Here is a 66,441-nt window from a genome sequence, read left to right on the forward strand (position 1 = left end):
ACTAATGACAAATAAAAATAAATTGCAGATAGGCTACAAGATTGGTTGTCGCCTGTCGTAATTTTTATCCTGGGACCGAAAAAAAAATTCTTTGTAAATTTAATCTTGGCAGTTTCGCCCAGCCTACGGTAGGCTACTTGCAGAGACTTTGAACCATTGACTTAAGGTGCTACTGTATTAAGAAAATGTAGTCGAAACTCTTCTTCAATCTCGATGACCGGGCCTGTGTCAGTGACTCAAAGCTTCCACAACCTTAGAAAACCTGTTCAGTTCACTTTGATATATGTAAAATCTTGCAAAAACGAAATCCACTGCAAAGAGAAAATTCTGCAAATTTATTGTTTTTGTTGTTTCTTGTTTTGATCAATTTACTTCAAAAAGTCAATTTGATAAAAGTAAAAAAAATTAAAACAACTTTTTACTAAAACCGGTTCTGCTAAAAGTTACTTTTCACGTCACACTGAAACCTATCAATCTTAAGGTGTTGGGATAGTGCCATATTTTAACCTGATTGTCCTGCTTTGGTGTCATGCACGTTATAACGTCTGGAGTTTGTTGCTTCTACCTTTTCTATACCTCTGCTATGTTTGGCATATATTGTTTTTCTTTGTGATGCTCAGAAATAAAAACAAACATAATTGAAGTTTTCCCTTGTTTTATTTCAAAATCCGCATTTTCCTCTCTTTTTGTCCTAATTTCTTCCGTAAACTTGTAAACACTGACCAGTTGTCATGAAAACAAACACGCACTTTGAGAGTTGACAGCTGTTTAAAAATTGAGTTTTGTTGATTTCTTTTTTTTTAAATTAGAAAGAAAAATTTTATTTTGCCTGTTGCGAGAGTAGTACGGTACAATTATAAACAATATGAATGAAATAGCACCATAGCAATCTAGATTCCACAACAGACAGGAAGCAGCGAAAGACTACCGCACGGTATATCAGTCATCGAGTCAGCTGCTTCCAGCTGCAAAACTAGACAATGAAACATGAAAGCCAGTTTTATTTTTATTTTAATGCAATTTTATTTTTCGTTGCTGCTTTTGATTGATTTTTTATTTCAGATCTTATGATAAATTTAAAATGTTGACCTTCGATTGTTATAAAACAAATAATGTTTTGTCGTAAATTCAAAAGAACTTCGTCTTTATCTAGTAAGGAAAGTATGGAAGACATCTTAATTCAACAATACAAAAAAAGCATTTATAATGAGACAAAAACGACTAAAAGGTAAGACGTATGCACAATGCAACCTAAGGTTTTTTCTCTAACGTAAAAGTTGAGCTTTTTATTATTGGACATGGCAGCAATAGCTACGGTAATTAACATAGGCTACAAATATACTAGGGAAATAGGATAGTTCCACCGATTGACCAACACTTTTTTTCAAACACAAAATGGACCTAAAAATAACGATATTTTTATCCATTTTCTTTCTTCTGTCTAATGCATAATTGTTTATGGTCTGTGAAAGTAGCATTCTTCAATACCAACGTTTTGTATTACAAGAAACTTTATCTTTTTCAACGACCCACTGGATAGGTTTACAGACAGCAGTACCTCTCGTGGATAAACATTCTCACCCTGAAGGGTACCGTATCTTTGACAAGGCTTACACGGCCTGTTAGAATGGTTGGTATCTGAGAAATCATCTTTTTCTTGCGTTTGAGGCCGCCACAGATCACGCTGTTACATCCAGGCACAGCAGCCAATGGATTGTGTGTTCATTGAACGTTGTAAGGTCCACATATCTGTCCTGGGGTCGGTCGACTATGGTAGATAATGTAGTGTGCAGTCTGAGAATCTGAGCTCCATTCATAAGATAATGAGTCGGCGAGGCCCCATTGGAACATGTTGCTGTTGAAACAGCCCACCCCAGTTCGCAGCTTTACCCATTTCTTCCGAGGTAGTTCTGCTCCAGATGGAGTGTTGGTATTGGGAAGGACTGTGATTTGGGTAGGTCTCGCAACTTTTCTCCATTCACTGTTCAAAATTTCAGAAATGTTAAAGTTGGATTTACAGATAGCTGTAGCATGTCGGTAAAAAGGGCGTCGAGATTTCAAGCGCTGGGGCTTTTGGGAAATCATCACACATTTTATTTACAAACTACTGTATTTTTGTACAAAACAAAAAACCTTAAACAAACACACCACTGGACCTATCATTCCTCCACAATCTGCTTCATTAATTACCCAAAATCAAAATCCTTAACGTAATGCGGTATTCCACTAATCATTTTTCAAATTTGATATGAAATCACGGAAGCATCTCGGCTTCAACAGTTTGCTACAACTTTGCAAAATATTTTAAAATTTGATGACTTTCATTTGAAAAAGATTAATATTTGACTTGTAGATGTTACAGTTGGTACATTTATTCCATAATTCATAAAGTTTTGTTGGGAAAAAACAATTTTTACAGTAGAAAGCTTAGAAACAATTTTATGAATATCTGAACCCGTTTTGTCCAGCAGGAGTCTCTGTCCGCCAATCAACAGAACTACCATAGTGGATATAGCTTTATGTAAAAACAAGTAGGCTATGTTTGTTATTTTATGTGTAGAGCATTAGCCTTACATTCTTATATGTAATATTTTAGGCCAACAACGAGAAGCGTCAGTGTACAAAGTCCTTATTTGCAAAGTGTTGCTCCAGATGATGCATCATTATTCAAGAAGGTATGTACAGTTAACTATTTTACTTTTGTTTTAGGCGTTTATTCCACAAAGAAACAACAAACCTCAACCAGTGAAAAATTGTTTACTATTTTAGGAGTTTGTATTGCTCTAATTGCAGATAATTATTAAAGGTAATGATATATGGAACTCACTCAGATTATTACAGCTAGTTTGTTGATTGTTTTTGATTCTGAGAGTTTGTAGAGAATTTGTTCATTGACTGTGCAAATGCCTCAACATTTGAACGTGATTTTATTAGCTCATCATCTGTCACCATCTCTGCTTGTAACAGATTGCACATCAACATGGGTTATTTGTTTCCAAGAGTGGTGATTTTAAGCTAACTTGCCCACTGTCTCCAAATTGAGTCCAGTCCATGTCTGAATGTTGTCTTGCCATTGTTTTGGTCGTCTAGCATGTTTTCTTTTTACTTTGACTAGGCCTGGCCAGCTCGCGAGCCGCATGCGACTCTTTCGCTCAGTAAATCACTCGCTTTCGGCTATGTCATCCATTTTCTAAAAACCACAAGGATCAACTTGTGTCTAAAATATTCAATTTGGACAAGGTTATGAGCTTGTCATAGAAATCGTCAACTACATTCGCACTCATACGCTCAACTATCGACAATTTAGACTCTCATCACTGAACTAGATCAACGACTTTCAGGTGACCTGTCACTGTATTGTACTGTAAGATGGTTGTTAAAGTGTCAGGTAGCCTGCTCTCTCGCTTCATTCAGCTTTTAAAAATGTCTTGAAACTGTTCATGTCAGAGAGGAACAAGAACAATCCAGAGCTCTCGGATTCTGAATAGATTATGGATTTGGCTTTTTTGGTTGACATGTTGTATCACTTGGAAAATTGAACAGGAATTTCCATGGTTGACAACAGAAAAGGCCACAGACTTTGTTTTTTTGTTTATCCATTTAATTCTGTGACGGACTGGTTTAAAGCTCCAATAGTTTCAAATGAGGTTACGGCTGAAGTGGACGTAATTGATCTGTGTGAGGAGGACGAGCTGGAACCTGTTTTAAGGGAAGGGACCATTGAGTAGCGAAAAATGAGTCACTGGAAAAATACCCCAATCTCAAACGGACTAATCTTTAAATACGGTACTGTCAATATTCTAGTTACCGTAACATAGATCTATGTTGCTGCCTTAAAACACGTGAAGTCAAAGCATCAATCTATTCTGGCTAATACGCATGTGAACAGGTTGCTTCGATTGGCAACAACGAAATACAAGCCAGGTTTGAAAACAATTCTTTATGACAAGGATTGCCAAAAGTTCTACTAAGTATTGTAGCATGCATAACAATAAATGTCTTGTAAATATACCGTATGTCATTTTATGATTGTGTCTTACATTAACAATAAATGTAGCTGAGGAAAGGTATGTACGACTGTACGTGGGTGAGAAAGGGTCATGGTGATATTCATGTGTGCCCAACTGCCCATGTGTGTGTTACGACTCTTTGCGATTAAAACAAATGAGGCTTTTGGTCAGAGACTGGTTGGCCACCCCTGCCTTTGACTTTACCTTCTGTGCAAACTTTGTTGATTTTGAATTTTAATCTTTTAGTATGGCTGAACGGTTTTAAAACTTTTGATTTTTTTGCTTCTACAATTGCATATAGCTTCTATAAGTTACCGTACCACAAATCCATATTTTAAAATGTTTGCTGCAAATGTTCTCTTCCAGGAGACTTGTCAAATTGTTAGCTTCCAGTTCAATTTTGTTTGAATGTACCATCTGAGTTTTAGTTATAAAAGATACAAAAAAGAACATAACTGCTTGTTAGGCTGTAATCATTGTAATGGAACAGTTTTTTTTTATTATAACAATGCATAAATTCGCTTTGGCAGAGCACAAGAAATCGACCAAGGACTGTAAATCCTGTCATAATAAAGAACGACAGCATTCTTGACCTTGCAGTAGCTGCATTGGAAAACGACCATGCTACAACAAGCAGCAACAATGATAGTGACAGTTACTCTTCTGCATTTGAAGACAGCAGCATTGACGATGAAAATGAGGTTTGGATTCCTTCAATTGTGTTTTTCAAGCTCTTGCTTTTTTGCAGTCTTTTGTTCATAAACTGTTTATTTTACAGGAACCTGTTAAGGCTGACGAGCAAAACAAGGCCAATAAAAAATCTAAAACCGAACCACTTTCGCAGCAATTGAAAAGGTGCTTATTATTAGTCTAATAATTTATTTATTTTAATTGTGGATTGTATAAGTTATGAAAAATCAAAAATCACATAACTTCAAATAATCAAATAATTTTATCTTGCATTTGTAAGCTTTCATGTGCCTGTCATTAGCAGCCTAAGGCATGAGTGGGATAAAATGAGGTAGGAAATTACGGTAGAGTGTATTAAAAACTTTGAATGTATAAATGCAAGTAGGTGATTTTTTCTTTGTATATACTCTTTCTGAAATTTTTAAAAAGATTAAATAGGAGTACAGAACACTGCATTCAATGATGTGTCTAACTTTACAATAGTTTTCACAGATAACTTTTAATTACAAAAAATATAGATTTAAGAAACTAGTACTGAAATGCATACTGTAAGCGGAATGGCCCGTTTCGGTGAGTCCGATTTGGTGAGTCCGATTCGGTGAGCCCGATTCCTTAACGGGGGATTTTTTCAATTTTTTTTTAAATTGTCGGTTACCGTAGCCTAATTATCATTGCCGTTTTAGGGTTAGGGAGTTGGGGACAGGGTTAGAGGTTAGGAGCTCACCGAATCGGACTCACCGAATGGTAGCAGACCCTACTATAAGGGTACCTGATAGGTTAGCACGGAATAAATAGAACTGTACATGTTTTGTTAGGTGGCTAAAACCTCCAAAGCCAAACTCCTAGAAGTTAAAATGCACGTCATGGAGCCATAGGCATGAGTCACATGACTGATGTGTGGAAAATTACTTCTGAGACAATTGCCTTCTATTCTTCCTTTATATACGGAATTTGTATAAAGCCTGTTGGTCTTTTATAGTTATTTTTGTCCCCTTTAGTACCATTCTTGAGGTACCGTAACTAGTGTCTTGCGTTACGTTTAATATTAAACACTTTTTGTTAATTGTTCCCGTTGTTGGGTCGGAAAAAAATTATCAGATTAATTTTGGTAGGATGGATTTGAAAAGTTTGGATTCCAGCAACGACACTTCCAAGCCAATATTTAAGCGGCAGAGCTTCACAATAACTTGTAATGCATACAAGAATGGATCCGTGGACACGTCTGTTCACATTACTTCGCCGACTATTAAACAGGTACCTTAATTCCTTGTAGTTTATGTGTTTGTTTTAATATATTAGTTTGTATCAAAGTAATAAAGCATAGCTGTAACAACTTGAAGGAAGAAGGTGTTGTTTTCTGGATTCTTCAGTTGTTGTACGTTGGGAGAAGATATTTTACTGGCGTAACCTCATTCTGCTTTAAAATAACTTACGTTTAACTACTAAAGGTTTGTAATTAAGTATTAGGTCACAGTACTTTTTTAATGCTATTGCTACTATCCCAGTGCTCCTCAACTGGTGTGCAACAGCACAGTACGATGCTTTAGTGCAGTGGTTCTCAACGGGGGCGGTATGATTACCTCGGATTAAGGGAGGTGTTTTGATTTTTAGAAGGCATTCTGGGTTAACCCATCTACCGCCCAGCGTAACGATTTCGTCAAAGAGCTCCTATCTTCGTGGTAGCATTTCCTACCTCATACCTGGTGGAAAAGGGATTCACCTGTGTTGTTCTGCTACATACCAAACAGCAAAACCCACTTGACATAAGAGGTGATCTTCGAATGTTTCTCACTGGCTTTACACCAGATGTGAAGAAACTGGCACTTTCTCACCAAGCCCAAGGTTCACACTGACTACCAGTACGCCTATACTGTTTTCATGCTTGCCAATATATATTTGCTTTTCATCAAATATATATAGTTACTAGTCTCTAAAACCCTTACAGCCTGTTTTAACCTAAAAGAAGGATCATCAGAAGGTCCTCATTCAAATAGAATTCTATTTCTATTAGAAAATAGAATTCAAATAGAAAATAAAATAGAATTTTATTTCTAATTCTATTTGAATAAGGACCTTCTGATGATCCACCTTTTAGGGTAAAACAGGCTGTAAGGGTTTTAGAGACTGGTAACTAGCCTATATTTGATGTAATTTGCTCTGCTTGGCTTTTTTCTTGGCATTGAGCACTTTTTGTAGTATTAATAGTATTTATTGTTCTATATTCGCTTTTCGTAATTAATTGTTTTTGTTGGGGGGCGGTAAAAATCTGCCAGTTTACAAAGGGGGCGTTGGGCCAAAAAAGGTTGAAAAACACTGCTTTAGTGCGACGCGAGACAACGCTAGGTGCGCCGTGGGATAACTATACAGTAATCAGAAAAACTTTTTTAAGCAAAAAAGCCCAATTGAATGACAAGTTTTTAAATGACAAAGGCTGTCTGATGTGTTTTCAAAAGTTTTTACGACTTGTCAATTAGAAGTGCTTAAATGATTTTTTTCATGTCTTTTGCTTGTTCGTTTTTTCCAACTCGGTGTATAGTGAACCGCCTTGACGTGCAATGATCAACCGCACACCTCCAACGTGGAACCACCGTCGTCGCTTGATCTTACCATAACATCGTTCGCAAAGTTGATGCTATTCCACCAAGCTGTCGGAACAAGTTTTTTTTTACCATTAAAGGGGAACAAAAATGCTATTTGGACCGAAATCCGTGTGCGGCTAATGTTGAAGTGCCAAAGTCATGCTTGTTAGGGAAAACGTTCTCGAACTTTGAAATGACAGCACTCTTCGACAATGTTCTACTCGATAAGTTTTATGATATCTGTTCAAGACTAATATAAACATATAATTTTTAAAGCAGCTATAGATATTCTGCTTCAAAGCTTCAGTATCAAAACTTTTATATTTTCACCATGTTGGCGATCAACAATCGAGTTAAAAAAGTTGATGCAGAATTTCCGAAAATTTGTTAAAAGTCAAAGCGATTGGTTAATTAAAACAACCTAAAAATCTTACTAATATAAAACAGAAATCTTTGCATGTCGTGCATTTTTGGTGATACTTTTTGTCTACTTGAACCGCTAAACTTTTAATTTTTTCAAGTGTCTCACAAGATAGAGTGAAAAAGGTTGCGGAGCACTGTACTAACCTTTTACCTGCTAAACTTTGCTATTTTAATTTAACTGTTGCAGTATTTAATGTCAGTGTATTTATGGTCTAGATGTTGGAAGACGCCACATTAAAACTAGGACTTAATACGGCGGCTCGCCGAGTATTCCTTCCTGATGGAACAGAAGTGTTTCGGCCACATGATATTCCGAAAGGAGCAGATGTATTTATTTCTAAAGGAGAAGGTTTTCGTAACCCTTTTCAGGCCTTAAAAAGTATGTATTTTACATTTATTTGGTATGAATGTTGTCTTTGAACCAAGTGTGATATAGGCTAAGTATGATTAAATTGTGGCTTGAGCTAATCAGCTTTCCCTCATAGTCATTTGCACTTACTGTAGTTACATTGCAGCCTGATAAAACACACTTTCCAGACAATGGCACAATCCCATACACTTTTCAGACAAAAATCATTTTCATCTTGCATTCGAACATCTTTAGAATAGGTCTGTGTGAATTGTGTGTTCAATAAAAACGAATAGCTTATGAGGAAGGCACTACACAGAAGAAGAAGACAGGCTGTGTAGTTAAAGTTTTGTTTTTTTGAAGTTTTTGCTGGTAAAGCATATAAGTAAGTTTTTGTAAAACATGTAAAACCTAAAATGCATAGTATAGCCTACCGTATGTAAAACATATACATTTTATGGCGCTTTCTACGTTCTGAGAATTTTATGTGTTTCATTTTCGTTTCGAGCTCATAAGCAAGACTTGCTGGGTTTAGAGGCTAAACCAAAAGAATGTTCTCGTCAGAACAAAACCTATCTTTGTTTCTTTATGCACCAACAAACCTCTTTGCACAAGAAACAAAATCTCTTTTAGACTCACGGGAGTTGACAACATCATCGCTGTGGTCCGCTCAAGGTGTTTCGCTCCCGCCGCGCCGAAAAGTAAAACCGTCTCGATCTAAGCGATTGAATCAACTCGTGGGAAAACAGACGCTTCGTGTCGTCGTGTTCACCAATGGAGCAGGATCCGAGGGTCATGAAGTCCCGTTTAATGCGCCGGTGCATTATGACAGGGTAGGTTGATTCGAACTGTTCAGGTTACAGTAAACGGAATATAATTGTCTCGAGTGATGTAGGCTTTAGATTTGGCTAAGGAGACGAGCCTTGAGAGTCAGTTGGACTGAGAGACGCACAAATGAATAGTTGTGAAATAAGATTGGAATCCAGGACATTGAAGGTGTGCTAACGAACATCAAAGGGAGGAAGCTTCTCAAATATAACCATTGGAAAAGAAAGGGTGATAGCTTGACTTTGGCTGCTATCGAAGGAGAGGTTTGTGGAAAGAAAGAACAGGGTGGGTGGGCATGTCATCGATTGGAGAAGTGGAATCTTGACCAGACGAAGAAAGCTGCTCTCGAGTAAAATTCCTACAGCTCTCCTGAGAACTATGGCCTTCTAAACTGAAGTATATTATAAGTACCATGTTAAGCTTAAAACAGCAAAGTATGCTCAAACGACTAATATTCCTTTACCTCAATTTATTCATTACTCTCTGAATATTCAAACCTAGCGGTAAGCAGCCAATTAAGTCTAAATAGTGTATTGAACGTGGATATTTCGTCATCTTATTCATAGTTGGATGTATTGGATAACCTACTCTCACGTTGTTACTGTAAAATAATCGACCTCACCTTTAGGGTTCATCTGACCAACAAAAGAAAGCGTCAGACAACAAAAAGAGTGGACGATCAACAAATGACCAACTTATGGAGCGCAAACACGCTGTTTCTTTTAACAAAGTACGAATGTAAATTTAGCTTGTTTTCTTTAAACTATTTGGCGTCTGCCTTTAACAATAAATAACACACCCTATGCACAGTAACTACATGCCACCTTGCACAATGAGGTAGCTCAAGGTGACGCAGTATTTATTTTTTTAGTGAATGTAACTAGTGTCTCTTTCCTTACATTTGCTAATTTGTTGTGATATCTAGCCTAGCTAGTGCTGCTTGTAACTTAAAGTGCATTACCATGTAATCCACTTTATATGGATATATGACAGCATAGGCGCCTAACTATTTTTTTGGCCGTGGGGGCGAAAGCGTGTTTCATCAGCAGCAACGTAAATTCAGCGAAATGTCACGCTGATGGATGACGTAATTATGTCGTCACACTAGGATTGCTTTTATTGCCACACTCGGAGTTATCGCTACGTTCGACCTACCGTTAATTATTATAAACAAAGCTCGACCAAAACACATGCTATGCGTCTGCGTTGGCTAGCGGTTGATGGACTGCGACTCTTTAAGTTAAGCACAACATAAAGTTTATCAACGAACTAGATTTATTAGCATAAAACAAGAGACGAAAAGGTTTACTAAATGGTATACTGTAAATGGAATGAAAATACTAACTTGATCATATGCTTGAAAATATACCCGTTGAAAGCAAAATCATTCATGTTTACATCAATTCAACAGCACGTCACCTTTAATAAATTTAAAAGTTGCTGACATCCGTAAACAGCCCTTGAAAAATAGTTACAGAGACGTTTGATTAAGTTTTCGACTTGACATTGCTCCCTTTTCACTACAATATCGCAACTTATGGCTGACCAGCTTTCAAGTTTCAATTCGCTGTGATACGCCCGTTTTCGTGTTGCAGATGAAACAGGAGGTGCGCATATTCCCCGCCTTTGGGGTTTCTATGGCAACGGACGTGTGTGCGCCATGCAGTTTGGGCGAGTCCGTTATTGTGTTGATTATGCTGCCGTGTGTGCGAAATGCGGTTTGTACCAGCTCTTGTTACGTTGGTTAGTGGACTAGCAGGCTTGCCAGATTGGTCCTTTTGTGGCCAAATTTGTGAAATTCGGCCCTTTTTAGAGATAGTTGGCCCCCAAAAAAATTGTTTGGCCCCTTGGCCCTTTGTTTTTAATATTTGGCTCTTTTTGGAAGCAGTTGGCACATACTATCAAACTAGCTATTTAAATAAATGTCTTTCGAAAATTGAGACTAAAAAGTGTTATTACGATTTTTTAGACAGTGTTTAGCTGATAATGTTTATGCCAATGCCAAAGATTCGAGTGGAAACACTGTAGAAGATGAAGATTTGGAATTGTTCTTGTAGAATGTAGACTCAGACTGTGTTGTTGCAATGTTGTAACGCTATTGACGTTGTTAACGTTATTTTATTAACAACGTTATTAACATTATTGAACAATTTGGTTCTTTTTTACCCAGTTTGGCCCTTTTTTCGACATTGTTTGGCTCTTTTTCTCAAAAACTGTCTGACAACCCTGTGGACTAGTGGTTACCTCGGGCCGAGACTTCAAGTTCATTTTCACAGCAAGCGATTCACTGCCGCGACAATTCTCTGCAGAGGTTTCGACTTTCGAAAGCGACAGCAAGGCTGTTTGCAAGCGCATTAAGCTAAACGCACGCTGCGTCAACGTAGCAAATTATGTTGTTTTTGGGTGCATTCAACATCTGATGACATTGAATCGACGCAAAATGGTAGATTTTTGCTATGTCACAGGCAGCAAAATCAGTCATTTTTACATTGATTCAACGTCTGCAGACGTTAAATCAATGTAAAAATGACAGATTTTTTTGTCTGGGGTGGGATTGTAGCATCGCTACTCGTTCTAGTGATTATTTATCGCGAAGCTGTTGCGGTTTGCATTTAAAAATGTTTTCCTGCTGCCGATCGCTAGTTCATCTATTGTTTTATGTATCAATGCAGCATAAAAAGTTGCCCCCACGCGCTTGGCCCCCACGGCTTAGGCGCCTATGTATGACAGGGTGAATTTTGCTACATTTGTAACCATTACAACTTCAGCAAAAAGCTTTTTTTTAGTTTTTAGACGGGTGCACGGCAAAGTTGAAGTTGAACTCTTCAGCGAAAACCTTGTTCGATTGGAAAGGAAATGTTGTGACGCACATATCGCAAGGTGGGTTGCACATCACTAGACAGAACTCATCAAACGAAACTTGTCAATTTTTTTTTAATTGATATGTTATTTTTAGTCGAAAAGATGGACACCCAAATCACGGAGCACGTAATGTACGGACCCGTGTGGGTGTCGAAAGGCGCAGGATTTAGTCCCAAAGGAAGCAGGCTATTCCTTGAAGGCATCATCACTGATCTCAAGGGAAGATTGCACGGTGCCAAGCAATGCGAGTATGTCCTTCAATAGATTTTGAAACATTTTAGTTGTGTATTTTTTGTCTGTTTTCACGTTCCATCTCTGTGATAGTTTGGCGCAATTTTTATTTTCAATTTTTCACTCTATCGATCTGTGCTCCTGCAGTTTTTCCACAAAAAAGTGATAAGGGTTGTTTTCATAAAAAATGTAGAACGGCTTCATACATACAATTGAATTGGTTTGCGTTTGCGAAGAATGTTCTTGTTTATTGCAAACCTTATATTGTCATTAGGGGTGACATCAGTTTACTGGAAGAGGAGAAGTTCAATCAGGTATCGAACCCGTCTATTCTCAACCTTAGAGAGGACGCCGTAGATGAAGTGAAACAAAAGGTAGCCTTGTTGATTATATTGTTTGCTTTATTATATTTGACGTACACTTGAAAGTAAAGCATTAGTTCTGTGTAACTTTTCTAATTTAGAGAAATAAAACATAGTAACTTTAGCGGGTTTAGCATACTTTATTTCACACAAAATATAACATAATTAAATAAAATAAACTCAAACGTTTTCGACACGTACGTGTGTCCTCATCAGGAATTAAATCTGCAATACATAAAATGAAAAATCGTAAGATAAATTTGACTATGCACTGTAACTGTAACGACACTCTGGACTGAAAGCACAAACTGAACAAATGATACGAGAATGATTGCGAGTAAATTATGCGGTGGGAAACAGATCACGTGAGGTGTAGACTACAGGCATTGGACAAAACAATTAGAACACACACAAAAGGAACGATGAGCCACAGGCGAATAACTGCCGGTTGAGAGATGGATTGTTACGTTTGATTCTTAAGGCTTCCATGATCTTAGTCTGAAAATCAGATCTGCCTCGAGAGATGATTTTAAATTGGTCGATCGAGACATTGTCAGTGCACGTTTCACAAGTGGCGATGTGCTCTTTAATTGCACTTTTAGTTGTTAGGTTTGGGTTTAAGTGCTCCCCGGCCCTTGTCAACAAATGTCTGGTTGACATACCAATGTATGTCTGGTTTGCGTCACGCAAACAACTAAATTTATACACAACATTTGAAGAAAGAGCAAAGGGGGTAGGCGACTTCAATTGAAAATATTGGTGCACTTTAAATGTTTTATACACAGGATGAATGTCACATGAAAATTTCTTTTTTATAAGTTTAGCTAGTTTTTTCGCAAAAATTGTTGAATCTTTTCCTAGGTAGGGTGTATTAATGAAATAACTAAAATCTACTTCTTCAGGCGTGTCTTTTGGTTCATCAGCCATGAAGGTGTTTAAGACTTTATTGAAAAAGTGAAAAGGATATCCATTTAAATAAAACATGTTTTTTAATTTCTTGATTTCTTTCTGAAACAACTGATCATCAGAACACACCAAACGAGCACGAGATAACAGACACAAGATTAAACCAGATTTCCATTTCCTAGGGCATAGAGCGTTATAATTTAAAAGCAAGCCAGTGTTGGTAGGTTTTTGCCAAATCCAGGTGTCAAAAGAATTGCCTTTAATTTCAATTTCAACATCTAAAAAAGCGATGGTATCATTGGATTTTTCAAGTGTAAATTTGATATTTTTATGTTGCGAATTTAAAAGGTTCAAAACTTTTGAGCACGATTCATCATCATCAAAAATGGCGAAAATATCATCAACATAACGTAAATACAGTTTGGGATAAAAATCACGATAAAATTCAAATATTTTGGTTTCGATGTGTGCCAAGAAAAGATTTTCTGATTTTCAGACTAAGATCATGGAAGCCTTAAGAATCAAACGTAACAATCCATCTCTCAACCGGCAGTTATTCGCCTGTGGCTCATCGTTCCTTTTGTGTGTGTTCTAATTGTTTTGTCCAATGCCTGTAGTTTACACCTCACGTGATCTGTTTCCCACCGCATAATTTACTCGCAATCATTCTCGTATCATTTGTTCAGTTTGTGCTTTCAGTCCAGAGTGTCGTTACAGTTACAGTGCATAGTCAAATTTATCTTACGATTTTTCATTTTATGTATTGCAGATTTAATTCCTGATGAGGACACACGTACGTGTCGAAAACGTTTGAGTTTATTTTATTTAATTATGTTATATTTTGTGTGAAATAAAGTATGCTAAACCCGCTAAAGTTACTATGTTTTATTTCTCTATGGTTCAACAAAGCAAACTCTCTACCAAAGCTTTTCTAATTTAGGTTGTTAAAGACATCGCGGAATTCAAAGACTTGCTGAAAAAATACAGAGCGAGATGGAAAGTTGTAAAGAAAATGGCAGATGATCAACTGAGTGAGGGAGCTGCCTATACGATGAAAAACATCAAAGAAATAGGTACCCGTGCTCCTGTACCAAATGAAGATTTCGCGTGACATGATAAGTCTATGTTCGTAGCTTCGTTTGTCTTTTCGTCGAAGATCTGGAAATGATAAGACTCAGAGCAGAGGCATTTACTTGAATAACTCAAGTTTTTTGTGAACAGCCATGGTCTTCAAAATATGGTACTTCTTGGTGTGTATGGTAAATATGGTACGCACATCGGGCCAAACAGTGGTCTTTCATCTCCTAACCTGCTAGTTAGCATTTGATTTAGGTCGTTGGAGGACTCAGTTTTGTTTGATAGACGAAAAAGATCATCATTAGAGCCTGTTCAAATATGTATGACCATGGCCACCTAAAGATACGGCCTGATTTGTCACATTTTGCATAAATTTCCAGGTTTTTCTAACTTTGGGCGAACGTTTAAATATATTTTTCTAAAAATTAGATTTTGACGCTTTCTTTATTCTTTTCCCCAGATGACACAATAGGTTTTAACATTCTCACATGTTGAAAAACAAAGAAAATTTGATTTCGAAGATTTTAGTCAGACTGTTAATTTTCAATAACAGTCTGATTTTGCGTTTTTCAACTTACTTTTTCTCATTTGCTACTGCTTCCCCAAGGCAACAAAAAAGTTTTATGTCATTAGGAAACCGCAAAAAGTAAAAACATCTCAAAAAATGTCAGTCAAGCACTAGCAGTAGCTGTAATCAAAATCTGCAAAATGTGACAAATCAGGCCGCATCTCCAGGTGGCCATGGTATGACTAATTTATGACGCTTGCCAGCATCACGATATTGCGCTTTGTAGATTAACAAAAAACGTTCTATTTGTTCTAAAAGTTAGATGAGTGACAAAAGAACAACTGAAAAATTTAATGAGTGTATTTCTAATTTTTGTGGTAATTGTTTTCTTTTTTTAAACGAAGGATATGTCCCCAAATCGGAGCTACTGTTTATTTTTTTTGTCCTTTTTGCTCCATTGCAGAAGGTGAAGACAAGCTGCTGGGAACGCATGGACTTCGTTTGCGAGTGTACGACAATGGCAATGACATGACATATCAAAATGTCCATCTCAACATGAGAGTCATCCAGAGGGGCACCAGAGACCGTGACTTGATCAGATCTAGGGTAGGTTTGTTTCTGTTGTAAAACATCCGCATCTCGACTTTAATTGATAGTGTAATTATATTCAACGATTGTGGAAAATGGTGAACAAGTTTCAGTCAGCTTGGTATTGTTCGTGGTTTTCTTGAAGTCGCTCGATTCTGTCGAACTTTACTCAGCAAACGTTAAATAGAAAATACCGTTTTTCGCATGTTCCCAACCAACAAAACCTTGTTATTTTATGTTGTTTCAACATCGCATTCTTATCACATAAATGCTGTTTAAAGATATAAACCCTTTTTATTTCCACTTTGCATTCAAGCAAGCACACTCGTTTTTGAAACAAATTTGTCCATTGGCTGAGTTGTTGAACAAGAGTGTGTGGAGCGTGAGATAACGCTTTTAATTGGCTTTGGCAGCTACATTACCCGTCTTTGTCTAATGACTCAGAATTTGTCTTCACTCTACAAATTTAGTTGCTTGAACGGCTATAGCGTCAAGTTACCATTGTGGTCCCATGTTTTGATATCTGACACTTTTCATTTTTGAGATTGTCGTGAAGGTTTTTAAAATTTCTTACCGTTTTGGTTTTAATTGAAACGTTTGAGTTTTTCAAATCTTTGTTTACAAACCTTTTGAATCATAACATTGTTTCTATGGGCCAGTTTGCGAAGTCTACGTCTCTTTAGTTTTTAATCTTACTTGCGTCTGTTGCTCAAAAAATCAAGTGTGTGATTTGATTAATACTTATCTTGATGTTTCATTTTGATTGCGTCATCATCGACATGTTTGAGGTTCCATTTCTCTACAGCATTTGTTTTGTTCATTATGTTAGTTATTTTTTTATTTATTGTTTTCAAACTAGCCCACGCTCAACTACATGATTGATTTTTGTGTTAACGATCAGCCATGGGATTATTTCGCTTGCAAGCTCTTAAACAACAATTGAATTTCTGGTAACTCATAGCCTACTTGTCGGTCGTGATATTTTCACTTGATGTTTACTCAGTTTTTGGAGGCTCTGACGGTCTGGCACAAACCTGTGGATCCGTCGGGACCAGCGCGCAGCTCTCTCGTGCGGAGGATCTTTAATCGTGATGGAGAAGAAATTTTTGATGTTTTAGAAATAAAAAATGAAGAGGAAGTGAGTGCTAATTTTGTTGTTGTGAAAAATAATCAAGCGTAAACAGTAAACACCTATCGATGTTGCTTCGATCCGTCTGTGTTCGATCCATTTGAGTTTTTAAGTTGCCGATGTTGTTTCGAATTTGTACGACACACACATTGGCGTACGCAGGATTTTCTCAAGGGGGGCATCGAAAAATTTTCGAATTGATACGAAAACCAATTGAAAAAACGCCCATTTACGAATAACAACCAGTAAGTCATATTATGTGTAAGATTAGCCTACCATAGTCATTAGTCAGCTTGCATTGACGATAATGTTTTAGTTTGTAGCAACTACTGTAGTTTACTCATTTGGATAGATTTTGTATTGAAAAGAAAAAAAATGTGATATAACACTCTTGACGTCTCATATAATGTTTTACGTCACAGACAACGTAGTTAGCTTGCTCAACGCAATGAATCACGCGTATTGAAGGCTCGTTCAGTGGCGTACGCAGGGTTTTCTTGCTGGGGGAGTGGAAGCGTTCGATATAATTTGACATTTTTTTATCAAGAGTATAGCCAAATGCTACTTAATAGTCTGATCCAGGTTTAAGGTAGACGAGGCTATCTGTTGGTGAAATATAAACTCTCACGATCTTTGCGTATGTCACTGTACTTTTGGATTAAATTGTTAGATATGTGAATATGAAAACATAACAATAGTTTGATTAACAAGCAACGTCTTCAGATTAAAGCACAAACCGAACCTCTCTGTGAAAGTTTAAATATCGGATGCAATTTATTATGGTACTTTAAACAAAAAATTATCGCACTCTGAACATATAGAAAGAAAACGAAGGCCTACCATACAGGGGTGTGTGAGAACCATCTGGCTCTCCCTTACTCCGAAATTCACTAGTGGGCCTGTAATTTTTAGTAAAGGTATCTAAAATGTTTTTCAAACCATAGTTTGTGAATTCAGATCAAACTGACTCCACAATCTATTGGGACTCCGTCTTTGACTACATGACAATGCAAAAGGGTTATGCAGTTTAACTAAAATAACTAAAAGATTTTCATCTTCATCATCATCATTTTCAGCCTGTGGTAGCCCACTGCTGAGCAAAGGCTTTCTCTTTTTCTTGCCAATCTATTCGATCGTGTGTTTCTATTATACCAATTGGTTGTTTAACATTTCACCGAAAGTAAATACTAGGGAAAAGAATGACGCGGCGTCTGTCTTGAAAAAGAAAAGTAAGCCTTTGGATTGAATGCAAAACAGTCTACTTCAACAAGGTAGTTACAAAAAATTTGGTGACGTGAAGTTTCCTTTCGTATACAAGCCCTCCTCCTAAAAAGTGTTTGAATTAAAAGTTCACCTCGAATGCAAAAGTATACGCTGGATAATCCCTGTCCACGCTTCTGGGTGCCATTATTGAACATCTTCGTCGTTTCACGAGCACTTAATTTTGGACAATAAGTCTCATGCTATCAACCGTTGAAAGACACTTTCTAAAAAGTGAGAGCGTAGTAATATTTTTTTAAACTCCATCAAAATAGCATAGATTTACTGGCTTCGCTGATTTAAAATAGTGATTCCAAATGATGATCAGCAATACAATAGCCTACCGATGGATGCATCCTAAGCTATAAAATGTCGAGTTTTTGTAGCAGTATTGTCACATTTTGTATTTAAGATTGCCGAAAAACGCTGCACCAACAAAACATGAATATGTGTGGGCCCCTAAACAGAAATTTGGTCCCACTAACCGGGGTTTTGGAAGCAGTAAATAGGGCCTTGCGTGACTTAAGCTATTGAATATCGAGCTTCTGTAGCAACTTTTTTTTCATTTCAAGCAGCTAAAAAAACATCAAACAAACTGAAACGAGTGGGTCACTAACCAGCTGTCTCCCCTCTGGAGCAGTTAATACGGCCCTGATACCCAAGACCACTCTTAACCTGTTTGCATTACACAATCACAACAACGCTAAAGAAAAAAAAAATCAACATTTTTGAAAGGGGGAGGACATGGGCCAATGCCCTCCCCCCCCCGCGTACGCCACTGGACATACACTTGTAAAGGCTAAACTGTAAAACTGAAGTATGGAAAAACTACGTTTTTTTATCTCTCTAAATGATAAAGCTCTTTTGGTTTTGCCAGTTGTTCTAGATTTATTGTTAATGACACTGTGATATTTTTCAATGAAATATGAAACTTAATTTTTTTTTTAAGTTGTGTTGGTTAAAGTCTTTGCTTGCTAGTTTACTCCATTTCTCACCATCTTCCAAAGTCTAAACAACCTCACTAGTTGCATTTTAAAATTGTCTTTTTGTAGATATGGCTGTCGTATGGAGAAAGCTTCAAGGTTTGTTTCCAGCCAGCACTCACCTTGCAAATGGATCGAGCAGCAGCCGTAATGGAAACTGAAGGAAGTGAAGAAACTTGTAAAGTGTACCGGGAAACACTCGAACATGCTGACCTTCCAAAGAGTTCCGATAGGTAACTGTTAACCGATCGCACATAATTTTGAAGAACGAATTTTTGCTGGAATATGTTTTTTTTTTTTTTTTTTTTTTTTTTTTTTTAGGCTATAATTATATGCTTGTTATGGATTGGCGAAATTAATTGACTACAAAACAGTTAGAAGATCTTGAATATAATGTAACCTCGAAATAAATGTTGGATAGGATGAGATCTATGTGGCAGCCAACCTAAGCCAGCTACAAATAAAGGTTGTTACTACTTTTGCCATTTTAGGTTTTCTCAGTGGGAGGCGACAGAGAGCTTCCCTCCTGCTTATCGATGTCCTTTGCTCAATAACCTGTCACCACCGGCGAGATATGAAGCAGAGGTAAGCGCTCGGCAAACAAAAATTGACTTTTGCATAATGCTTTTTATTTGGATTGTAGAATCTGTACAGTAGATTTTTGAAGTCTGTCGGTTTAAGACATGGCTCATGCGTATAAACAGGGTGACAAGGTGAACGAAAATAGTTGTATTCACTTTTAAAAATTATTGTTCTAACCAAATTAATATATTGTATGAATAATTGAATATAATTTTTCTGGAAGAAATCTTTTTTTTGTCCTTAATCCCACTGTGTGGGCCACTGCTGATTTTTCATTTCTACAATGATATTATGCCGCTTTTCTTGGAATATATTTCTACGCTTGCATATCCTCACTTGTGCAACTTCTACGTTTAAGGTCTTGCTCTTTTTCTTTCCCGGTGTCAAGAATTGCTGTAGCAACCTCCTAATCATCTTCTTTCTTTGAAACGTTCCCTTCCCATCGCTTACTCTGGAGGTTTTTCAAGTTCATCTGCTATGTCATGACGTCGTTGCTGATCTCATTTTTTCAAAAGAAAGGCGTAGTATCTTCATTTCAATCGCTTTCAAATTTTACCGTTCTTTTTACAAAGTATTTACTCTTTAGGCTAACAAATATTTTAAATTTTACATAAATGATGTTTATATTTTAAAACTTCAGAGATCTATTAAAGATCGTCCCCTTTTTACCACGGATCATTATCTTCATCACAAGAAGGACTCTTCTTTAGTTCTGAAACCAAGTGTTAAAATTGATCAGAAGATGGCGAAGAAGGAACTGTGGCCCAAAGAAGCTCAGGTTATTGAAATCACGCTTGCCTAAGTAATCCTCTTAATGACGCAACAACGAAATAAATTGTTTTTGTTTTGTAGCAGATACAGTGTGATTTATTCGAAAGTTTAAAGTTGATCGATTTTTCACATCTCTTTCTTTAATTTGTATCTGATTTTGAGAAGATATCGCAAAATATTTTATTCATAAGTAATCAAACTTCTCTTATATTTACAAACCTTCGTCCAAAACGCAGAATTTTTTTATTGAGATTGATTATGTGTTGATAATATCGGAGTTTGCTTTGTTTGTTCGTTTTACGCATTTTTCAAATTTTATTTTTTACATGTGCCAGCTGAAGATGTTATTCCTATAGCGAAATCGATTCTTAATAAATTACACTAAGATGTTAGATTGTTGTGCAAATGCCAGCATTTGATGAATGCAAAATAGCAGTTACTATCTTATTGAGATTGTTTTTAAATTATCATTTCTTATTTTTTATTCCAAAATAAAACTTCGTCACTGAAATGTTCATTACAAATCTTCCTTTGAATTCACTAACGATCCAAGAGGATGCGTAATATGACGAAAATAAAGATCATTTTTATGACTGTTATTGTGCGTACAATTTTACCAAAGTTGTTTTCACCTATTTTTGTATTGATCCAGACTTGGGTCTTCAATCAAAGTGGAAAAATATATTCTCGTGCGTTCCCAAGTCTGTCCCTGTCCATTAACTTTGACAATCCGATCACTGTGCGGTACAAAGATGGGACGACTGTTGGTGGATTCTCTGTTTCGGTTAAGAAGAAGTGAGTCGATCGTGTGTTGATCATAATTAAACTTTTAAGCACGAGAGCAGCTATACTGGAAGGTTTTCAAATAAATGAAGAAGATTTTTCAACATGGTTATTTTACTACCTTTTTTTCTTGTTCGGCACAAATATAAATAATATAGAATTATATGGCCTGTACAATTTTATAAACAGTAGCGCAAGCTATGTAGCCTATGCTGTACCGTATGTATTTATTTCGCAATAGACGTTTAATCAAATAGTCAACTTTTAGTTTGTTAGTAGCTCTTTTGTTTCCAAATTAGAAACACAAACGATGAGAAGTGGTGCTTTAGCACGGAAGGGAACATTTACGCGTTGCAAGGCGTTACTCAGCACGTTCTAACTTACCTTGATCCTGGACTTGTTCAAAAGGTCAAAGATCAAAGCGCGATCGCAGGTGACGAGTGACGAGTTTATGGTATGACGTAATTTGCGTCATGAATTAGTTGGGGTTTTTTTCTCAACCAACATCGCATATAGTAATTATAGTATACAGTACACTATACAATATACAGTAGACCTCCCCAATCCCCGGACTTTCTTTTGTTTTCATCTATATTGTGACTTTTCTGCATAGGTTTTCAATGCTGATTTCAAAAATATGCATACAAATTTTTTTCGATCAACGTCTGGGAAGTTATTCGCTGTTGCTTAGCAACAACTTTTCAAAAAAATTACAAAAATCCCCTTTAAAACCCCTTTACTTTTAACCTAGTATGCTGATATCTAGATTATCTGAAAGCATTTCTTCTGCTGAAGAATTAAAAAAAAAAATTATTAAAATTGGACAATCGGTATCAGAGCTATGACCGTTTAAGTACCCAGATTATGCAGTCACGCATGACTGATTTTTGTTAATTTATTGCCAAATGATACTAAAAAAATGGTGAAAGTTGCTGTCAAGGGGTTTTTGGGGGTAAGGAGTTCAAAAAATATATTAAAAAGTGTCTCAGAGCAACAGAAAAAAAGTTATTAAAAAATTGATACGAACAGTCATGCATAAATGATTTTGTCGCTGTCGCTTCATTCCTGCAACGAGATGTATTCCTTAGGCACCACAAACGTTAAATGCCTGGAGTCATATACAGTATAACATGGAACCGATCATCTCAATGTAGCTAACATCTGGGTACCCATTGCACTTGATGTTAAAATACACGCTTCATTGCTCGGAAAAAGCTCTGATCAAGTGCAAGATGGTCACGGTCCGCCACAATTTCAATAGCATCTCTCACCCAGCATAATGTAGTCTATGTATCTAAATCATGTGGCAAAAAATGGATTAAGTCAGCTGAACTTAACGATAACCTTCTGTAATGCATTTCAGGTTTCGCTATTGATCAGTTAGCATTTTCTACTTGTATCTTGTATGATTATATAACGTATTGTATACACTTCTACTGTCTAATATTCCATGTGTATTCATGTATCCATCATGGAGCTGAGGAAGAGTAAAATGAACAATGGTGGTTTGCTTGGTAATTTGCAGCCTTTAAAACATTTTAAGGAAGGACAATTTAGACCAACTACTGGAGATGTTTTTCAGAAATACATATATCATCTTCAATTAAATCCTCGTAACCACCAGAGTGGGAAGCTCGCAGCTTGGAATACAGCAGTATGTCTAGCAAAAGTATGGCAGCCTGCTTGCATTCCACTGATGACAAAACAAAATATCCAAAACAAAATTATTCGTTTGGTTGATGAATACAAGAAATACAAACATGCCAAAAAGGAATCTGCTGCCTTAATTAAATTTCGAGAAACACTGACAACACGATTTATGATATCTGCTAAGAATGCCAAAAATCTTATTAACAAAAACAAAACATTGCTACCAGAAGGTAAGGCAGAAGGTATACAGTTTCTTAAATTACTTGAAACAAACCAACCAGCATCTCTTGGACCTTTTGATAGAAAGAGGTTGAAATGCTTCAAGAATTATGCATTGAAGAATCGAATAAAGTATGATGTATGTTTGTTCCCAGTATGTTTAACAGCCCAATGATTTTTAAAGTAACATACGTATTAATTTTTGATACGGATGCATAAACAAGACATTTTTTACAGATAAATGCAGATTCTCAGCCATCTACCTCAGGACTTAATTTACTCTCCTCGTCATCTTCTGATATCATCTTCCCAATAAATTAAGTCGAATCTGCACTGAGAATCTGCATTTATCTGTAAAAAATGTCTTGTTTATGCATCCGTATCAAAAATTAATCGGAATGTTACTTTAAAAATCATTGGGCTGTTAAGCATACTGGGAACAAACATACATCATACTTTATTACCTTTATTCGATTCTTCAATGCATAATTCTTGAAGCATTTCAACCTCTTTCTATCAAGGGGTCCAAGAGATGCTGGTTGGTTTGTTTCAAGTAATTAAGAAACTGTATACCTTCTGCCTTACCTTCTGGTAGCAATGTTTTGTTTTTGTTAATAAGATTTTCGGCATTCTTAGCAGATATCATAAATCGTGTTGTCAGTGTTTCTCAAAATTTAATTAAGGCAGCAGATTCCTTTTTGGCATGTTTGTATTTCTTGTATTCATCAACCAAACGAATAATTTTGTTTTGGATATTTTGTTTTGTCATCAGTGGAATGCAAGCAGGCTGCCATACTTTTGCTAGACATACTGCTGTATCCCAAGCTGCGAGCTTCCCACTCTGGTGGTTACGAGGATTTAATTGAAGATGATATATGTATTTCTGAAAAACATCTCCAGTAGTTGGTCTAAATTGTCCTTCCTTAAAATGTTTTAAAGGCTGCAAATTACCAAGCAAACCACCATTGTTCATTTTACTCTTCCTCAGCTCCATGATGGATACATGAATACACATGGAATATTAGACAGTAGAAGTGTATACAATACGTTATATAATCATACAAGATACAAGTAGAAAATGCTAACTGATCAATAGCGAAACCTGAAATGCATTACAGAAGGTTATCGTTAAGTTCAGCTGACTTAATCCATTTTTTGCCACATGATTTAGATACATAGACTACATTATGCTGGGTGAGAGATGCTATTGAAATTGTGGCGGACCGTGACCATCTTGCACTTGATCAGAGCTTTTTCCGAGCAATGAAGCGTGTATTTTAACATCAAGTGCAATGGGTACCCAGATGTTAGCTACATTGAGATGATCGGTTCCATGTTATACTGTATATGACTCCAGGCATTTAACGTTTGTGGTGCCTAAGGAATACATCTCGTTGTAGGAATGAAGCGACAGCGACAAAATCATTCATGCATGACTGTTCGTATCAATTTTTTAATAACTTTTTTTCTGTTGCTCTGAGACACTTTTTAATATATTTTTTGAACTCCTTACCCCCAAAAACCCCTTGAAAGCAACTTTTACCATTTTTCTAGTATCATTTGGCAATAAATTAACAAAAATCAGTCATGCGTGACTGCATAATCTGGGTACTTAAACGGTCATAACTCTGGTACCGATTGTCCAATTTTAATAATTTTTTTTTTTAATTCTTCAGCAGAAGAAATGCTTTCAGATAATCTAGATATCAGCATACTAGGTTAAAAGTAAAGGGGTTTTAAAGGGGATTTTTGTAATTTTTTTGAAAAGTTGTTGCTAAGCAACAGCGAATAACTTCCCAGACGTTGATCGAAAAAAATTTGTATGCATATTTTTGAAATCAGCATTGAAAACCCATGCAGAAAAGTCACAATATAGATGAAAACAAAAGAAAGTCCGGGGATTGGGGAGGTCTAATATACAGTCAATGTCATAGTGACAATTGTCTATTCAAATTTCTTAGTTTATTTAAAAAACTGTGTTTGCATTTTGAAATGTCAATGCTTGTGTGATGTTGATCTGTATATGATACGTTTCCTGTGATGTTGATACGGTTGATCTGTGATGTTGATACGGTTCCTATGATCCCTTACTTCATTTCGTATTTGAAGGACGTTTAGTCTCAGTTCGAAAGTTATAGAAGAGGCCGTGATTAAAAAACATTTAAAAGATGTTTCATTAAATTCTCTACTTTGCGGCTTTGTACGAAAGGGGTTTTGTACAGCCTTGAAATATTTCTCTTAATTCTGAAGGGTTCTTTCTTGATAGGGAAATCGTGTATTATTTATTTAATCGTCTTTCACTGTTACAGATCAAAACGAAATGTCTGCTTCACAACTAACCCCGGCTGCTCAGTTTGACCCTAATCAAGTAAGTGCGACCACAATTGAAGACTCCTTTACCATACTGTAATGAAAGTTCGTGATAAAGAAGATTGCATTTCTTGTTGCTTCAATCAAATAAGTTTTAAATGATATGAAGCAATTTTTAAGAGTTAAGTTTACACCTATCGCTGTAAAACATTGCATTTTGTTGTCTTCAATAAAACTATGTTTGATTTTGTTTTCAGTCTGTAGCGACATTAGCTGTTTTGGATAAGTTCAAAGGTCAAAGTTCAATTTCATCCAATCAAAGATGGGCGATCAAGCAAGAAAGTCTCACCAATCCTTGTCAATGGAAGCACACCAAGGCAAGTTTTTTTGATATAATTTGATCTTGAGAAACTAACCGCTTCCCTATTCTTCAAGGTATTTTTTGAATTAAGGTCCACTTTGATGAAGGATGTGTTTTAAGTTCAGTTTGTTTTTATTTCTGACCACCATCACAACGAAAAACAATATCTGCCAAACATTGCAGAAGCAGACGTCTAGAAAACGGCAGAAGCGACAAAACGCGGACGTTATAACGTGCATGATATCAAAGCAGGACAATCAGTTTAAAATATAGCACGGTCTCAACACCTTTGGCACGGTCGTCACATTTGAATCTACTGATTTTTTGCTTTTATTCTTCAGGTTACCAATCCAGAATGGAGAAAACTCGCATATTCTTGGCCAGTGTTGCCCGATGGCAACTGGAATACCAAGCATAAATGGCCAATGGAGGGCTCCTTGTTACCCAACGCTCCTTCCCCCACTAGTGGACGCACTAATCCCGATGAGAGCACGCCAAGGATTCGTGTACTGAAGAATGGAGAGCAAAACAGCAATCTGTAGTTGATGTTTGGCTATTTTTTAAACTGAACTACGTCGTTATTTATCAGTTGTTACACAATATTTTTATACTCACTATGTTTTTGTGTTTGGCAACTAACGCTGTGGAGTAGAATACATTTTGGTTGGAGTCAGACCACAATAAACAGTCATTTCGTCAATACCACGAAAACTTTCTAAGTTACCTGGATCGGTAATTTATAGGGTAAAGAGTTCATACGCTCATGAACGTCAACAACCCTTCATTAAAATAAAAAATAACATGTTTCTGCGTGGGCAGAGCGTATTTTATAGCATTAAAACTTGACTTTTTCTATCCTGAAATTATTTAATTCACGACAACCTTCGATCTACCAAGGAGAATTACTCGGTAGGCTACAAGAACTACCTCCTGTTCGTACCGTATGAATAACTTTTCATCTATCTACTTAGCCTAATAATCAAATTGCATGACAAATGAAATTTCGCTTCGAGATATTTTTGTTCTACACACGCTGTGTCAGAATTGGCGGACTTGACGCTTTTTGCGGTTTTTGTGTATTTCGTTTCGAAAACGATTGTAATCGATATTCTTCACTTAGAAATTTATGTTAAAACAAAGTCAAAAGAATTCACGACGAAACGAAACGTCTTTGTTTTAAACGGAGCTGCATAAAAAGTGTTCCTCATAATTAAGCAAAGTCTTTAACATTGCCTACAGTATCTCTAATAACTTCTTGTATGGATTTGCCTACACATGGAACACATTTACCAATAGGCATACAATTATTGTAATTAGATAGCATTAAAGCAATGTGCTGCCATGTACTTGTACTGAACAAAAATTTTTTGTACTTACTAAAATACATAGGCTACCTTTCATAGGCCCTTGCGTGTTAAAAGATATTTTTTTTATAAGATTTAAAATAGCTTGGCTTGAACTTATTAGCATTGAAGTCTATTATGACATCACAAAAGTAATTAAAATTCTCTCCAGAGTTGCCAGTTCCGAAAAATTGGGCCAGTGTTGTTCTAAAAGTGCAAAAGAAATAACCAATTTTGGGGTTTCTCATTCAAAATAGACTACATTAATCTTACAATATATGATCTAAAACAAATATTGATTTATAAATTTACATTAATTTGACTAGTAGGCTACCATTGATAAACGTTTTTGTTTGCATTACCGTGTATGAAATTTTAAGGTAGTTTCACCAAGTTTTTAATGGTTGCCTAACTAGGTCGGTAGTTTTAAGAACGTTTGATAACACTAGCATAGCACTTTTCATGTCGGAAGTTAAATAATCTACTACAGTATTTATTTCAATAAAGCGTAAAAATAGGCTATTTGTAGACTAATTAGATTTGGTCAAAAACTGTGGCCCCTTTGAAAATTTTGAAAAATCAATGGCCCCCGATTTTTTTTCTACCATTTAAAAAAATTAAGAAACGTCATCTTATATTATTATTTTTGAAACAATCGAGAACTAAAGACCATTTCATAAAGATTTAGGCAAAATGTAGCCTACTAGTGTTTTTATTGAATTTTAATTTATTTATTTTGTAATATAGTGTTAGAGTGGACTTAGAGATGGAAAAATTTGAAAAATCATAATTTTTTTTAATTCATCATCTCTAAATCGATAAATTTAAAAAAAAAATATTTTTCAAAGTTTTCCATGGCCCCCTTGAAAAAGGCTCATGGCCCCCAGGTTGGGAACCCCTGGGTTAACCCTTTCAAGGTTGGGGGGGGGCTGTCAATTCAACTTTTTTGTATCAAAATTTGTATCTCTAAAACCACTGAGGCTGCGACTATGAGACTTCTTGACTTTTCCTAACTTTTATTCACCTCTATTGAGTTGAAATTTTGAGCGAATAAAGGTTATAAATTGAGAGATATAAGGCATTTCTCAGCACATCCTCTGAAATATTTCATATTCTATTGATCAAAATTTTCCCACCAGCTAGATGAAAGTAATTAATTTGGCCTCGTTAATCAAATGATTCGTTAATCAAATGATTCAAATTGAGATTATGTAAAAAAAAATTAATCACAACATTGCAATGCATGTTCATTACTCTACCAAAAAATACCAAATAACCCAAACGTCATAAGTCACCTCAACATTTCAACGTATATGAGCAGTTCTAAAACTCATATAGTTTTAATTTTCGGATATGTTCAGCGTAAATAATTTTACAAAGTGAATCCCAAGTTTTGAAACCGTGCTTTAAAAAATAACAGAGATATCACTCCTAAAGCATAAGAAGAATCGACAGCCCCCCCCCAAACTGAGCAAGACTCCAGAGAGCCCAACCTTCTAAGGGTTAAATGATCAAATTATTCTAACAATGCAAAAGTACACAAAATTTTGTAATTATATAGCCTATGTGGTAAGCCTGCAATATTGAAACGTCTTTCTAACTCTTTAGTATAAATTGTTTTTATTTATAACAACTTATCTCCGATGGATAGGAAAAACCTAGAACATCACACAACTAAGGCGAAAAAGCCATGTCTATTGAGTCCTGTCTTTGTCATGAGTTACCAAGGGGGGGACTTATATACCAGTCCCAGGTATACAAGTCCCCCCCCACCCCCCTTGGTAACTCATGACAAAGACAGGACTCAATAGACATGGCTCTTTCGCCTTAGTTGTGTGATGTTCTAGGCGTTACCCGATGGATATAGCAGATAGCTTAATAACAAGGTGTTACCAGATCCTCACCAGTATATTTTCCCAATTTTGCGCCAAATGTTTCAACATCAGTTTTATTATTTATGTCTCTAAAAATATTTTTAGGCACGATAGCCTAAAACATTTTCAATTTTTAGAAAAGGTCTTCACTGCTTAGGACAATGTTTTTTTGCTGAGAATGACTCATTGTCGATGCGAATAATATCGTAGCAAACCTTTAGTCCTTTACCAAGTTTTCTAAATTTTCCCAATCTCCATTTTATTTTCCCAAAAGCTTTCAAAGTTTCCCACATTGCAAACAAATTGTCTTATCTGGCAACTCTGGCATATTCAAATTTATCTTTGAAGAACGTTTGCTGAACAGATATGTCCACTTTTTCAAGTGCAAGCTAGTAAACAATAGCTCCTTTTAACCCGGGGCTTGGATGTTTTCCGAGAGTGCTAGATTCTGAATAACATGTATTAATCACAATTTCATCGAGATAGAAATATTGCGTTTGCATCCAATCCGATTTTTTTTTCTCATTCAAGACTACAGTTTTGGTAGAAAACTAACTCCTTTGTTGATGAATTTACTTTGGTAACATCTTTTTCTTTAAGATAATTTTTTGTGTTTTTTCAGAGATGTTTTTCTAAAGCCCTGACCTCAAGGTAGCCAGATGTTTTTTTTTATAATTTCCAGCCCAATTGCTACTGAAAAGTAGCCCAATCTTCACAAGACATGAAACAATCAATCAATGGTTTATTTGTCAGTAATTTACTAGTAATCTACTTTATAAACAAACGCAAAGTATGACAAATGCGTGCAAAATATAGTCAGAATCGAAAAAAAATGGTGAAAATGGAACGAAACCACACGAAAGAAAAGCGTGACTGCTTACATTTTCCAAAACTCTAAAACAAAACTAGCCCAATTCTGTGGAACTGGCAATCTTGCCTGGCCTCATTGGTAGCAGGCTCAAATCAAACTTTCAACATGCTTATGTTATAGCATGTCATTGCTGGGTTTATTGATGCTAATTGACGTATTTCTACTTTTTATTTCATTTATGACAGAACATATATGTTGTTTCTTTTTATTATTTTATTTTTAAAATGTTTTTTAAACATAAAAATGCGTTGCAGTAATAAGAAATGTGTGCTTTAGTGGGAAAACATAATATGCCTACCGGTTTCAAACTTTGCTTTAATTTGCCTTGTTTTTAAACTTTGCAATTCTATCCTCAACAAACAGGCAACGATGACTTCGTTAAAAAATTTCAAAGTCAGATAGTGATCGTGTAATAGTGTTGCTTCCACTTCAAAGCTCTGCTGAAAACACTTGTTTTATTTAGCAAAGAAAGAGAGCGTGATTTAGCAGTTAATTTGAAATTACCGTTTAGATGGTAGCCTATGTCATAAACATTTTTTTTTACTATTTACTTGAACTCCAGGTGCTCAAACTTTTTGCTCTTGTTCACTCGTGAAATATCCACTTGGCTCAATAATGAGCAAAAATCAAAGTTTATTAAAGTCTACACTTTGCTACTTTTCATTCATTCCATAGTTACTATCGCCGTCATTGCTAAAACGTTTGTTGTCGGTTGTTGCCTCTAACAATACATCTATTTTATTAATCTACGCTACGTATTTTTAATTTGTTAATTTATTAGATCCAATGTAATAATTAGGCTATTTCTTCACACTTTTGTAGGTTCACATGCGTGGTTCTTCCCGATCTGATCACCACAAAGGCGAAGAACACGCAGGTAGCTGAACTATTCTTTGTTGCACCATCCAAATACACACCATAAACAAAGTTATTTTTCTGTGTTTTAGGGGGGAGGGGCGATCATCCCATTTTCCCCCCATCTAGATCTGCTACTGACACCATCTCACTTTGTGATGTAAATGAACGCTTTAAACGTGAAGACGTTTTTTGTTGATTTTAGAATTTCCAGCAGTTGATCGAGTTGGAAATGGCGCTAGTCTTGGAAAAGATCACGATTCTACTTGGACTTAATTTTGCTGCAAGGTGAGGAAATCTTAGTGGTGTTGTGGCGACAGCTATCTGGCTACACAACATAAAATGATTTTCCGCATAGTCTTGGTGATGGCTGTAGTCTACAGCAGGGGTGTGCAACCTTTATTACAGGAGGGCAGATATTAATAACTGGGTGAAACCGCGGGCCGCACGTTTATTTAACATATGATTTCTAGTAGTTGCAGGCACAAACAAATAGTTTTTTGTTATTCATGTTATTCTTATGGCATTATTAGGAGTTATCTTCTTGCAGAATTAATAAGTTAAGACGCATAAATTTCTGAAGAAAACTGCTATTCAAATTTGTTGTCACACCGACTTTAAACGAGTTCAGTAAGAAATTTGCAGCTGGCTTCTTTTCCCGACGACTTTTCCCGACGACTTTAATAGAAGTGCAATCGCAATTCGAAGTCCGTTTTTCAAGTGTTCGTCTGTCAGAACCGATTGATAGGGAGATTTCATGACGCCCATTTTAGAAAAAAATTGTTCGCACAGATACGTTGAGCCAAAAAGTGCCATTTTTGAAGCCATGGATTTTTTCAAATGTAGAAAGTCATCTTAGTTGAGATGTTTTCGGTAAAAATCGCCAAAATTCATTTCTAAATACTTTGCTTTCACATCCGTTTTCTCTTGAAGATCAATTAGTTCAAGTTACATCTGCTGGTGCTTTGTCAATGTCTGTGTTGAATGGCGAAGCAAATATACCAAACAAATGTTCATGAGATTTAAGTCATTGAAGTCCTTGAAACGAGCCAAAAAATTCATACAACAATTTTTCAAGTTGATCTGCAAATTCAGTTTTCTTCTCAGGATGCATTCCATAGTCTCTCAAAGTTGGAAAGTGTAAAAGATTTCCTGCCTGTACGTGAGCTTTCCAAAGTCGTAATTTGTTCATAATGCCTTTTACGTGACCATACATTTTACGTTCCAAATAATTAAATACAGTGGATTAGCGGTGGCCGTTGGGAGATTTCTAAAATGGTTAACAGAAGGTGCGAAATCTATAATAATCCACTCCACAATGAATTGTTCACACGTACCAGACTAAACTAAACTATAAACACGTTTCGCGGGCCGCACACAATTCAAAACTGGCACATCTTCGCGAGCCTCACAATTTTTCTTCGCGGGCCGCACGTTGCACACCCCTGTTCTACAGCATCTATATAAGATCCACCGATAATATAAGCTAGTATACTCAAAGACAATGATAATTTGCTTGTATGAAGGCAATCCCATATGATGTGTATCGGCACCTAACTCTCTTACGACAAGGTGCGGATGTATCATAAAATCATGTTGTTGCATTTTCATTAACCAATTTGAAAAGCTTAATTAGGAATTTAAATTAAGTTACTATTGCAGACGGTTATTCGATGCGAAGGGCAAAGAGATATTCTCGCTGAAGACTTTGAAGCGAGACCAGATCGTGTATGCTTCTACCGGGGAGCCATGGATAGATCCAAGAGTCACCAAGTCAGAAGTGCAACGGCGGCGCCTGTTGGCTAAACTAACTCATGACGTATTCTTGATGCAAGCTTATTGCGATCTCAGAAACCCGATAGGTAGGCCTAAGCGCTACTGGAGCTTTGTTTTTGTTTGGGTCTGTTCTGTGAGAATAATGTTGTGTAGAAGCCACATGGTAAGTTTTGAGTGGTTGTGACGGATTTGCGTAATTGTCCGCTAAGTTTTGCATACTGAATACTGAAAAGTTTGGGTGTTCATCAGAACAATTATCGTTTCTAGCACTAGTTGCTACGTTCATCTGATGAAATTGAAAGTAAAATTAACAACAAACAAGATGATTTATTGCTTCACTGACGTTTCGCGCACCATGACAATGCGCATCCTCAGCGAATAACATACAAAATAAAATTTCACCAGGTTATATACTGCAGTGCGATTGAAGGCAAGAAAAAATAAAACACGCAATATTTTAAAAATTGGCCAATGATGTGTTAGCGGTTACTTTCCACGTTAAATTACGTAAAAACTTCCAACAATAGACATAAAAATTCGAAGCGGTGACGACCAACAGAAAAAGTGCGATTGAAGGCAAGAGAAATAGAACACAATGTTTTAAAGATTGGCTAATGATGTGCGGTTACTTTCGACGTTACTTTCGACGCACTGCAGTATATAACCTGGTGAAATTTTATTTTGTATGTTATTCGCTCTGAGGATGCGCATTGTCATGGAGCGCGAAACGTCAGTGAAGCAATAAACCATCTTTCCATTTCATCAGATGAACGTAGCAACTAGTGCTAGAAACAAGTTTTGCATAGTGACTTTTGTCCTGGTACTGATCTTTTGTTTGTATAAAATAAAATGCTTTTCATTGTAATAGTGGTACAGTGATAATAAAGCATAAAATAGCCTTATCAGTTCAAACCAAACTTGCCATCTCTACCTTACAGTAGCGGACAGAATTGAAAGAAGCGGTGATCAAAAGTGCCTTAGTAACAAAGTTTCCATTTTTTCTGTATTGCTTTCAGATAATAATTTGATAATGATAATTTTTGTCGTTGCAGGACTGCCCATTCGTATTTTTAGTATAGCGTAATAAGTAGGCCTACAGGAAACTTCATAAGAGTCTTTTTTGCAGATCTAGTGATAGAAGCGGAAAAAGGCATCCAAGTCGATTCCAGATTGGTTTTGCGCAAATGCTCCATCAGCCAAGAAAAGAGGAATGCGATTACAAAAGGTAATCGTTCTTTTTTGTACTTCATCACTCTTTTCCTTCGTTAATAACATTGTTCATTTTAATAATGTTACGAAGCTCAAACATAAAGTGTTTTGCTGGAACTCTAAGCTGGGAAAAGTATTGAACACTTGATAATGGAATTCTCTGCACAACTCGCTAGTCGCTGCCGAGTGGTTTTATTTTGTTGGTTTGTTCTCGTACTCTATTTTAAACATTATCAGTACTGTTGCATTCCGACAAAAAAAAATTGAAATAGTAACGATTGTAGAAAATAGTTTAGGGAAGTAACTTAGTTTTGTCGAAGTAAACATTGCAACTTTATCTTTATAGTATAATATTATTTCAAACTGGTTTTGTAGAAGAAGCAAAGCAGATTCACAAAGAAGACCGTGCATCGAGTGAAAGTTCAGAGGAGAGCTATCTCTGTGATGACGATTCAAAGTAAGCTGTGGCTCGTAATCTAGTCGGTGAAGTCAATTCATCTGAAAAAGTTTACGAGTATTCAATGCGAGTAACTTTCCAGACAGCAAATTAATCGTGTTTTTTATATTAATTCAACGTAAGCAGACGTTGAATCAATGTAAAAAAGATTAATTTTCTGTCTGGGTTAGTAAGTCTGTACCGGTAGGCCTACTTGTATTTGCCAAAGTACTTTTGCATCCACAGAAGCGCCCATGAAAAGGCCCACTTGAACAGCGACAAGAAATATCAGGCGAAAAAATATTCTTGGCAACAAGAAAGCAAAGACAAAGTGGAGGAGCAAGAAATCAAAACCTCTCCTAAACGGTAACAATTCATGGAGTCACTAATCCAACTTAAATACGGCTTTCTGATCAATTTCATGTTGTTTATGTATTTTCTGTTTCAAAGCTAAAATTTTGATTTTAGCTTTGAACCAGTTGGCAGTCTGCAGCCATTATTCACTTTTTATGAGTCAGGTTTGTTTCAAAAGAATGCAAAGATGTTGCATCTTTGATATTGTTAATTTATTGAGACATGTTTTAATGGCAGAAAAAAGAAGACTTTGAAACACAAAAAAGGAAATCCAAATCAAAAATTCACTTTCTGCGATGGCTTTATTAGCCCAGTGTCAGATCCAAGTCTAGCGTTTGGTGTTGTCGGTCTTGATCTTGACAATTTATCAGGCAACGTTGAAGTTGTGCTGTGTCGAAAGTCAGCCTCAGACCCAGGTTAGTATCAAATTTAGCAAGTTCGCTTCAATTCATAACTTTATGATACAAAGTAGTTTCACCATTTCATTAAACTACAGTATTTTTAGTGAAAGATCTTTTTTTGTTGCCCACTTCTCGAAAGGCATATTGTCGACCGTTCTTTCCTTTTCGGAAATTGAAAGATGAGGAGGTTTATTGGACCGATGTGGTAATTCAATAGCAAACCTGCTTTGAAGGAAGATTCTTTCACATTATGTGAAACCGATTGTCAGAAAAAATAGACCGAAGCTTTTGCAAATTCGCTGCTTTTGCATCAGCGCTAGGTACGCTATTTAGTTAGGTGATCGAAAAAAAATCGTCCGTAATTCAACCCTGCCTTTGGTTTTTTGACAATTGACACATGTCGCACGATCACACGAGAAACTTAAATTTGTAAAGCAAATATTGCAATCTGCTGTTCTGCAACGCTTTTATTTGTATACGGTAATACAATTTATGTAGAGAGGTAAGTTTTTAGACCATAAACAGACAACACTACATTTAACATTATAAAGACAAAAAAATAAGCGAACGTTTTCGGCTAGTCATACAACCCTTTTGAAGCCTATAAGAAAAATATTTTGAAAGAAATACTAAAGAATCATACAGTATCACAGCAAAAAATATGGTCAAATCTAAATATATTTTTTGACCATATTTTTTGCTGTGATACTGTATGATTCTTTAGCATTTCTTTCAAAATATTTTTCTTACAGGCTTCAAAAGGGCTGTATGACTAGCCGAAAACTTTCGCTCTTTTTATAATGTTAAATGTACTGTAGTGTTGTTGCTGGGTTATGTCTGCTTATGGCTTTTATTTGTATAACCGAATCTTCACAAAACCATTCACAGTTCAACAATGGAAGTTGACTGAAGACGGTTTTATCAGCTTGAAATGCAGCAATAAAGTGGTTTTGGGAGTCGCCATGCCAACTTACAGATTTGGTCAAGAGGAAAACCTCAGTTATGAAAACGCTGTAGTCACCGTACAAAACCTAAAGTAAGCTATTCATTCGCTTTCTCATCAACATGCATTGAATGGACATTAAGCAGGTGCTGTATCGTGCTCTATCAATCATCAATAAACAAGAAAACAAAATGCAAGATAATTTCACAAGTAGTAAATAACATCGACCAGGTTTGGAAACTTGTGTAATTTATCGATAAATCTTTTGTACCAAGAGAACCGTGTTGGTATGTCAGTGCATTGAAGTACAAGTAGAACTCGGTTAATCCGGATTCGATTTGACCGGCGATTCCATCCGGATTAGGCGAAGGTCCGGATTAACCGATGACGGTTCTATCAAGCCTGACGTTACCTAGATAGAAGGGTATCGGCAGTGCCGGATTAAGGGTCTGCTGGCCTGTAGGCACATTTTATAAGTGGCCCAAAAATCAGGGTTGCCAAGTAAAAAAATTAGAATTACCAGTGTTGCCAAATCATTGTCACAAAGGTCGTTGTTGCAACTATAGCACAGGGTAGCCTACCGTGCAAAAACTTGGTCACATGCCTAACTAAATAACAACTTTGCGCGTTTTTGCGATTGAATTCATCTGGAAAAACAGAGTTATTAAGATAATTACTTATTAGTTTAGAAAATAATTATTTTGAAAACATGACTAAATTTCTACTGATTTTAAAGTGACCTGGATTTTTGACTGGCCTGTAGGCACGTGCCTACTTTGCCTAATGGTTAATCCGGCACTGGGTATCGGTAAATATCACCGAAATTGAACGCATTAGTGTGGTCATCCGCCAATTCCGAGACCCGCGATCACCACATTAGCGACCCAGTGATAGAGTTCTTTTCAAATGCAGTATGCATGTAAAATGAATGTATTTGTAGACTCTGTGTCTAACGCAAGAACACACTGGCAAAAGTTACATCTTCAGACATGCGTGTCGGAATAATCTGTAGTCACTCAAAACTTTTGAAAACAGCTACCGAAGACGAGTTTCTATGGAAAACTTACAAAAAATCGGGCAAATCCAGATAAAGCAATAGAGAAAGCGCAACTTTTGTCCGGAATAGGCGAAGATCCGGATTAAATAATCCGGATAATCCAAAGCTGTTTCTCAAGAAAAAGATTACAAATCATTTGCACTTCCAGTTTTATCCGGATTAGGCGAAGATCCGGATTAACCGAATCCGGATTAACAGAGTTCTACTGTAGTAGTTTTCTATTTGAGTTTTTAACATTTCGGAACTAAATAATAGACAGCGCATCAACCAAAATGTCTACCTACACATTCAAAATAAACAAGCGAACTACAATAATGTAGCGCAAACACAAGACGATGTATTGTAATTAAGGCTATTCATTTCTAAGTGCTGAATATCATGGCATCAATTGCAGACAACAAATGTACGGACGTGCCAATCAAAAGTGGTTCTTCGATCCTATGTTGAGCGCGATCGTGCCGTTTCATTCCAGCACAACCGACAAAGAAATAACTGCAGCAAATCACGTACGTTGGTTTTCCAATCTTTGTTTTCTGCCTGACAGTATTTTGATTTTATGCGCTGTTTTCGGTAGTAACGGTGTCAATTTTCATTCTCTGCTACCTTATATATATAACGAAACCACACGATTTTATTTTCAATGCCTTTACCGTGTAATTTCAACAGATCTTTAAAAATGACAGTGCATGTCCAATGACTATAGGCTATGTTTTATTATTTTCTGGCTTCTTACAATCATCATCATCTAAAATTCTAAATTCGGTTTGTTCCCACGTCTGAGTTTGGCCGATAGTTTCCTTGCTGCGATTGTGTTTAAATTTATACCAAAAATAATTTGATTAGATTAAATTAAAAAAAATGAACTACAGTGTTTGATTAACATTAGCTTGTGGTTACTGAGTATCCAATTCTCGTGGCAAAATGGAACCTAGTTGATAAACGATGTTCTTCGCATTGGTAGGCTAGATTTATGTAACTCAAAGCATTGTATGTAATTGTAGCCTACTTCAAATTTCCTTTACTTGATCACTTCCCACCAGGTGTCGGTGTGTAGTCACGTGGTGACAGGTTCCGAGATCTTGTGTCAGGATGGTTTTATCATTGACGTGCCATCCGATGTGCCTGTCGTCGTCTGCTCTTCTTGTGCGAAAGTCATCAGAAGTCAATACCAGTTGATTAAAGTCCCAGACAAGATGGCGTTTGTTTGCGCGATGGGCAACGCAAGGAAGCACGGTGCGTGTTATTTGACTTTGTTGTCTATTGCTGCTTTGTGGCGTCATCAATATATGTTTTTTTTGGCCGCAGCGGAGTTTTGTTTCCCCAAAGGCGCGAAAGCTTTAAATTACAAAAAACGGCGTTTGCCTTTCATCTGATCAAATTTCAAGGCACTAGCTCAATAAGTCGTCATTAGATCCTTGGGATGTGCAGTTGTGCACTGTGCACTGCTGTGCAGACTCAATCTGTATTCGATTTGATAATTATTTATTTTTATATCTCAGGAATCAGACAAAGAGGAAGCTTCGCTTGTTTAAATGGAAAAGTTGACCTATCAACTTATGAAGCCGTCACAACTCTACAGCATTGGTTATCTCAGCTTGAGAAATTGAGACAGGAAACTAGTCTGCGTCTTCTCACACGCGAGATACAATCCAGCACACCCATTCAGGCGTGTCGAGTAGTAGCCATGCGGAACGGTGAAGGAAGATTAAGAACTGGGGAACTAATAGTCGGAACTAGTGTGTCTGGGGTCAGTTTTGTATAAAATACTGAATGTTTATTTGTCTTAGCGGACAATCCAGTGTGTATGCACCTTATTTAATTAACCCTATTCAACAAACGAAACTCTTTAAAATGTCAATGCTAATGGAAATCATGGGCTCTAGTTAAACAACTCTGCACTACACTGGTTTGCAGTCACCACTGAAGATCTTCGCCGAAGATCTTGCCTGATCTGAATTGTTTGAATACCTGATTCTAAGCAATCTGACATAAGCTCTGGAAGCAGAATTGCGTTTTCTACTGTTTTGAGGAACTTAAACTATGTCATTGCCTTTTGCATGTCGAAAATGTTGTTTCCTATATCTACATAACCATTCATAAAGTATGTTATTACTTTTACTTAGCTTCTAGTTTTCATTTATATCAGCCATCGTGATCTTCGTTTTGTCCATTTTCATAGATTCTGGAGCAATGCACACAACGACTATCGATGGGAACGGCAGCTAGACGCCTGTACACCAGCGATGGAATGCATATCTTGCACATGGAACAACTTATTGAATGGGCAACTCGAAATTATTACAGCATGTTAAAAGTAATTACTAATGAATAATGATATTCATACTTTCAATTTAATTAAAATAATTCTCTCGGTTTTTAATTAACTTTTCAGTCCTTATGACCTGCTCATTCCATTGCTGTTATTGCGTAGTCAGTTGGCTTGAAAATATCTTCAGTTTATTCCTTGGTGAAAATAACTTGGGTTTTATTAGTGAAGCTTATGCGTTGTCTTCCTAGAGCGCGTTTTTTTTTCATAAAACGCGACTAGTGCAAGTTTTGCTTTCACGTAACGTGTCCAAAAGTGTTTTTATTGTGTAAAATTTGAAGAGAATTTCATTGAAATTAGGCCGGAAATTTAAGTCCTTCAGTTGTTAACTTTCGAACCTGGCTTCACACAGGATCATCCAGCAGGATTACTGGATGGGAAGAATGAATTTGAACGTGGCGAGCCTGAAGGTATCACTGTTGCCACGGACAACCAGAAACACGACGAAGGTAACGTTACAATTTTATTGCTTTTGGGTGATAGAAAGCCTATAAACGTGAATATTGAAAGACTGGATTTATTGTATAACAATTTATTGTTTAATTAGGAAACAACTCAAGAGAAGGGACGCCAGATCATAATGCCGCTGAGGCTGGAATCAAAGTTACAGCTTCGGACCTTGCTAAAAAGCTGCGACCTCCTTCTGGTAGGCGATCGGCCAGTAGGCCTCGTGCTGTACAAAAGCAAGAGTAAGTATAATAACGCTAGGATCAGTTATTAATTTTTAGAACAACGTTATGTAACCAGTCCCTTACCACAAGAGTATATAGGCTAACTAAAGACAGGAGGGCAAAGTCCTCCGAAGAAACGTACCTTTCACTTATGATTTGTATCATTTGCATAAAGATGTAACCAGTGTCCCCTATACGGCTGTGCTTCTCTCTGAATAATCTGGTTACGCCGCTAGGTGGAGCACTTTAAAACAGCAGTTTATAACTTTATGAGAATAGATTGTCGGAATCTTTACCTTTGGACTGATAAAGCGTATTTGCAAAGTTAATTCTGACAGTATCGCTTACTGACACTTCAAACCGGTTACGCAGTCTAGTTCACTGAGATTAACAAAGTTTTTCCGCTTGTTACTGTCTGTGAATTATTCTATCAACTCGGTGCAGTTAAAAATTTAAAAACCGTTGCACAGCAAGCACACACCCTGATATTGTCGTTTCGATTGTATAAAAGTCGGAGCTTGACCAACTGTTCTCAGAAAAGTGATAACTGATGTGATTATAACTTACCGAAACTACCGAGACTGCCGTCTAGCCGAGCCGTGAGAGCTTTGGTATGACGCTCGAAAAACTATCGGTTTGACACCGCTAAAGTGCATTCCGTTGCGTCTTTACCAGGACACTTAAAGGCATTCCTCAAGATAGACAGAAAATTAGCTTCCTTGCCTTCCCGTCCACAATTTAAATATTCTACTAGCGGGCGTAAGCCCAAGTATAATCTATGAAAAAACAGATAGAAACTGTGTCTTATTGCTACATTGGTGCAGATGTTTTATCAAGATGGCGTATAGTGTTGCAAAAGTAAAAGTATTGTGAGGTATAAACCCAAGTTTATGATGAAATTGCGTTTCAGAATGCAAGAAGTCCCTCTTTCCATCATCCTTCGTAACCCGATCGAGGTCTGGGTGTCCTGCGGTGAGAACTTCATCCCTCCAGCAACAGCAGAGAAACTGTACGAAGTCAGCTTGAAAGCGCAAGTGAACCGCAACGAAGCCAACCTTGTTCTGGACACTGAAAAACATATGCTTCGGCACATGCAGGGTAAACACTAGACTAACTTTTTAACTTGTGTTGATTTCTTGATATGCATAACGCTTTCTGCTTGTTCAATGGTGTTGGTCTTTTTATAGTGTCATTTGATAATAGTAAATTTGTAACTAAAATTAGTAACTAGGAAGTTAGTAACATTGTACAGTACTTTATAGTTATACCGGTAATGTACGTATTTTTACGAAAATAGCTGATGGCCTATGTTGTTTATTTATGTGACTATTTGGGCAGTTACAGACTACATATGAAGAATGCTCTCTTGTGTACGATTTTGTAATTCAAAATTCTGTGTAGCCTAAGTGACGCATTAACCTATATTATTATAACGTCACAATAAAATTAAATGTGCGTGTTTCAACTGGGATCTTTTTTGTTGATGCACATAAAAAAATCTTTGTTGATAAAAATCCCATCACAAGCCTAATTGCTTAAAATTTATGCAGTTACGATGAGATTTTAATCATACTGCAGATGGCAATATGCAAATTCTATTTTGTATATCATTCTATCCTTGTCTGCTACATTTTCACCACAGTCTGTTCATCAAAATTTACATTAGTGTAAAAAAAAACACTAGATCAAAACGAAAAACGTAAACGACCTAAGTCCAAACCAAAACAATTTTAATTTGGCTTTAACGATTAATTCAGCTTTCATCTAATTAGGTCGCAGATATAAACAAATGTCACCAAGAAGTCTCATTGCTACAAAACTCCCTCAAAATCCGATCTTGGTCGAAGGAGGATGGCAAGAAACTACTAAAGATGAAGTAAGTTTCTCGTAGGACCACTGATCATAAGGAGACCCAATGCTACATTTCACCGGCTTTTAAACCAAACAGTTACTGTTGGAACACGAAAAGTAATGATCGCTTTATGACGTCGCCTAGTGAAGTAATGGTCAGCTGGTTGGAAAACCTTGTTGCTTACGGCACTTGCAAACACAGAAGTGTCATTGTTGGCAGGGACTGAATAGTAGCCTAAAGGGAATTAGCACAAGAAGTTAGAAATACAAGCGGCCCTGTTGTTACCAAACTATGTCTTTCAAAGGTTTTAACTATTTATAGCCTACACGACAGTGATGGCCTAACCGGATCGTAGTCAAGCGGCCCACCGGAAAAGTTTTTCAATTCCCGTTTGCTTTATCCGCCTCTGATTGTAGAAGGTCTGGGTGTAGTAGGATACAATGAGTTTTACGATCAACCTTCTATTACTTTTCACTTTCCTTAAGCCTCAAAACCATGTTTTTCACTTTTCTCTAGCGATATGTCGTAACCGCAATTGCACCTCACAGGCGGTAAAATTGGAGAAAGTCCACAAGCTGGAAGAGCATCTCGTAGAAAGTCGTTCTACCCACATACCTCCAAAAACACAAGGAATCAACTTCGACCGGGAATTGTACAGACAAGCTAACAGGGTAATTGTTCCACAGTCGTCTGCCGATAGGCTGCATTTTTGTCAAAAATATCTGATTTCTGTAGGCTAATTCTGACTTCCACGTTGTCTAAAAGTGGAAAATTGTCTTGTAAATGTTTTCTGGACGTTCTAAAATCAGCTGTCCGGTTACAGAAACGAGTTATGGTTTATCCAAACGGTGAATCGTCTCAAAAAGCCGTGTATGTCTGGGGAGAATCAATATCTGAAATTTTGGCTGATGCCACTGTGCGTCTCAACATGCAACGTCCAGCCAAAATGCTCTACAATCAAGACGAAACAAGAGTGACGTCATTTGAGTTCATCGAACGTGATTGTCTGATCTGCGTGACAAGCGGTGATTCGTTGCGAGGAAGACGTAAGTTGTATTACGCAGATGACTGTTTGACAATCAAATCTAGGCTATTAGCCTATCTATTTTATCAATTGCGCCCAGAAAGTGTTTAATTCTTTGTGAAAACGACCTTCGACCAGTTTTTGGTTCAAAGGAAACAGTTTGTTTTGTAGTTGAAATATTAGCATTTACCTAGACTTGTAACTGTAAGCGATTTTTTTTTAAAAGAATTAATCGATTTGCTAAGATGTGACAACCAATTATTTCCTTTGTTGTGTGTTGCTTTGTAGCGAAGCAGAGCAACGTGGCCATGAAAGCGAATTGGGCCAGAACCAGGAAACAGCATGGTCCAGAGGCGACTGAATTTTCAGTCAAAGATTATCTTTCGAAAGATCACTTTACAAGTGTGGATCCGTTTGGTCCGCCTTCCCTCGCCGCCGGGTCTCTTGCTTTGAATTCTCCGCACAACTTATAGATCGATTGAGTTTCCACCTCAGTTTGACAATGCAGCTAGGCTACAACTACAATTCAACAAGTTTTTTATTGAATTTTTTTGAAATGCAAAAAAGGAAAATGTTTTCACTCGTTGAAAAATTTGACTTGTTTCCACTAAAATTCTTCTCCAAAGTAAGTTGGATATAATAATTTTGTTTAACTTACAGGCTAGTGCTGTAAACAACTCATCAGCTAACCTAATTTTCTTTGTTTTGCCCATTATGTTCCAAGCAGAAAACCAGCAATAGCGAAACCCAATATCAAAGTCAGAAAATCACTGTTGATTCCAAATGTTGGGGTCGATTCAAAATAGCGTTGATTCCAAGCGCTGCTTTCATTTACACCATAATAAAAAAAGGTACCAATAGTCTACAATAATCTAGGCTGTATAGGCTACTATAGCCTACTAGGCCTTGCGTAACAATGCACCTGTTTGTTGTTATTTTATAGAAGTAGGGAAGCGTTGTGTAGGCTTATGTATGATTGTATTGCATCATAATTTTATATGCTATTCGACATTCGTAGTTTCTTTGTAATTTAAAACTTTTACGATCGTGCTGTGTTGAACTAGCAATAACTTGAACAATCCGCGACGTTGGTCTGTGTGCGATGCCACTAGTGCCCAATAAAAACTTTTACTGCAGTTTACGGGAGCTTGCGCCTTTTTGCAGAAGTAGACTATGTGTGAATTGCGTACAATCGTTTTGTTTTTTAGCAAGTCTTTACTGTAGACCGATTTTTGTCATAAATTGAAAAACTGTTACTAGGCTACGTATTTAGGCCTATCATTGCAATGCACTGTGCTCATTCTTATCTCTTATTTTTATGGAGCTTTGATTAGGCTACGTTGTTTTTGTTCATAAAATATTTGAATAATATTAAATAAAAAAAAAGTTGCAGTTAATATAATATATAGCCTACCTGCAACTTTCCCTGTAAGTATGGTACAGAATAGGCTATTATGAGGTTAGAACAAAACTGCGAGGTAGGCTGCAGATAGGCTAAGTGAAGTAACATTTAGTCGGCTACAGTAGCCTATGTTTCGAGAGTGGTGTAAGGAGCTATCCATAAACGACGCCCGCAGTCAAGGGGAGCATGCACATTTTTCTATGACACAGTGAATAGATTTTGCGACATAGGGGAGGGGAGGTTGTGTTTTTGCAATTTTATGAGGACGTCTTTATATGGACAGTCCCTAATTTTAAAGGGTTGTTAATAAAAAAATACGCTACCCATCCACTAGGTCAGGGCTTCTAAAACTGTGAGTCGCAAAAAATTAGATGCGTTGTTGTCATTGTCACAATATTTCATCGTTTTCCAGACCGCTTTCGTTATCGGTGTTGCTACTCCTTCGCCCTGGAGTTACATAGAAATTTCTTTTCTGAAATGGGGTCGTAGAGCAAGAAAGTTTGAGAAGCCCTGCGCCAGGTAGTTCGTAAATGGAGAGCTGTTCTATAAACGGGTGTGAGGCAGGGATGGAGGAACCATTTTAAAAGTAGGTGGGCCCAAAAGCGTAGCAGTCAAAGTTAATCAAACTTCTGGGGGGCTTCGCCCCCCATAACATTGTTGCATTCCTAATAGGGGAGAGTTGGGCCGGTGGGGCACGTTGGGCCACCCATATATCTTGCGATACACAATCACTGCATGTCACGTGATGGCGTCATGTGATGCCTAATAATATACATACAAATTAACTACATCTGAAAAAAATACAATGGTTAACTAAATCTATAAACAGAAAAAGACAAAATGCAATGCAGTTACCTTTGATTCTCGTGGAGCCTATATCGTTGAGTTTGAGCTAGTCAGAAGTACTGTGCAGTTTTTGTCTTTTTCTGATTATAGATTTAGTTAACCATTGTATTTTTTTCAGATGTAGTTAATTTGTATGTATATTATTCTTGAAGAGGACATCTTGTGATGTCGAAAACGTTCGATACTTAATTTGTTGCGTAGTTTTATGTTTATGTAAATGTAATAAACTTGAAGATGTTAAACTTGATCACGTTGCTCGGCTTCGTATGCCTATGGTTCTATAAGATGTTGTGATCAATTACAAGACTTATAACCAAGCATGGAGGTCATAGTTGGTGATTGTTAACGATGCATGACCGTGTGTAATTTAAACCAGTCATCTCACCTACGCAGCATCGCGTCAGTTCAAAATTCCCAAAGCTATATTGTTAAGACATGTCAATAATAGGCTACCAATAAATATGCTACACAAGGGTCAACAACCATTGGTCGACAACTTGATATTCCCGAAAATATTAAAGATCGACAGGTCAAACATGTTTTGAAAATGGAGTCAAGATTTTATGGCTTAAAGGGTCATAAACAGAAAACTTGCATATGACATTGCGTCTGCCAATAATATCAATACCCGCTTCAACAGTGAAAAGGTCTGGCTAGAAAAGATTGGCTGAAGGGATTCTTGAACCGTCATCCAGAAATTTCATTGCGAAGACCTCAAGCAACTTCAGTTCAAATTACATAGGCTACCGTACTCCAATGGTCCAAAATACACACCATATGTGTAATTTAGACCAGTTATGAACATTTTTTATTGCTTAATTTTTCTGTATTTTTTTATTGTACCTACGTGGTTTATATTTTCTACACTGGTTTGCAAGTACCTAGACTGTATCTGGGTGAAAAATAATAGCCTACATATCGACTGCAAGTTGGCTGAGTTGTGCTTATTTTTCTTTAAGGGGTTCAAAATACACATCTTTCCCCTATCTTTATAAATTCATACTTTAACAAAATCAGTCAGTTTATAGGCCGACTTGAGTACAGTAAATAAGATTGCAGTCGTTAATAAGTAGTACGTAGCACAAGTTCGTGAGTAGTAAGCCTATACGTATAGTAGGCTACTAACAACGTTCAATCCGAAATAATCGTCAATGTTGTGACAATAAAAACAGTCACGGACCAAGTTCATTCATATAATAAATTTTTAGTTTTTTCGTGAAAGTTTTAATACTCGTAGCCCCAGCTACTTCTGAAGGTAAATCATTCCATATTTTTGGGCCTAAAAATTTCAAACTGCCTTGACCCTTTCTTGAGCTGACACTACGTAGCCTAAGTGAAAGTTATTTTTTTGAGAAGCTCTCGTGCCATGGCAATGCACCTCAGTAATTTCCTGAAAGTAAGGTTCAAAGTAGTCAGGTAATAGCATATTTTTAAATTTAAAGACAAATTTAGAAATTTCTAGTTATTAATTACCAACAACGTTCAAAGCACTAATTAGCTCTCTGGCTGAGTGCTAGAAGGGTCACACATGGCCAGGTGGCCATGGGTCACAATTTGACGGTAGCCATTTAAACGTAGCTTCTGATTGATTCATGCCTCACAAACTCTTATAGAAGTTGTTATTTAAAAGTGGCTACCATGGAAAGAGACCTCAAATTTAGTTTTGACGATGACGTTATAAAAATGATGACGTCATCTTAAATTTTTAAACTTGCGTTATTGCTATAATGATTTATTAAAGGGCAAGAAATTAGCTCATTAATTTGTAAAACAAGACAGGAAAATTAATAGGCTATATTGAGTTATTGCTACTTCCTATCCCTGTCAAATTGCAAGAGTGAAAACAATTGAACTGCGCAAATAAGAACGAACACTCACTCTGAAAGAAAAAATGTTGCTGTAATATCGATAGGCTACAACCGTTTTCAAAACAGACTAAATTTTCTGCATAAATTACAAGGTATCAAATAAAAAGGCAGGGTATCCCATTATCTCAGAGCAAAATGGTTGTTATTTTTCGGATTTCTCACGGTCAAAATTATGGAAAACGCGAGATGCGAGAAACTAAAAAACTTGATTTATTTTTATTTTTAAACAAGTCTAATCTCATGAATTATAACAATTATGTAAATTTTGTAAACTAGTGAGATGTCGAACCATCATGGTAAGATTGATTTTCCCAAATAACTGGACAGTTTTGCCCAAATCAGAGACGTTTTTTCTTTCAGCGAAGGAACGACAGCTCCTCCCATCTCTTACGGCAATGGATCCAAGATGTCTGATTTGTTTGTTGAAATAGAGTAATTAGAAGTTATCATGTCCGTTTTTCCCTGCCTATGATTAACAAGAACACCTCACCTATTGGAGTGAAACAATGGGACGTTTACAAAAATATCTTGGGCCTTTCAACAAGCTTCGGGGTACCTGAAACGATCTCGGGCCCTGGTCAAAAAGAACTTACTGAACCACCCATGCCAACGCTCCTACCAACCGAACCTCATTAAAATTTAGGGCAAGTTTTTATTGACCTAAAAGTTCAAACAAATTGACTTTAAAATTCAAAAAAAAAATGCTACACCAACGAAAAAAAAATTAAATCAATGAATAAATACTGAAATGTTCAACAAAATATGTTACGTTCATATGAAAGTTGTATAAGCAGGCAACTAACTCCACAACGAATATCACGTTCACCAAGAACAAGAGTGGAAAGGTGACATAATGTTAAATTCAGCACTATTGTCGAAGGGGCGCCACTGTGCAATCCACGGCACACCTTTCAGTGTCTTGCCAAAGACACAGCCACATGCTCTTGAGCGGTGTCGAATCGGCGCTTAATTAACTTTCTGGTCTTTCAATGTTTATTATTCTAGAAATGTCGTCAATGTTTTTAGTTAAAGGGCGGGTAAACCCGAATTAACTTTTTGCGAGTTTTTTGTTTCAGCGTGATGTCATTGTGTACAACATGCGTTTTAGCAAAAAAAAAATCCAAATTTTGTTGCCCTCGTCTCGCTAAGGCCGCTTTTGTTTGATACCCGTTTGCGAGGTCTCGTTGCGCATCGAGCTGTGATACTGTTCGCTGTAACGTCACAAGGTACATATAGTTGTGGCCAAAAGTTTAAGACCAGACTTGATTTATGACGATTTTTGCATTACTTCAAAATACTGCATCAGATATTGTTTTAGTTGCATCATCTTATATCTGATGCAGTATTTTGAAGTAATGCAAAAATCGTCATAAATCAAGTCTGGTCTTAAACTTTTGGCCACAACTATATGTACCTTGTGACGTCACAGCGAACAGCATCACAGCTTGATGCGCAACGAGACCTCGCAAACGGGTATCAAACAAAAGCGGCCTTAGCGAGACGAGGGCAACAAAATTTGGATTTTTTTTATTGCTAAAACGCATGTTGTACACAATGACATCACGCTGAAACAAAAAACTCGCAAAGTTAATTTGGGTTTCCCCGCCCTTTAAGATGCTAAACGGAGCACAAGTCGAGATTGGTGAACAAAAACTTGTTAAAGTATCAGTTTTTCTCAAACATTTGGACTGGGCGTGTCAATTACTCTTAAACTGATGACATCCAAAGTGGCTCTCTGTGACCTTTGCAGTGTGTGTATTATTTCGTTGTTTTGGATATGGACAGCTTTGTCTGACGAAATAAATAATAATTACATAAAATTTACTTTATTGACCTAAAATTGACTTTTTATTGACCTATCAAATTAAGATTTTGAAACTTACTCCTTGTGTCCAGAACTCTTACTTAACCCCTATACCAGGGGTTCTTAAACTTTTTGAGCCGCGCCCCCCTTTGACGTGCCATCCAAACTTGCGCCCCACCAAACTACAAAATTAGCAAACATTAAAGTGTAATGACTACAGGAATTTATATTTAGCTTTTATCAATGTGAGGGATGTAATTGTTTTTCGGAAACCAAAAGTTTAATTCGAGGCTTTGTAGCTGTTAATGCCTCAGATCGGCTTCACAATCAATAAGTTTGTTTCGATGTTTTGTTTTTATGTTCAAAAGTGTAGAAAAGCCACTTTCGTACAGATAAGTGGACGAAAACGGAAGAAGTGTGCGTATCGCCACGCTACCCACTCCCTTGTATATGTGCAAATATTTAACCCAAAAATCAGTTAGTGGCATTGCTTCATAATCATCTTTTGCAGTGGAGTTACACTTTATTTCCAAGAATTCCTCTTACAAACCATCGGGAAGAATGTCTTCGTTAACACGAAAGGGATTTCTTGTCATCTTCCATTCTGGAAGGTCGGTGTCACTCAAGTCTGGGAAATAGCGTTCGAATTCTTGTTTCAAAAGCTGAAGGTGAGCCTCCACTTCAGCCTTAAGCTCACCTTCTAGTTCAAGTTGCTTTTTGTCAAGTGCAGTATCTAGGTTGGGAAATGAAGCTGCATTTCCTATTTGTATTCGGCGGTGCCGCAACCCCAGCTTTGCCACAAATGCTCGAATGGAATCATAGCTATTAATCCGGTTAGTATTTCTGCCCTACAAGAGCAGATTTAAGTTATTGAGGGCCTCGAAAATGTCCACGAGGTATGCCAACTCCAGCTGAAACTTCTCTGATGAAAATGGCAGGAGGAGATCTTGCTTCCCATGAGCTTCCAAAAATAGCATCAGTTCATCTCTCATTTCATACACGCGGGCTAACATATTACCTTTCGATAACCAACGAACAGATGTATGCAGGGCCGGATTTAGCTGATGGGGGGCCCGGGGCACTTTTAGATCGAGGGGCCCCCGTGCAAAAAAATTATACCATCTCTGCGTCTACAGTAGCATCAGTCCAGTACTGCACAGCATTTTGCACAAACTTTAAAGACCAAAAGGAAAAAAATAACACAAAATCCCAATTTTTCCACATAGGGGGGCCCTTCAAAAGTCGGGGGGCCCGGGGCAACTGCCCCCCCCCTAAATCCGGGCCTGGATGTATGGAAGAGGAGAGTCTCATGGTTCGAATCCATATCCTTGCACAGCTTGGTAAACAGTCTCGTATTGACAGCACTGGTTTTGACGAAGTTGACGGCTCGTATGATTACTGTAAGCTCTGGCAAGACTACAACCTACCGGCACTAGACTAAATTAAACTATTTCATTACGACCCCAAAATTTCATTACGCGACGTTTAGTCAAATAGTTTGGCATCGCTCGCGCCCCCCAAGAGGGGCACGCTCCCCAGTTTAAGAATCGCTGCATACTGTAATTACTGTTCTATAAAGTTACTGTGCAATAAGTTATATACTTGACTTTACTTGCCCAAGTCATTATGCTTCCGCGTTCGACATCGCGTAATTATTGATAACGAAACAAAAGTGAATTTTGTGATAAAAGAGCATTGTGTAAATTCTGACTAACATTTAATATTGAAGTGATTCACAACCGTAAAAAAATTTAATCAACAGTAATTTGAGTTACTAAAACCGAAAAAAATTACACCTTTATTGTTTACTTATTTTATTACACTAAAATGTTGACCGATGGGGCGCCGAAATTGAATTTGCCTAGAGTACGAAATAGCCTGATTGCAGCTATTATACTGTAACATCAAAGTACCGGTACTCAATCTTCTGGACGGATTTAATAAAATGTTAAAGGTGATACAATAACCTATAGTTTAACATGGGCCATTGGGCCAACCAATGGATAGTATATGTTGAAAAAGGAGTAACGGTGTGGGCATGTGCTATGAAAGTATAGTGACTGGACAAAGATGCTTTATGAAACGTCTCATGAACTAAATGAGGAAAGAATGACCAAAGCTAAATTGAAAAAATACCTATGGAAAATAAGGAAATGTGTGATGTTGGAGAAACGGGATGTGGATGAGCGTTCTCCGTGAAGAGGGTATGATATGAAACAGGCCGGACGAGAAAATAAGCAGGAAAGTTTCAATTATTGCATTGTTTTCAAAACTTGTTATTTAACGATAGCTTGAATGACGATAAAGCATGTGCGGCAATCCAGCAGTGAGCAAAGTATTGATTAGGGTCGTGGGGCAAAGCATTTTAAATATTTCTTTAGGAGCAAAAACTATATATACAACCTTTACTACTGTACGCTCGGGCTGCATCAGTTTGTGGTCAGCTACAACAAGGGAAAATATTCATTTTAATATCTGTGCTCATATTATCTCTCAGACATTTGAATGAAAATTGTAGACACTAAATAAACATTCAAAGTTCAACATTCAAGTTTGAGGGGATCAAAAGCCAATATTCACAAAAGTCATAATGAAGCCAGAGCTTTGCATCGGTTTACAATTTACATCATTGGCTTTGTATGAAGTAAAATATTTTGCATATAAAAACTAATTTAAACATTAGCAATACACTGGTGGAAAGCAAAGCTTCAATTTAATAAAAATTGACAGATATATGCACAATGCACTACTATGTAAGCAAATGAATGCCTAAAAATAAGTCACACATGCAACTAGTTTTCCGAATTGAGAACACAGCTACTACCCAGACAGCAAAGCAATCTCTTTTTTTACATTGACGTTATATCAACGTCTGCAGACGTTGAATCAATGTAAAAAATAACATTGATTTGGTGTCAGGTTATTATTAAATATGACAATCGGATGTAGTGATAGTTCAAAACCGTACATCATATTGCAGCAATAAGACGTATGCGACTAGCCGACTAGTAATGCGTTCATCACCCATAAGTTACTATAGCATTGAATACATCAATTGCAGCTGGTGCAGGAAATTACAGTGTACATATATATAATTTTCACTAAATTGGAAATGGTTCACCAGTAAGACGCACCACAGGTATAGACAACAAAGTCATGGAAATTTTCTTATTTTTACTTTTACAAAATTAAAACCGGATTCTAAGCAAGGAGTTTCATTTCTGATAAAAGTTCAAACTTTTCACTCACTGGTTTGGAGAAGGTTGCTATGCGATTCGGTTGAGAAAAACTATCATGTTATTACTCACACAGACTGGATCTTTTGTCGATTTCTGTGCAACGATTGCACGCACGAAGCTAAGGACATGCGACGGTCAATAAATAAAATTCGTTGCATGATAAGAAAAAAACAAGTGGAGTAGACATCAAATTATCATTTTTACTGTTTCCAAACTATGACTCGGTCGAGTCAGCTGCGAACAAATTACGATGGCCAATGAAGCCGTTAGCAATGAAACAACAACACTAAGCTTCCACAAATTAACTTTTCTCGGCAAAAGAAAAAAATGAAAATCAAAGTTAGTACTTGGGATGGAAATAGCATTGTTTGGTGACTGTGAGTCAGCATTGTTTTGTGATTGTGAGTCTGCATTTTCGGTATGATCTGGTAAGGTGCTAGAAGTATTTTCTGCCAAAGAATCAAATGGCCTTTCGATGATGTTTGGTTGTTCTGTTGAAGCATTAGACTCAGGGTTTTGTGGGGGATTATTATTATTTTGAGAACCATCTCGGGAATCATTGTTATTCTGTGTAGCTCTTCGAAGACGATCTTGCTGAAGGACCGCCATCATTTGCCTTCGAATAGCTGGTATTTCATAGTGATGAAGAAAATACAACATTGAGTGGAAAATGAATAACCAGGAAGTAAACAAAGCAAGTTTGCTGTATTGTCCATTGAATTTATAATTGTAAATGTAAAACGAAAAGTGGTAGAGGAAAAAGAACCGGGCCCAATGGCGCCGACCTATAACGGTGTGAAGACAAATTACATCAAACTGGTCCGCTCCCCAAATAAGTAATATGACATAAAATGCGACAGCAGAATCATGAAAAAACTCTGTCATAATTTCTTCCATGCCGACTAGAGCAAGTATTATTGTCAACATCGGTGCTGCAGGAAATACTAACCTAATGTCGGTATCAAGAATTCGCAACACTTCCATCATGAACATGAAGATTTGATGGTAAGAATAACGCAACAGCATCGATACTATCAAAGTAAAAATTATCATCACAGAAAAAGCAATCACGCCAGAGACGTGGTTCACCCAGATAGATACAAAGCGGAAATATTCTCCTGTGACTGGGTTTCGTAAATAACCTTGAGATTTGTCATTTTCTGCAAGCATTTTGATACTTGACATTAAAAAGTCATCGTAGCCCAGAAATGTTTTTAGCATATATCGCTTCAAGCCACTACCAAAGCATTCATCAACATCAGGGTTTAAATTTACAACTAAAATCGGAATAGCAAGTCTCTGTCTTGCTGCTGTGGACAGTCGAAGATACCCAAATTCTTTGCTGTATTCAATAATGTAATAATCACGAATTGGTGACAATTCAAATGGGTCATACAGTGGAGTTTCTATAAAATTTGGGTAAGACATTTCTTTAGACAGTTTGGCATTGCTGTCATCATGATATTCCACACTGACATCAGAAAGTAGTGATAGTAACTGCGATGAAAGCGACGTTTTTATGTTTTGAATCACTTCATCTTTCACAATAGGACACGTTGGCTTTAACAAATGAAAAGTATGCAAAGCAGTTAAGTTACTGTTGTTTGGACATTGACCTTTCAAATCAGTCACCAAAGAAAAAATGTTTGAGTTGTTTACAAGCAGCTGTTTCCATATTTTGTAACTGGTAATGTCTTCTTCTGTTAATGGTGTCGAAAACCGGAAGACTATGTCATACGGAGTAGCTTGAACTGATAAAGATGAAAAAGTTGGCTCTTTCATGAAGAAAAGCTTGTATGGAGGAGCGCTTTTATTGTGGGAAACCTGAACACGTAAAATGCCATTCTCTGGCCACACTTTTTTCACATGGTCTAGACATTTTCCAGAATTTTGTACGAAGGTGACATGTATATAAGATAAAACAAGTAACATTAGCAGTGCATTGGCAAGGGAGAAGAACTCTATCAACCTTCTTGCCGTATATTTAAAATATGAAGCATAACGCAAAGTTAAATTTAAAAACAAATAATGCATAAAGACTCCTTGTCGATCATGCATATTACGGCGATGATTTCGTTGACGATTTCTTGCTTGAGTAACTGTAGCAAAGTTATATTCCGGACCAACATTTGCATTATCTGCCATTGTAGCTTATATAACTAATAAAACCTTTATAAAAATAAGATTGCATTTTCAAGAGTACTGTATTAACAAACCCAACATAACTACTAGATCAGCCCACTGAGTGCAGGCCAGAACAGCAGATACAATAAGAGATAGTATTAGCAGTATTGAGCAACATTTCCACCCATGGCACACTTATTCAATATTTATTAGTATATTTGATGTAATTTCTTGAACCAAAAATGTAACTACAAAAATATATTTAAAAATACAATTGCTGAATCGGTACGGTAAATTATACATCTTGAAAGATTTGTCTTCATTTTAACTTATGAGAACAATCCTAGAATATGAGGCTCATTAATCATAACAGCAACTTTTCCATTTACTTTATTAACAAGGTCAATGTTAAGAGAAAAAGAGAAAACAAAATATTTGCTAATCAGATTCTATCATGAGCTCCATTAGAGGAGGGGCCGGGGGGGAGATTAACCCCCCCCCAATTGGAGTAGGGGGTAAATAATGCAAAATTACCGGATCTGCTACTATTCGACGAGTCCGATTTGGCGAGAGCCTTTTTCGGCGAGTTCCCTATTCGGCAATTTTTTGAAAATCTAACGACGTCTTCTGCAAATCCAACGATTGAATATTATTCAACATTCAGACATTGAATCAATGCAAATACAAACTGTTAAGGCTAATTGGGTTCTTTGAATCCTACGTCACCGTCTGTATGCAAACTTAGAATATATTAGTCATTTTTGTCATCAAATTACCTAGCCTAAGTATATTTTTAGAAGTAGTGCTGCCAGACCTTTTTATTTTTTGTACTAAAATTCGTATCATCAAAACTACTTTACTTCTGTAGCTTTATACGAATTGTTGCAACTATAATCTTTCTCCATAACTTGATTTTGACTACAATTTTTTTTTGCATTTTTATCACTACCTTTTTGGTGAAAATACAGTATAATTGCATTTAAATTGCCATAAAATTATTTCACTTGTAAGTTTTGTAAAACTTTAGAAAAGTGAAATCGATTGAACAAAGTTTATTTGAACAGAAGTAGTATGTCTGTATTTTATTACATTTAATTATATCACTATTGTTATTTGCTTTGTTCTGAATCCGCATGGTCACACTGAGCCTGTTTCCTGCAATGTTTATTGTTCTGAGTCTTTTATGAAATCACAACCAAGTTTTTGAATTCGAGACTCTCAAAGTAAAAACTTCGGGAAACTTCTCACTTTTTTAATTTCTTTTTTACATAGAATCAACCTATTCAGACATGAAATCAATGTAAAGAAAAACGATAGGCCAACTGGGTGATTCAATGTATTGAGACGTTGAATCAATGTAAAAATGAACTGTTAGGTTTCAACGTTTAGCGACGTTAAAACAATGTAAAAACGGAGTGCCGAAAAAGGCTCTCGCCAAAAAGCTGCAACTCTGGAAAAAACTGGAGCGTGAACAAATAGCAGCGTTTACATCCAATAACGAGTATCTGGAGGAATGGAATCAAATTGCAATTATCAGATTTGATGTCATCAAACCCACCTTATTGGAGCATTTAGAAAATCTTATCAAGGAGTTCGATCGCTACATCCGGACATAAATTTGGCATCTCAGGTGTGGGTCAGAAATCCGTTTATGGCAAAGGTTGAGGACTTATCAGAGGATATTGCAGGACTACAAGAAGAGCTTATCGAACTGCATCACAATCAGTTCCATCAACAGCTTTTTTCCACAGTGTCATTTAAAGTAGGTTAAAAAGGAAAAACCAATAATTAGTGATGAAGCAATGACTTTTCTGCTCTTGTTTGCGACCACGTATCTATGCGAGCAAGGATTTTCGACACTGACGATTTCAAAAACCAAGGCTCACCATCACCTCGATCCTGGTAACGATCTGCGCATTGCGGTCACTAAAATAAAGTCGTGCATTGAACATATTTTAAAAGAATAATTTCAGTGCCAATCACACTAAAATAAATCAATTATTTGTTTTTAATTTAGTTTGAAGTAAAATGCTTGTGGGTAGTATCATACCCTTGGGGTTACCAGCCCGAGAAACATCGTACGCACTGCTGATTGTTGAATAAAACTATTGAATTTCTAACTTGTTGAGAGCAAAAATGTAATGCGTCGTTCGGCAAACACGGTCACATCCTCTTATGACAAATGAAAAATTACCCAGAGAAATTCTCAAATTCCAGAGAAATTCTCAAATTCCAACTTTCAAAAACGTAAACTTTCAACCTTTCAAGAAAATCAGTTATGAAACTTCAAATTTAAATTGGAAACACAAATCATTTTTTTTCCTTTAACGGAAACCCTAAGCTGGAAAGCTATGCAAATGGCTTGCAGTTGACAGGGTTTTTTGGGCTGGCCTGTGAGGGAAGCTGTACGAGTGTTTTTGGTCAATAGCCTAGCTAATAAGCTCAGTTACCAGGCTATAGGCCTAGCGCAACTACCGCATTAGTTGTTATAACAGTTAGCCCAGTGAGTTCAGGCTATCAGTTTTACTCTTGACGTCTTGTCTACCTGTGTAGTGTATAATTCATACAGCACTGACATTAAAATTGAATTATTGCTTACAAAAAGTGTTCAAAAGTCCTGATACTGGATCCAGGAGCATTCTATTCGAAAAAGCATGATGTCTTAGAACATAGGCGCCTAACTATTTTTTTGGCCGTGGGGGCGAAAGCGTGTTTCATCAGCAGCAACGTAAATTCAGCGAAATGTCATGCAGATGGATGACGTAATTATGTCGTCACACTAGGATTGCTTTTATTGCCACACTCAGAGTTATCGCTACGTATGACCTACCGTTAATTAGCCTATTATAAACAAAACTCGACCAAAACACATGCTATGCGTCTGCGTTGGCTAGCGGTTGATGGACTGCGATGGACTGCTAAGCACAACATAAAGTTTAGCAACGAACTAGATTTATTAGCATAAAACAAGAGACGAAAAGGTTTACTAAAAGGTATTGTCTGTAAATGGAATGAAAATACTAACTTGGTCATATGCTTGAAAATATACCTGTTGAAAGCAAAATCATTCATGTTTACATCAATGCAACAGCACGTCACCTTGAATAAATTTAAAAGTTGCTGACATCCGTAAACAGCCCTTGAAAAATAGTTACGGAGAGACGTTTGATTAAGTTTTCGACTTGACATTGCTCCCTTTTCACTACAATATCGCAACTTATGGTATGGCAGACCAGCTTTCAAGTTTCAATTCGCTGTAAAACGCCCGTTTTCATGTTGCAGATGAAACAAAAGATGCGCATATTCCCCGCCTTTGATCGGGTTTCTATGGCAACGGTCGTGTGTGCGCCATGCAGTTTGCGCGAGTCCATTGTTGCGTTGATTATGCCGCGTGTGCGCAATGCGGTTTGTACCAGCCCTTGTTGCGTTGGTTAGTGGTTACCTCGGGCCGAGACTTCAAGTTCATTTTCACAGCAAGCGATTCACTGCCGCGACAATTCTCTGCAGAGGTTTCGACTTTCGAAAGCGACATCGAGTCTGTTTGCAAGCGCATTAAGCTAAACGCACGCTGCGTCAACGTAGCAAATTATGTTGTTTTTGGGTGCATTCAACATCTGATGACATTGAATCGACGCAAAATGGTAGATTGTTGCTATGTCTCAGGCAGCAAAATTAGTCATTTTTACATTGATTCAACGTCTGCAGACGTTAAATCAATGTAAAAATGACATATTTTTTTTGTCTGGCGTGGGATTGTAGCCTCGCTACTCGTTCTAGTGATTATTTAGCGCAAAGCTGTTGCGGTTTGCATTTAAAAATGTTTTCCTGCTGCCGATCGCTAGTTCATCTATTGTTTTATGTATCAATGCAGCATAAAAAGTTGCTCCCATGCATAAATATGCGTGGGGGCCTGGGCCCCACGCCCCCACGGGTTAGGCGCTTATGTCTTAGAACTTAGGTGCATTGCTGACAAGAGAATATGATCTGGTTAACCTAGTCAATTAGTGCACAACTGTACCAGTAGGTTACCAGTTATATGCCATGGGTGCTTTTTGCCACAATTGACTTTCTAAAAAATAACGCGTTAACATATTTTTTGAAAATTTTGTAATTTGCAGTATGCAGTGCAGTGTCAAAGTTCCAGATAAACTGCGGTATGCGGATAGGTGATCCAGTTGCGGTGCGGTGTGCGGATAAAAATTTAGGGTTTGCTGCATCTCTAGTGGCTATGCTTACGGCGCCGTAGATATAGCCGTTCCATGCCTTTTTTTAAATCTTTACGTCACTTTTACTGCACATGCGCGGTGTTGCTGCGTTTGCGCACTTGCTACGCTTTTTTCTTCTTCCACCTTCTCTTTATGATGGTCAGAAATAAAACTAAACTGAACGGGTTAGAAATTTACTTTAAAAAAAAACACCTCCCGGTGGTATTGAACTCATATCCTTGGTAGTACGAGCTGAAGAAAGGTCGCACGCGCCACTGATTCACTTGGCAAAAACAGTTGAATTCAGAAGTTATATATGCACTTTTTTTCATGTGTTCTTTCATTTTTTGCTTTGCAAGAGAAGATGGAAGAAATTAGCGCAGCAAGCGTGCAATCGTGCATGCACAGTAAAAGCGACGTAAACATTAAAAAAAGGCATGGAACGGCTATGTCTACGGTGCCGTGCCGCTGTAAGCACTGGCGCCGACTTACAGGGTTACGGGGTGGCCACGCCACCCCGTAACCGCATTGGCGGGGTGGCAGCCACCCCGTTTAGGTTACATTACTTACTGCAAATAAATGTAATTTGAACGGACGTTTAAATCTTTTTTTGATCATTGGTTTTCGCTTCAAGTCAACGTAAAGCAAGAGGTGAACCAATACAGTATTGCGAAGAAAATGATTGTTTTTGTCACAAGCATGATACTCGCGTAACATCAAGCAAGCTACGTGAAGATTACGCAACACGTGGCTACGAGTTTTTTTCCTTGTTGTTGCGATCGTTTTATTTGTTACTTGTCATAAGTCATTGTTACATTTGTTAGGTTTACAATGGAATTTCTTAATCAATATAATGAAACAATTTCATTAATGCTTCCAAACATGGTCTGCATTGTGAAAATATACTTATCGTTGCCTTCCACCACCTGCGAGACGGAGCGATCGTTTAGTGCACTCAGGCGCATAAAAACCTACTTGCGATCTACCATGACGCAACAGCGATTGAACCACGTCCTAATTTTAAATGTTTACCAAGCTGAAGCTTTACGGTTACAACTTGACCAGTTGATTAACAGTTGGATTGACAGAGCTGCTGTTCGCAAAAATACTTTTGCCAAATGTTAAATGTCAAGAGCAGAAACATAGCAATAAAATTTACGACATACCTCCTGTGCTTTGTTTTAAAGTTGCTTTGTAAATTATCGAGCTACAAATCAGGTGTGAAAAGACAATTGCATCTACGAAACACGCTTAGTAAAAATCAAACAAAAACATGCAGTTTGAAAGTTTTTAGGTTGCCATATTGTGCTATCCGCCACCCCATGCAAAAATAAAAGTCGGCGCCTATGGCTGTAAGCATAACCACTTCCTAAAAAATTGGGCTCAAATAGCCACTGTGCTACTCAAATTAAAAATTGACCACAAAAATGCAGCAGCCTAACGATTGAGTCACTTCGGGTCAAAACTTAGTTAAAAAAAATAGCTTCCAGATAGTACATATCAAACTCATTCCCTGTGGAACACAAGCCCGAGAAGTATCGTACGTGCCAACAATCCAGTTAAATATAATTTTAAATTTCACTTTGAAAGAGAAAAAGAAAAAAGTGCCTAAATAGTGACGTCATAACCAATCAAATAATGTTTCAGATTAAAAGACCGGAGCCGCTCAAATAGCCACTGTGCCTAAATTATTCTCAATTGCAAAATATTTACAAATTTGTAAAGTGGACATACCTTGATAATCGCAAATAGGCACATCGATCCCACAGTTACTAAATTAATTAATGTTTGCATTTTCAGATACAAAGTCCAGAGAATTCAAATTTTTAACAATCGTCACACAAAATATCAAACTATCAGAACACCAGTGGCGGTAGCCAAGGGGGGGTTTTGGGGGTTACAACCCCCCTTTGGCATGCATGTGAGGTCACGATATTGAGAATGATGCTTTCAGTCTCTTTATGCTTGAGAAGGATGCTTTCAGTCTAAAAAAATTGCCTAATTTTAAACAAAACTGCATTAAAAGAGCGAGTTTTGCCAATACCAAACATTCCAACATCTCAGCCAGGAATTAGCAACAAGAAAACATACCGTAACAACTTGGCTTTATTTCCGAAAAATGCTAAAGAAAACATGATCTTATCCTTTTGCTATGCCACCGGACAGCACCATTTTACAGGAATATTCATACCCACATTTTTGTTGAAAATGCTCTCAGAATGCCCCAAATTCAAAGTAAACTTTCAAAATTTTCTGGGGGTCCCCCCCAGACCCCCGCCGCTGGGTCGTCAAAATCCCCCTTTAAAAATTCCTGGCTACCCTACTGCACAACACCATGCAGGCTACATTAAACAACATACTGTTCTATATAGTGAATATAAAATGTAGAATTGAAATAGTAATCAGAAAGGGTCCCACAAACTACCCATAAGCAGGTAAGTACCGTACCAATAACCACCATAAGTCGTGTCGAATTACCCATAAGCATTATAAGTCGCGTTGAATTACCCATAAGCACTATAAGTCACATTGAATTACCCATAAGCACTATAAGTCACGTTGAATTACCCATAAGCACCATTAAGTCGAGTTCAATTACCCATAAGTCACATTTGCACAAAAGACCCATATCACATTGCACATTGCAGTCACATTACACCATAAGTCACATTGCACAAAAGTAGATTAACAGATCTTTTGTAGCGTTCTACGAATGCATAGCAATTTTTTCTAAATACAGACGAAATCGGTTAATAGTATACTGCTTAAACGTATCAATCGTTTATTTGAATCAAAACCTGAAATCCCCAACCAAATCCAATCTAATGTTAAGTAAAAACATCGGTTAAGCGTATACCGCTTAAAAGAATAAGTCGGATAAAAGCATCAGGATTTGCTTCACGTTTGCCTACTTCATTCATTTAATCGTATAATTGTACTCGTAAGCAAAAAGAGAATGTCTCTTTTTGTCTGCAATGTTCAAAGGCGAAATGAAGCAAAGGTGTGACAGACGCAAGCGATCAAAACAAAGACAAGTGTCTGTAATCCCAGGCCATAATCTTATGTGCTAGACATCGCACTGCAAACAACTAATTTTCGCACAGCTGGGTTTCATCAAAACAGAAGAGCAGACAAAAGGAATAATCACACTTCCTAATAAAGAAGTTTAAATGCTTTTGATGTCATCCGTCGGCGACTGGCCTTCCAAGGAATGGACGCCGACGAATTATTTCGGCTTGAGAGGGAAACATGTCCAAAAGTTTAAACCAGAAAACTTTGGAGAATTTTTTTTAAATTGCTGAATAAAAGTAGCCTACTGTTGTGAAATGCAGTGCGTAATTTCATTTGTGCAGTTTTGTTCAGTTGAAGAACACTGCAAATTAATTATTTTACCAGACAGCGCAAAAAACTTGAAAAAAAAAACCTTTGTGATTTCAAAACAAACAATAAGTGTGAGCTGTGTTTTACTACTATGATACCACTATTTTTGTAGGCCACATTCCATTCTCAAAACTACACAGCTGGTAGGCTAAAAATAGCACGCTTGAATCAAAAACTTTAACGGCCAAAGTTCGCATTGTGACGTCACAGAGATCGGTGAGATGAAAACAAGTCCGATTTCGCAGTTTGCAGAAAAATGCTTTGATTGTACAAGCTCTTCCCAGTCAGCAAAGCTGGTCTTTTTTACATTGATTCAACGTCTGCAGATAATAAATCAATGTAAAAACAACCAGTTTTGCTGGCTGGAACATACCGCATAGTGTTATGTAACAGAAAACTAGTAAACTCTTTAAAGTTTAACCAGAATTGTAAACAGTTGTAGGAAGTATCAGTTTGTAATGTGCGTTGCAGCCTAGTCAGCATAGACGTCTTCTCAACAATTACGCCATTCACCACGAACCTTTCTTTAACAAATTGGTTAAACGAATCAATCGTATAATCGTATCAAAACGTCTGGCAAATAGGTGATACGATTAACCGATTTCGTCTGTACATCAAAAGTTAAAAATTTATTCTGTACCTGATACCAGTACACCCTAGCACTATTGTATCTTGACAAATTGTGAATAATTCTGTACGAGTCGTTGTAAGCAACTCGCATGCAATTTAAAGTACAAGTTTTATAATTAGGCTTCACTATAGCTGAGAACCATACATTGGCATGCAATATGATTGGTACATTACATTTTTAACTTCGGTAGAGCAATTTCCAAACTTAGACCTAAGCTGATTGGCAGCAACATAAAGAGATTGCAGGCCTCGAAATTCACGGCGGACACCACGGACATGTCCGCCGTCACAGCATGTGATGTCCGCGGGATGTACCCTCTACAATCTACATCGGTCATATTTGTCCACCAGAAATAACACAAGAACTAACGATACAAATCGTCATTGCATAGCACGAACAATTGTTGCAAAAATATAATTTCCCACGTATTCTAGCACGCATCTAGAAAATGTGAATACTGTATCCCTTAGCTTCCATTCAAGCAGGAAAACTTTTGATTTTTACGTTGAGTTAACGATTGATGACATTGAATCATCGTAACAAAGATGAATTCTTCGCTAAGAATCGATGGGAGTACCGGTAGTTCTACACTAATCACGCGCAACTTAGTTCAAGTCTTATGTCAGGCTTTGATCTCCGAGTAATATTGATAAGGAAAGGTTGGTTACAAAATTAGAATGCGAGTAGGCTATTACAGCAAGATGCAGCAAAAATTGTTAAGTTTTGGTATAATTCAGTCTTCGAAATTAGCGGCGGCACACGGCAATTGCCGTGGTAAATGTCATAACGTCATAATATGTGGTAAATGTCATAATACGTGGTAAATGTCAAACGTCATAATGGCCATTTTGCTACGGCAATAAAAATGCCGTCGCAAAATAAGCATTTAATTCGGACAAAAATTGTTCAAAATTTCTTCCTGTTTGATTTACTCGCAGCGTGAGTTTAATCAGCAGAAACATCGCACCAAGACCTCACCTCGGACTATTTTACTTGCTGTGAGCACTCAAGCAGTCTTCAAAATTAGGATATTTTTACTTCGGAAAAATGTTGACGAGGTCAAGCGGCAAAAGTTGAAATTGCCTCGGCAATTGCTGTGAACGTTTATTTGTACCAAAACAATTTATTTGTATCGAAAAAATTGTACCAAAACATGTAAAACAAGAGAAAAAAAATATTCGAATAATCTATCACGACCGCACTGTTTAATTTGTTGTGATGTAATAATACCAAAAGTAGCGATAAAGCGAACAACGCGATACGCACGCTGTTACGGTGATTGACGTTAAATAAGTCACGGGGGGGGAGGAAGTAAGTTAATTTTGGGTTGGTTCAACGTTCGAGTCAGCACAAATCGATTTAATTTTGCCGGGGGGTTATAATGCGTAACAACAATGCCCAATAAGAAATTTACGTTTGTTTTACATTAATTCGACATCTAGCAACGTTGAATTATGAAATAACGTTAATTGCTCAATCAGGTACCGGTAACAAATCAATAGCTCTCTGCGAGAAGATTGCCTCGATTTACGTATACACTCACATATTTTCGGCACAATTAAAATACTGCGAGCAACACAAAGTCTGTTGGATAAAGAACTAGTCAGAGTCGGAATCATCAGAGGATGAGGTTGTCGCGTCGTCACTGAAATACTTGAAGACGCAAAACTGCCCTTTCATGAACTCGATGCCATATCATCGGAAGCATTACTTTTCTTTACTGCCAAAGAACCATTTATTCGATGAAAGAGTAACTTTTGCGTAACAATTAAGCCAGTATTTGTATCATAAGGTTGCAAACTCTTTACAGTTCAGAAGAGCATTGTCAGCGCATAAAATACAGTAGGCCTAGCTTGCGTAATAGTCTGGGCTACTGCCGTGTGACACGATGAAGTGCATGAAATTTCGTTTGAGTAAAGCATACGGCAATTGCCGCCACAATTCAAGGTTTGTTGATTTGGCGACGGCAATGTTTTTGCCGTCGTAGATGGAAGCTAATTTCGAGGGCTGGGTATTACAGTAAGAAAAAGCCCAGGAAAAATTTACTTTCGCTCACATGACCTGCAAAAATAAACCTAAAAAAAGCCTAGTGATACTTTGCACAGCAGAAAATAGTAGCGTTAGTGTAGAAGTTTTCCAGCTTGTGCCTAGAGCATTGTGACGCAAGAAGGCACACGACCTCGTTCAGTGGAAGTTTGATTGATTGAATTTTTTTATCCCCGAACTGGGAAAGCTTCTTGCAGAGCTTAATCCTGGCAGTTTCGCATACTTGTAGAGGCTTTGAATCACTGACGCAGGCCTGGTCACCGAGATTGACAGAGTGAAGTTTCCGATTGTTGAAGTCTTGTTGCCTGGGAACTATTCCATCCATTAGATGCCGCTGAATGGAGAGCAGTCCTTAACGTGCGTTGCTCAAGCGCACACCCCGAGAGTCGAACCAGCGCCGCCTTATCTTGAAGCTTCTTCGTTCCAGAAGTGACGCGCTAACCAATTGAGCTATCGGGGCAAGTTAATCAGTTATGCGTCGTATTAAGCAGTTACACGGTGCTTTGACTCTTCAAGCGCACGTCGTTGGTCTGATGAAAGCCTTTCAGAATGACTTCGCTGAAATTTAAAGCCTTCTAAACTGCATAGCTATTAGCTATACTTCTCAAATGGCAAAGAAATATCAAGATAAAGTGATTAAGCATGACGATCGACGTTAAAACTGGTGTGCCCGCCGTAAGACTTAATTTGTCCGCCGAGATAGCTGCTCAGACCGGGGCGGACACTTTTGTCTGCCGTCAACAAAAACGAATTTTGAGGCCTGAGATTGCACTTGCCTTTTAAAGACGGAAGTGGCTGCATTTACGGCGCCGTAAATACAGCCGTTCCATGCCTTTTTTCTTATCTTTACGTCGCTTTTAGTGCGCATGCGCGCTGTTGCTGAAAAAAGCTGAATATATAACTAAATTCAACGGTTTTCGCTAAGTGATTCAGTGGCGCATGTGGTCTGCGCCTCACTCGTACTCCCAAGGATATGAGTTCGATACTTCCAAGAGGTGTGCTTTTTTTAAGCTAAATTCTCACCTGAAGTGACTCAATCGTTAGGCTGCGCATTTTTGTGGCCGTTTAGTTTGTTTTTAATTCTGAACATCACAACGAAAAAACAGTATATGACAAACATAGCAGAGATCTAGAAAAAGGTAGAAGTGACAAAACGCGGACGTTATACCGTGCATGATACCAGATAGCCGAGTGGCGAGAACGTCTGCGCGGCGTTCGAAAGAACGCGGCTATGTCTCGGTAAAGACACTTAATGGCAAGCCAAAATAAGGGGAACAGCTGACTCGAAGACTAAATGTCACTTCGCTGCTTCCTGTTGTCTGTTGTATCGCATCTGTGATCGCAGTGTATGCTACTGTATGTTATCGCAATGGGCGCAAATAAAAACACGATTATTATTATAAAGCAGGATAATCAGTTTAAGATATGGCGTCGTCGTCGTGTGAGCCTCTGGGTCCGACGGTCTATCCTTTTACCACCCCAGATTCACGATGTTCCCGGACTACACTGGAAGGCTAGAGAGCAGCCAGTCTTTGGTTTCGTCATCCATGACACACAGACCTACCACTCCGTTAGGTGGCTTGAAGATGGAACAGTCATTGATGATGTGGTCTGCGGTCTGTTCCTCGGCACCACATTCACAGAAGGAGGAAGAGGCCATTCCCCATTGGTGCATGGTTGAGCGGAAAAGCCCGACGTCCTGTCTTGGTTAGGCCGATTGGGCGTGTGTCGGCGTCAGAGATGAACGAATAGAGTTTGGTGGCGCTTGACTTCTATTCAGAACTCCATTTATGGTTCGCCCAAGCAGCCGCAGAGACGTCTTGTTCTCAAACCTTTAGTTAGGTTACGTTACGATTCAATGGTTAGGCTACGCATTCTTGTGGCCGTTCAGTCTAGTTTGTTTTTAGTTCTGACCATCACAACGAAAAATCAGTTTAAAATATGGCACGGTCGAACACCTTAATAATTTTTTTTATAAATTTAGAAAGAAAAAAAAGGCTAGTGAGTTTTTTTTTCTTTAAAATTCTATAACTTATTCATAAAATTTTTAGGTGTTTACGACAGTATTCGAGTCAGCTGTTCCCCTTATTTTGGCTTGCCATTAAGTGTCTTTACCGAGACATAGCCGCGTTCTTTCGAACGCCGCGCAGACGTTCTCGCCACTCGGCTATCTGGTATCATGCACGGTATAACGTCCGCGTTTTGTCACTTCTACCTTTTTCTAGATCTCTGCTATGTTTGTCATATACTGTTTTTTCGTTGTGATGTTCAGAATTAAAAACAAACTAAACGGCCACAAAAATGCGCAGCCTAACGATTGAGTCACTTCAGGTGAGAATTTAGCTTAAAAAAAGCACACCTCTTGGAAGTATCGAACTCATATCCTTGGGAGTACGAGTGAGACGCAGACCACATGCGCCACTGAATCACTTGGCGAAAACC

The 66,441-nt window shown here is 37.3% G+C and overlaps 2 protein-coding genes across 2 annotated transcripts; one reads left to right on the forward strand and one right to left on the reverse strand.

The window, feature by feature from the left end:
• The first annotated feature begins 1,066 nt into the window (after positions 1–1,066).
• On the forward strand, positions 1,067–43,594 carry LOC145776702 (doublecortin domain-containing protein 1-like). The gene is made up of 41 exons (XM_082587935.1): positions 1,067–1,228; positions 2,597–2,675; positions 4,541–4,711; positions 4,789–4,865; positions 5,813–5,954; positions 7,919–8,081; positions 8,685–8,884; positions 9,508–9,609; positions 11,666–11,759; positions 11,836–11,989; positions 12,247–12,346; positions 14,181–14,313; positions 15,289–15,431; positions 16,417–16,551; positions 18,855–19,018; positions 19,277–19,370; positions 20,008–20,145; positions 20,791–20,933; positions 21,221–21,354; positions 25,100–25,158; positions 25,358–25,477; positions 25,803–25,999; positions 30,372–30,426; positions 30,610–30,692; positions 32,067–32,266; positions 33,307–33,405; positions 33,765–33,846; positions 34,072–34,191; positions 34,417–34,595; positions 35,469–35,616; positions 36,975–37,086; positions 37,621–37,813; positions 38,080–38,327; positions 38,760–38,894; positions 39,259–39,355; positions 39,454–39,595; positions 40,488–40,675; positions 41,350–41,453; positions 41,978–42,100; positions 42,253–42,475; positions 42,742–43,594. Exons 1-41 carry the CDS (start codon positions 1,113–1,115, stop codon positions 42,924–42,926), a joined length of 5,574 nt encoding a protein of 1,857 aa, XP_082444061.1. The 5' UTR covers positions 1,067–1,112; the 3' UTR covers positions 42,927–43,594.
• Positions 43,595–50,176: 6,582 nt separating this feature from the next.
• On the reverse strand, positions 50,177–53,775 carry LOC145770959 (membralin-like). The gene has a single exon (XM_082582703.1). It carries the CDS (start codon positions 53,755–53,757, stop codon positions 51,799–51,801), a length of 1,959 nt encoding a protein of 652 aa, XP_082438829.1. The 5' UTR covers positions 53,758–53,775; the 3' UTR covers positions 50,177–51,798.
• Positions 53,776–66,441: the final 12,666 nt, after the last annotated feature.

The sequence above is a fragment of the Aplidium turbinatum genome, chromosome 1, assembly GCF_918807975.1.
Source record: "Aplidium turbinatum chromosome 1, kaAplTurb1.1, whole genome shotgun sequence".
Lineage (NCBI taxonomy): Eukaryota > Metazoa > Chordata > Ascidiacea > Aplousobranchia > Polyclinidae > Aplidium > Aplidium turbinatum.

What these genes read in the sequence shown, in the direction of transcription:
- LOC145776702 (XM_082587935.1), top strand. Translation starts at nt 1,113, where the DNA reads ATGTTTTGTCGTAAATTCAAAAGAACTTCGTCTTTATCTAGTAAGGAA. An exon ending in GTGACTTGATCAGATCTAGG is followed by an intron (nt 15,432 to 16,416) that starts GTAGGTTTGTTT and finishes ATGTTTACTCAG; the next exon opens with TTTTTGGAGGCTCTGACGGT. An exon ending in AAAGTCAGCCTCAGACCCAG is followed by an intron (nt 34,596 to 35,468) that starts GTTAGTATCAAA and finishes AACCATTCACAG; the next exon opens with TTCAACAATGGAAGTTGACT.
- LOC145770959 (XM_082582703.1), bottom strand. Translation starts at nt 53,757, where the DNA reads ATGGCAGATAATGCAAATGTTGGTCCGGAATATAACTTTGCTACAGTT.